This window comes from Rhinoraja longicauda, chromosome 21 (assembly GCF_053455715.1).
Source record: "Rhinoraja longicauda isolate Sanriku21f chromosome 21, sRhiLon1.1, whole genome shotgun sequence".
Classification (NCBI taxonomy): Eukaryota; Metazoa; Chordata; class Chondrichthyes; order Rajiformes; family Arhynchobatidae; genus Rhinoraja; species Rhinoraja longicauda.
The window spans coordinates 24,505,503-24,575,233 of record NC_135973.1 but is presented as its reverse complement, the minus strand read 5'-3'; the positions used below and the strand labels follow the sequence as shown (position 1 = coordinate 24,575,233).

Here is a 69,731-nt window from a genome sequence, read left to right as displayed (position 1 = left end):
TCTCTCTCTGTCCCTCCCCCACCCTAGTAATTGTACTAGTATCACTGTCCTCCTGGTGAGTTTGATTGTCTGTAACTCATTTTCACCTAGCCCACAACTAACAATGGCCTGTTTCCTTTAGCATTGTTACTTTTTTGCATATCTTTCTATATCACCAGCTATATCTCATTTCCCTTTTCCCTGACTCTATCTGAAGAAGGGTCTCGACCCGAAACGTCACCTATCATTATCTCCAGAGATGTCTGACCTGCTGAGTTACTCCAGCTTTTTGTGTCTATCTTTGGTTTTACACCAGCTTCTGCAGTTCCTTCCTATACATTTCCTCAATATTTACAGTTGGTGCTCAAATTGTTATTTACTTCCCTCATTTTGGGGACCAAATTCTTGATTTCCTCTAACCCCCCCCCCCCCCCAACTGAGGTGTGTGGGCCGAAAGGCCTGTTCTGTTCTATGTTGGTTCAATTGACAGCACTCTTGCCTGAATGAATGATTGAATGAATGAATGAATGAATGAGTGAAAGAATAATGCTTTAGTATTACATGTACCTAGCTAGGTTCACTGAAATTCTGTTTTGCATGCAATACACAAGTATGCAAAGAGTCGCTATGTGTAGGGCACCGACAAAGGTTCAAAAGTATTCATTATAGTTCCGATTGCCCCTCTTTGTTCTGAGCATCCCCCCACACTGGGTTCCTCTTTGTTCTCACTAATTCCCCCCCCCCCCCCCACACTGGGTCCCTCTTTGTTCTCACTAACCCCCCCCCCCCCCACACACACACACACTGGGTCCCTCTTTGTTCTCACTAATCTCCCCCCCCCCCACACTGGGTCCCTCTTTGTTCTCACTAATCCCCACCCCCCCCACACTAAATCCCCCTTTGTTCTCACTAACCCCCCCCCCCCCCCCCACACTGGGTCCCCCTTTGTTCTCACTAACCCCCCCCCCCCCTCCACACTGGGTCCCCCTTTGTTCTCACTAATCCCCCCCCCCCCCCCACTGGGTCCCTCTTTGTTCTCACTAATCCCCCCCCCCCACACTGGGTCCCTCTTTGTTCTCACTGATCCCCCCCCCCACACTGGGTCCCTCTTTGTTCTCACTAATCTCCCCCCCCCTCCCCCACACTGGGTCCCTCTTTGTTCTCACTAATCCCCACCCCCCCCCACACTAAATCCCCCTTTGTTCTCACTAACCCCCCCCCCCCCCCCACACTGGGTCCCCCTTTGTTCTCACTAACCCCCCCCCCTCCACACTGGGTCCCCCTTTGTTCTCACTAACCCCCCCCCTCCACACTGGGTCCCCTTTGTTCTCACTAACCCCCCCCCCCCCACTGGGTCCCTCTTTGTTCTCACTAATCCCCCCCCCCACACTGGGTCCCTCTTTGTTCTCACTAAACCCCCCCCCCACACTGGGTCCCTCTTTGTTCTCACTAACCCCCCCCCCCCCCCCCCACCCACACTGGGTCCCTCTTTGTTCTTGGCAGCCCCCCCCACACTTGGTTCCTTTTTGTTGTTGGCGGTCCCCATCTACGCCAGTCCCTCTTTGGTCTCTGCCTTTCGGCTTGAGGCTTCACCCCCTACTCCATGAACTAGGATAGCTACACAGATGAGATATTCTAGATGGGCTGGTAAAAGCCAAATCTCTTCCAGTCCAAAAGGATTCTGCTTTTTCAAGGAAGACCAGTGGAGTGCTCCCTGGTGACCTAAAATTGATCCCTCGCCGAAAATAACAGTGTGATCAACAGAGTAGATTCACGTTGCTTTTCATAAATTCATAAGACAAATGAGCAAAATTAGGCCATTCGGCTGATTGAGTCTACTCTGCCATTCAATCATGGCTGATCTGTCTTTCCCTCTCAACCCCATTCTCCCACCTCACCCCGTAAACTTTGACACCCTTACTAATCAAGAACCTGCCTGTGCACTTTTTAAAGACACCCAAAGACGGCCTCCACAGCCACCTGTTGCAATGAATTCTACAGATTCACCACCCTCTGGCTGAAGAACATAGACAGAGAACAGCACAGCACAGCACAGCACAGGAACGGGCCCTTCGGCCCATCAGGTTCAAAGGTTTCCTGTGGTAAATTTGACTCCTTGATTTCCCACATTACAACAGTAACTACACCTCAAAAGTATTTCACCGGCTGCAAAACGCATTGGGTCAGATCCTGAGATTGCAAAAAAAATTATTTCTAAGAAGCTTTGGCTTAATTTTGTCCATTAATCTAATTTTTAAATTATATAATAAGATTGGTGAATCTGCAGAATTCATTGCCGCAGACAGCTGATGGAGGCCAAATCTTTGGGTATTTTTATAGGGAAAATTGACAGGTTCTTGATGAGTAAGGGTTTCAAAGGTTACGGGAAGATGGCAGGAGAATGGTGTTGAGAGGGATAGATAGATCAGCCATGATTGAATGGTGAAGTCTTGATGGGTCGAATGGCTTAATTCTGCTCCTATGACTTATGAACTTGTTACAGTATCTGAAACTTAAAACTGGTTTCTAAGACCAGGGTGGGGCACATGTACATGTCCAAATGGCCCTCCCCACTTACTGTGAACTTCAATGAATCTCAGTCTTTAATTGTGGAGCAGAATTAATTTCTATCAAAGAACACTTCACAAAGCTCCAAGTTCTGAATTTTTGTACAAAAAAACCTTAGCCATTGAAATTACTTTCAAACAATTCAGACATTAGAGGAGTTTTGTGCCAAAGATACCAAATGGAAACATTTCAACAGAAAAAAATTATCCCACGTTTAAAGATCAGTCTTGCATTAATACTTTGTGCCTGAACAGAAAGAATTCAGAGGATTCCAATCTCTTATCACAAGCAGTCTTTTGGGCATATAATTCCAATGGCCTTCAAAACTAAACTGCAGCATGGTTAAATCTTTAGACATGCAGAAAGAAAATTGTTGTACATTTAAAAAAAAAATTATAAATCATACACTTGGTTGGTTTACTAAATGTCTCCTGACTCTGAGGGTTGTTCATGCACGTTACTTTTTGATAAGATGCTCATTCGATTTCTGGATGGTTAGGTTTTAACCAACTATGGAATAAATCTGAAATAACTCAGTTGAGTCCCCATTTGGTCAATAGGACAGCTCTTAAAGGACAGAATCAAACTGGAGAAATTAATAGGCAATTGCTAACAGACCCATAGTTAAAGTAACGCCAAGCACTTACCCACATGCCAACTAACACATTCAGGATGAAATAAGCCACAATGACTATAATATCGGAGATGCTGAAAGTCTGTGCAGAGATATAATAGCTACTAGTTTCATTCACGTCCATTGTTCCTCTCGAGTTTGAGTAGGATGAAGCAAACCAATACTGTACGAACTTTGATTGCCGATGGGGTAACTGATTAACATGGGAAACCGAACATTAATCAAGCGTTGCATCTCGGCCCAATGTACCAAATGGGAGCTGTTCGTGTGGTAATTGCTTGTTTGTCCCCAAATAAAAGGAGCAAAGCTCTTAATCACTTTGACAGGCATCCTAGTATACATACTGAGAAGTACAACACACCATAGCCATATGGTGTAAAGGTTTGTTTTCATTACTTTAATGCATCAGCTTTCACAGGGCCGGTATTAACTATTAACCAGACAAGACTTTCTAAATGTGTAGGAAAGAACTGCAGATGCTGGTTAAAATCGAAGATAGACACAAATGCTGGAGTAACTCAGCGGGTCAGGCAGCATCTCGGGAGAGAAGGAATGGGTGACGTTTCGGGTCGAGACCCTTCTTCAGATTCTCTAAATGTTTTGTTCTTATCCGTGGAACATTTTACAAACTTTTCTCAATTCGATGAAGACAATTGACAAGAAAAAAAGCAACATCTTTGCTGGTGTGGATGGATAGGTGATGTTTCAGGTCGAGACCCTTCTTCAGACCCTGAAGAAGGGTCTCAACCAGAAACATCATCTTTTGTTTAGTTTAGTTGAGATTAGTTTAGTTTAGTTTGTCACGTGTACCGAGGTACAGCTTTGTTGTGTGCTAACCAGTCAGCAGAAAGACTATACATGATTTCATCGAACCATCCATAATTTACAGATACATGATAATGGGAATAGCGTTTAGTGCAAGATAAAGTCCAGTAAATTCCGATTACAAATAGTCAAGGGTCTCCAGTGAGCTAGATAGTAGCTTAGGATTGCTCTCTAGTTGTTGATAGGATAGTTCAGTTGCCTGTTAACAGGTGGGAATAAACTGTGCCTGGATCTGGAGGTATGCACTTTCACTCTTCTGTACCTCATGCCTGATGGGAGAGGGAAGAGGGACTCGTCCTTGATTATTCTGGAGAACCCCTATCCATGCTTTCCACAGATGCTGCCTGTCCTGCTGAGTTACTTCAGCACTTTGTGTCCTTTTGTGTATTAACCAGCATCTGCAATTCCTTGTTTCTACATTTTTCTATCTTTCCCGGTGAAATCCATTTGCTGGTGAACCCATTAAGGACGTTCCATCCTTAGTTCAAATGTCCAGCAATTGCAATTTTCAATTCTTGCACATTAATTAGTACAATTATTACGATAGTGTTCAACAGAAACGTAACACAGAAAATAGGTACAGGAGTAGGCCATTCTGCCCTTCGAGCCAGCTCGGCCATTCAATGTGACCATGGCTGATCATCCACAATCAGTACCCTGTTCCTGCCTTCTCCCCATATCCCTTGATTCCGCTAACCCGAAGAGCTCTATCTAACTCTCCTTTGAACGCATCCAATGAATCGGCCTCCACTGCCTTCTGTGGCAAAGAATTCCACAAATTCACAACTCTGGGTGAAAAAGTGTTTCCTCATTTCAGCTCTAAATGGCCTACACCTTATTCTTAAATGGTGGCCCCTGGTTCTGGACTCTCCCAACATCGGGAACATGTTTCCTGCCTCCAGCTTGTCCAATCCCTTCATAATTTTATATGTTTCTATAAGATCCCCTCTCATCCTTCTAAATTCCAGTGAATACAAGCCTAGTCGTTCCATTCTTTCATCATATGACAGTCCCGTCATCCTGGAATTAACCTCATGAACCTACGCTGCACTCCCTTAATAGCAAGAATGTCCTTCCTCAAATTAAGAGACCAAAACTGCACACAATACTCCAGGTGTGGTCTCACCAGGGCCCTGTACAACTGCAGGACCTATTTGCTCCTATACTCAAATCCTCTCGTTATGAAGGATAACATGCCATTAGCTTTTCTCACTGCCTGCTGTACCTGCATGCTTACTTTCAGTGACTGATGTACAAGGACACCCAGGTCTCGTTGCACTTCCACTTTTCCTAATCTGACACCATTCAGATAATAATCTGCCTTCTTGCTCTTGCCACCAAAGTGGATAACCTCACATTTATCCACATTATACTGCATCTGCCCATTCACCCAACCTATCCAAGTCACCCTGCATCCTCATAGCATCCTCTTCACAGTTCACTGCCACCCAGCTTTGGGTCATCTGCAAATTTGCTGATGGTACTTTTAATTCCTTTATCTAAATCATTAATATTGTAAATAGCTGTGGTCCCAGCACCGAGCCTTGCGGCACCCCACTAGTCACTGCCTACCATTCTAAAAATGATCCTTTGTTTCCTATCTGCCAACCAATTTTCTATCCATGTCAATATCCTACCCCCAATACCATGTGCTCTAATTTTGCCCACTAATCTCATGTGTGGGACCTTAACAAAGCCTTTCTGAAAGTCCAGATACACCATATCCACTGGCTCTCCCTTATCCATTTTACTTGTTACATCCTCAAAAAATTCCAGAAGATTAGTCAAGCGTGATTTCCCCTTCATAAATCTCTGCTGACTTGGACCGATTCTGTTAGTTATCCAAATGCGCCACTATTACATCTTTAATAATTGACTCCAGCATCTTCCCCGCCAACGATGTCAGGCGAAATGGTCTATAATTACGCTTTCTCTCTCCCTCCTTTCTTAAAAAGTGGGATAACATTAGCTACCCTTCAATCCACTGGAACTGATCCAGAATCTATGGAACATTGGAAAATGATCACCAATGCACCCACGATTTCTAGACCCACCTCCTTGTGTACCCTGGGATGCAGACCATCAGGCCCTGGGGATTTACCAGCATTCAGTCCCATCAGTCTACCCAGCACCATTTCCTGACTAATATGGATTTCCTTCAGTTCTTCCGTCACCCCAGATCCTCTGTCCCCAGTACTTTGGGAGAATCACATCACATTATAATCTGCCAAGACAATCACAGAATCCCTCATAAGCATTCAGCAATCTGTCTTTATAAAAACATGGAAAATGGCAACAGATTTTTGTCTTCATTACCTGAGCTTCCAGTTTATGACTTTTCCATTAATAAGTTGTACAGACCAGGATTCAATATTTGGCATTTATTCTAGGTTGAGTTTGTGGTGTGGGCACATGGACTTCTTTAGCTCCAATATCTTGTGCTTGGGCGCAGGGTATAGTGTAGGGCCTCACTGCGTCAGAATCCCAGGTTCGATCCCGACCTCGGGTGCTGTCTGTGTGGAATTTGCACGTTCTCCCTGCAACAGCATGGGTTTCTTCTGGGTGCTCGTTTCCTTCCACACCCCAAAGCCGTGGAGGTTTGTAGGTTATTTTGGCTCTGTAAATTGCCCAGTGTGTAGAGTGTGTGCAAAAGTGGGATAACATAGAACTAATATGAATGGGTGATCAATGTTCAATGTCGGATTCAATGGGCCGAAGGGCCTGTTTCCATGCTGCATTTCTAACTGGAAAATGGCCATTTAAAGACTTGGGGTGGCGGTGGAGCTCTCTGGCTATGGGTTCATCCAAATCACTTAAAAGCCAATGAGGATTGAAAAAAAATCATATTGTAGATGCTGACTGTGGGGAGTTTGCACATTCTCTCTGCGATTGTTTGGGTTTCCTCCAGGTGCTCCAGTTTCCTCCCACATTCTTAAAAAGGCACAGTTTTGCAGGTTCATTGGCCTCTTTAAATTACTCCCTAGTGTGTGTAGGGAGTGGATGCAAAAGTGAGATAACATAGAACTGGAATGAGATTAAATCTGGAGGGGCAGGGAGGAGATAATCAGATTATGGAGAGTGAATAAAAAGAGATTAATGTTGGATAACAGGTGTTTGATTGTCAGCATGGACTCAATGGGCCAAGTGTCTGTGTCTATGATTCTATGTGAAATTCCAGGTGGAACTTAGAATAATACTTTTAAAATGGCACAATGGGCACGGTATTACAATGCAAATCAGGTAAACAATTGCAGCACAGTGGCACAGCTGGTAGAACCACTGCCTCACAGAAATAGAGACTCTGGTTTGATCCTGACCTCGGATGCTTTCTGTGTGGAGTTTGCACCTTCACCGTGATCACATGGATTACTTCCGTGTGCTCCAGTTTCTTCCCACATCCCAAAGACAAGCAGGTTTGTAGATTAATTGGCCTCTGTAATATTGCCCCTAGCGTATAGCGAGTGGATAAGAAAGTGGGATAATAGAACTAGTGTGAACGAGTGATCTATGATCGGCATGGACCAACCGGATGGGCCGAAGGGCCTGTTTCCATGTTGTATCTCTGAAGATATTGCTCTGTTTTAAGATGAAGAATCAGTTCACTGGAAATAATTTAATTTGCTCTCTTGGACTTTATTCCTCACAGCAGAGGAAGCCAAGGGGTGATCTAATAGGAGTGCATAAAATCATAAGGGGAATAGATAGGTGAATGCAGTCTTTTACCCAGGGAAGGGGAATCAAAAATAAGAGGACATTTGTTTAAGGCAAGAGGGGCAAGATTTAATAGGAACCTGAGGGGCAATGTTTTCACTCACAGTGTGGTTGGTATATGGAATGAACTGCCCGACAAGATAGTTGAGGCAGGTACAATAACATTTAAGGCAGTTGAGGCAGATACCATAACAGCATGAGACACAAAAAAACTGGAGTAATTCCGCGAGACAGGCAGCATCTCTGGAGAGAAGGATTGATTGGGTGACGTTTCGGGTCGAGACCCTTCTGATGGGTGACGAAACGTCACCCATTCTTCTCTCCAGAGATGCTGCCGGTCCCTCTCTCTGAGTTACTCCAGTTTTTTGTGTCTATCTTCAGTTTAAATCCACGTCTGCAGTTCCTTCTTGCACTATAACACCATTGACTGGTCAAAGTACTTTAAACATATGGACAGGTACATGGAGAGGGAAGGTTTAGAGGGTTATGGGACAAACACTGACAAATGGGACATCTTGGTCGGCATGGACGAGCTAGACCGAAGGGCCTGTTTCTGTGTTCTGTGACTCTGATATTTCTTGTTATCCAAGCACATATTTAGACTTAGAAATGACAATCCTACCGAAGGGACAAGAGTCTATTAAGCCTTTGAGTGGTCCAGGCTTGAATTTAGAGTAAATGGATTAATTAAGTGAATAGATCCATTTGCAAACAATCTGCCAGCTGCTCTCTTTGCAGCATCAGCCAAGATAATGGCATTCAAAATTTGAATTATGCTCAGCTAAGCTAAAAGACACTTTGTTATGTTACATTTATCTCTGCAAAACACTGTCCTAAAACACTCAAATGCCAGTGAAACATGACAAAATAAGTTTGACAAATGGGAAAGCAAGGACAGCATTTGGCCAAATGACATTAATTGTTAATACTAATGTTTCCTCACAATGTTTCTGTAGGTTACAATTTGATCTAAGATTGTTAGGACACATGAAGAACATAGAAAGGTACAGCCCAGGAACTGGCCCTTCAGCCCACAATTTTTATGCCAATCATAATGCCAAGATAAATTAATCTCATCTGCCTGCACATAATCCATATCCCTCCATTCCCTGCCTATCCATGTACCTACCTATAACACCACAGTCACATAGTATTGATGGAGTTTCATAGCAGATAACTTTTTATTTCCCCAAGTCTTCTTTGCACTTGGAAGATTTTGAGATTTACCTGAACATGTTTTGCATCATTGGAATGGAATATACTACTTAAAGATTATTTATTGAGCAGTTTAATGGCAGATTATTCATCCCTATATCTGTCATGGAAGATATAATATTCACTAAATAATAACAAAATATTTAAATGGGGTTTGAACAAAAAAGATAATTTGCTGGAGTAATTCAGCAGGTCTGGCAGCATCTATGGAGAGCATGGATAGGCAACATTTCAGGCAGAAGTCTTCTTGATTACAACCATGCTGTTTGAGTACAACCATCTCCCCATCTTCCTTTAAGAAACTCCTCAAAATCTACCTTTGAGCACACACTCTGTCATCTGCAGCTTTGAATTTCATACATTAAAGCTCTTTTTACAAGACACCATTTGAATTTAATTTAAGTTAATTTTCAATGTCTCTTCTGGCTCATTCGTGATAAGAAACCAGTTTCTGGAGGTGACTGACAAAATTATGGAATACAACCCCCTTCAAAGATAATCACAAATGCACAGAAGTCACACGTTCCCAAACAGAAAGGGCTTTGCATAAAAGAACTGGGTGCTTTCAACCCAAGTTAAGTTTGGACTCGGGAAAGAACTGTCAAGTTGACAATTAAAAGGCCATTAGCGATATCAAATTGTTGCTCGTGGTTTGCATTTGAGAACCATCTTTGTTGTAGATCAGATCGAGATATTCAAGCAACAAATTCAAAGAACAGTTCCAAACCTTTTAAAAAAAAGATCCGATCAGTTTACTCATAAGATGATCAGATGGGAACTTTAAGTCAATGCACTGCGAACTACAAAGTGCTGGAGTAATAACTCGGTGGATCAGGAGGACAAAGATATGAACAACATTTCAGGTCAGGACCCTTCTTCAGCGTCATCCATCCACATCTTCCACAGATGCTGCTTGATCAGCACATCATGATCTACGCACTATTCCAGCATTTGCAGCTCCTTGCATCCCCACTAACTACAACCAGATTGATAGAATTGGACATTTAAAACAGTCTAAAAAATGGATCTAAAGGTCTGTTACAGAATACCACAATTTTACAATTTGTCAAATCAAGGGGGCAACATGGATTATTAAAAAAAATAAATTAATGTAGCTGAAAATTCTCATTTAGCATAGGTTACATGACGACAATGTTTAAACAAACCCCTAACTTGCTATTTAGTTTGGTTTAGAGTAACAACATGGAAACAGGCCCTTCAGCCCAAATAGTCAACACTGACCATTTATCACCCGTTTTACACTAGTTTTATGTTATCCCCCTTTCTTATTTCCTCCCTATATACTCAGGTGAATTAACAGAGGCCAATTAACCTACAAGCCCATACGTCTTTTGGAAGTAGGAGGAAACGGAGCACACGGAGGAAACCCAAGGAGAACATGCTCCAGACAGCAACCGAGGTCGGGATCGAACCTGGGTCTCTGCCACTATGAGACGGCAGCCCAAAACCAGCTGCCCTACTGTGCTGCCCAATTTTCGCCATTGTGTGAAGGTTTCCAAAGAAACAATATGCAGTTCTAAAATAAACAGGAACACAGCAGACATAGCAGTTCAGTGATTTTCAACTTTTAATCAATTTTTAAACAATTCAGCTAAAATTCAAAAAGCAAAACAGTTATCAACATTCCATTAAAGCATGGCCCACTGGCTTTCGAAGCAACAATTAAAAAGTACACTAAACTTGATTTGCAACTTAAGTGCTTCTTCGTACACTGATAATGCAATTAATGTTAAGTATTTAAATTATAAATATGCAAACATTGTCCGTGGAACAGTTTAAAAAAAATAAATTACAGCATACATCTTTAGTTTTGGATTTTATCAAGAGTTTGGCGAGAGATCACTGTCCTTATACATCTGGAACTTGGCGATGATTTTGCACAAAGGCAAAATCTCTCTTCAGGCGGATTTTAGCAGTCCTAATAAAAAGAATATGAACAACCTCAATTTGTTTTTCAGCAGAGAGTCCCATTGCAAATTGTCAATGAAAATAAAACATTCAACAGTAATTTCTCCTCAAATGTTATGTCATGATTTTTTAACATTACGCAACAAATAGCAATCACATTGTTGAGATTGTGGTGTGTGCGCACAAAAATATTTCAGAGTACGTGCAGCTAAGATTCAAACCCCTTGAATTAACGACCTTCACCCTTGGTGCTAACTATAGAGCTCCTGCAATAATGGTTCAGCAAGTCCTTCAAACCTGCTGTCCTAACCAACACATCTAGAAACATTTAGACAGGTACATGGATAAGATAAGTTTAGACAGATATGGGCCAAACACAGGCAGGTGGAACTAATGTAGATGGGACATGCTGGTCAGTGTGGGCAAGTTGGGTCAAAGGGCCCGTTTCCACACTGTATGACACTATGACTATGACATCCAATTCAAACACAAAATGCAGTAGCATTAGGAGAAATTTGTATCTCCAAACTAAACACTATGCTGGAGTAACTCAGCAGATCAGTCGCCATCCCTGGAGAACATGAATAGGTGACGTTTCGGGTCGGGGCCCTTCTTCAGACTGACTTTTTTTTGGGGGGGGGGGGGGGGGAGAGAGAGAAAGAGGAAGAAAGCTGGAAGCGAGGAGAGGCAGGTCAACAGATGAGGAAGGTTTTTGACAGGCAGATTTGGGAACAAAAGCCAGAGATTAAAAAAAGCAAGAGGAAAAGTATGAGACAGATGGATTGTCAATTGAGGTGCCAGAAGAAGGAATGTGGGGAGGAGGGGGGAAAGGAGAGAAATAGGTGCACGTCTGTCTGGGGCATAGGGGAAGGGAGAAAGGAGGGGTTGGGGGAAACTACCTTTAGATTGACACATTTAGATCTAATCAAATAGTGTTGCACATTGAAAAAAGCCCCCCCTATGGCCTAGTACATTATCTTTGACAAATTTGAAAAAAAGATATCAAGAGGGGAGGTGACAGACATGTATGAGAGTAAATAAATTACAGGATGCAGGAAGGCGAGTGACCAGATCAACACAGGAACATCAGCCTACAATCTCCATGCTAGACACGATGCAAAGTTAAACTAATCTCCTTCGCTTGCATGTATATAACATAGAATCGTACAGCACAAGGAGGAATGGGACTGACTGGGATGCTTTAGACTTGAGATACGGAGTGGAAACAGGCCCTTCAGATCACCAGCAATCACCCTGTACACTAACACTATCCGACACATTAGGGACAATTTACAGGTCAATTAACTTACAAATCTGTACGTCTTTGAAGTATGGGATGACCACCCGGAGAAAACCCATACAGTCACAGGGAGAACGTACAAACTCCGCAAAGACAGCACATGTAGTCAGGATCGAACTGGGGTCTCTGGCGCTGTAAAGCACCAACTCCACCGCCGTGGCTGCCCGTGCTTCATTAGAGACTACCACAAACCTAATGTCCTTTATTTGTATCATAAGCATATGACAAAATAAGTCCTAGTGATTAACAGGTTATTCAAATACACTGGGTGCACAATTATAAAAATTATTCAGGCTTTACCATATAGCTTCAATATTCAATACGATGCTTTGTGATCATTTTTAAAGATCACAGCAATATAATGACTGGACAACTGTTGCAAGAAGAATGCTGGGTAAACATGATATACAACCAAGATTTTGTGTCTGACAAAGATGACGAAGCTTTGATTCAATTAAAAGTCCAAGGAAACATTCAGGTTTGGGATGCTCAAGGAGAGACAAGAGGCAACTTTAGCATAATCACTGGAGCCTGCTCTTCAGCACTCTCAACTCTCATGCACACAAAATGTATACCTGCCTAAATGGTCATTTGACCATAAATCTGAAAATCTTCAGGTTCGAAGACACTTCAAAAGACGGCAAATTCAATCTATACAGACTATAGTGACACTGCAATTGTTTAGTCTGTTACATGTTGTATTAACATAGAAAATGTTATCTTGTGCAGTAATTGCAACCTAATTTTTTGAAATATAAAGTTTCTTTCCAGAGTGGAAACAGGCCCTTCAGCCCACCAAGTCTGCGCCAATCAACCATCAGCTATACACCAGTTCTATGTTGTCCAAGTTTCGCACTCTGCACACTTGGACATTTTATAGAAGCCAATTAACCTACAAACCTGCACGTCTTTGGGATGTGGGAAGAAACCAGAGCGCCTGGAGAAAACCCATGTTGTCACAGGGAGAAAATACAAACTCTACAGACATCACCCGTAGTCAGGATCAAACCTGGGTCTCTGGCACTGTGAGGCAGCAACTCTACCGCTGCACCACTGTGCTGCCCTAAAGGAGTGCTATTTTCTATGCTTAATTCTATACTTAAAACTCAAATTCAGGTTGCATTCACAGAAATCATAAAGCATAAAATGTGGAAAGAAAAAAAATCTAATAAAATAGAGTAGCTACTCATGATACAATGTTTAAAACAGACCAAAATACTTCAAAATGAAGACAAAATAATATTGACAGTGACTAACAGATAATATTCAGTCAAACAAAGCAAAATATTTCTTCCAAATTTAAGTTAGAACACAAAGTATTGGATTTAACATTCTCTTGAATATTAATGGTGTTCATATGCACCTGCATGGCACTTAAGGGCCAGACACCTGTAAGTTTTGACCTTTACATGAAGTAATAGTTCGTGCACCGTTAAATTCCAGAATAAAATCAGAAATCGGGCAAGAGTCACCCCATATCCACAAGGATGCAAACCTGAGAACAAGTAATACAAATCCAAGTAACCTGAGAATTCAATTTCCAATTTTACAAGGCAGAGACTTAAGTTTCATCAGTGTTCATTTTGATACAAGACGATTTTTATTTACAGAATGAGGACATTTCAAATAACCTTTTAAAAGTACTAAATTTTATTCCTTGGCCTTCGATCCTGGCTTCGTCCAGGCTTCTGGATACTTGACCAGTGGGTTCACCACTCTTACTGTACCCGCATGGTACTGCTTGTTATGAGTGGAATAGCAGTAAAGAAAGCAGCACGTACATATTCTCATTCACTACCTGGAACTAGTTTCACTTGAAAAACAGACATTTTCATAGCTATGAACAGCTTGAGATCGATTCCGCCTGGGAATATCCTGGTTAATTGGAAGATGAAGGAGATTTCTTACTAATGAAGAAGGACACAAAATGTTGGAGCATCTCGGGTCAGGCAGCATCGTTGGAGAAAAGGAATAGGTGATGATTTGGGTCGGAATCCTTGTTCAGAGGTTTCGCCAGAGATGCTGCCTGTCCTGCTGAGTTACTCCAGCATTTTGTGTCTATCTTTGGTATAAACCAGCATCTGTAGTTCTTCCTAAGAATTTCTTACTAACGATGCAGTTGGTTAAAAATTCCCGTAGCCAGCAATTCCCATAAGATGCTGCCTTTTCTATCTGGTTAAATATATATTTTTTAAAAGGCGATTCTTCTTGGGTAGTCCCTCAGGATCAAGGATGACTTACCTCCACATCAATTCTGAGAAGTGGAAGATGCCCAAGTTATTTTTAATGTGGTGTTGACGCATCCCAACAGACACTCCATAGACTTGAAAGCGTGAGATCATGGTCCAGAGGCAAGGAGACAATTGAAAATCAGGCTCTATTGCATAGACTGTACCTCGGAACACGTGACAACAATGACAATAAATCCACCAGTAACCCAAATGTGCTCCAGCCTATTTTGTAAAAGTAACAACTGCTAATCCCAAATGTTCCATATGATGGTGCTGTTACCTCGTGAAGAATGGGATAAGAATTCCAAATAACCTTTCTTCCAGAAATATGCTGTAGCCTCTCAGCCTGTGACCACAAGAGATTAATAGAGATGTTACAGGTAACTATGCATCTATTCATTCAAGGTTTATGGCTGACTTCAAATTTCATATTCCATCGCAAAATTAACTTGAGAGTGACAAGTGAATAGATAAGGTAGATGTGCAGACTTTTGCCCAGAATGGGGGAAATCAAGAAACAGAGGACTTGGGTTTAAGGAGGGGAAAGATTTAACAGGAACCCAAGGGGCATTTTTTTCCCCATAGAGGGTGGTGGGTATATGGAACAAGCTGACAGGGAGGTAGGTATTCGAGGCTGGTAACTTAATAATACTTAAAATACATTTGGACAGATACATGGATAGGAAAGGTTTAGAGAGATATGGGCCTAACTCAGGCAGGTGGGATTAATACAGATGGGGCATCTTTGTCAGCATGGGCAAGTTGGGCCAAAGGCCCTGTATCCATGGTGTATGACTCTATTGCAGGGTAATCCAGGGTTTAAAGAGCCATTAGATGGGTATACCTGAAGTGAATCCTTATTTTCCTTTCGAGTACATCTATCGTTTTGAAGGAACACTAGTTTGATATTGGGACTGCAACATAGAGTTTTAATGCACAGCTATATGCACAAGTTGATTTCTGACAAATTTTCTTCATAATTGTAATCAAGCCAACCTTGCTATCTTTTCAACAGCAATGCCCATTTATTCTTTCCAAACTAAACAGTCAAATCCTAATAAATGGAAAAGTAAATAGTGGAAACTAGCGTTGCAGCCCCTGGAATTTAAATGATATAAAGTTTGATTAGATTGAATGTAATTAAGGTGCAGTAACAATACAGCCAAATTTCCATTAGTTGGAAAGTGTATCACTGGCAAGCATGCATGTAGTTTGCATGCAGAGTGTGGTTACAATTTGGAACTCACCTTGCAATTGATGCTGGGTCAATTATTAATTTCAGTCAAAGGGTATCGGCATTTTCCCGATATACCTTGATATCTGGAATTCCAGTCACAGATCAAATGGTGTTGAATAGTGGTGCAAACTCAAGGGGCAAAATGATAAATTCCTGCCCTTTTGACCCTTTTATAGAAGCATTATACAGGCCCTGGTAGCCTGGCACTTCCTCTAATCTTGACAAAATTACGAGAGCACCCTTGAAATCCCCCTGGCAGTTCACACCAAAATGTGGAGCTTAGGCCAGGTGAGGCTGTCGATCTTGACCTCATCAGGATATCCGCGCTGATTGGCGAGTCAAGTTTGCCCCATGGCCAGTGCTCTGGAACTCCAGCCCGGCGGGAGCCGGTAGATCTGTTCCCTTAGAAGACTACCGCGGCCGATCGGCGGGTTGAATTTGCCGCTTGTGGCCAAGGCTCTGGAATTCGAGCAGATCTGATCCCATAGCTGACTTCCATGGCCGGCTTTGCAGGCCAGTATCGCGGTCCCCTAAGGTCAGGTAATATAACAAGACTCTGGAATCAAGGATGTCAGAAAATTAGTGGGCTGTGTAAACATTGTTTATGGACCAATTTAAAAAAATATCCGGGTTAATTATGGAGACACAAGGAACTGCAGATGTTGGTTTACAAAAGGACAGTGCTGGAGTAAGTCTCCAGAGACGCTGCCTGACCCGCTGAGTTGCTCAAGAAGTGGGTCTTTCCAGGTTGGTTATACAAGGTAAATGACTGCATACAAAGATGTAACGAAGACCCTTACATGTGTGAATAAATGTTTTTGTGCTTTTGCACGTTAGTTAAAAATCAAATTGCTACTTGTTAATACATCAGTACTTGCACTCAAGTTTCATAAAAGTAATTTTTTGCAGTATCAGCATCTCCACGTCAGTAGGATGGTAGAGTCCAGTCGTTATTTAGCACCAAAGTGTTCCACGAGGCGCAAAAATAAAGGTTTATACTGTTACGTCTCAGCTCTCCATCAAGGAGAAGACAGACAGACGCATGGAGGCATCTCCACGAACAGAAAATAGAATTCTCCAGCACTGGAGTGCAAACTTGTCTTTGTTCAAACATTTACCATTCACATCCCGTTTTGTCTGATTTAGTCAATGAATGGTACCTACCCCAAGAGAACACACAAACATTGGCTCAGTATTGAACTACTCAGGATCCACAGCTGAGAGTACCAGGTCCTTTCTACACAAGGTCCAATTCAGTTTCCCACCAAGATCTAGGCCAAAGTTGTATAATGACCACAGACTCTCAACCGGCATAAACTATTCATCGCATTTGGGAACAGTTGGTGCCAGAAAGGTGAAGGAAGAAGAGAGAAACATTACCCCTCTGCAGTACTATTGCGCAGCCTTACAACTTTCAAGTAGGGCTTTAATTTTGGGTTCCAAGGTGGTTAACAAGAACAAGGTGTCATTAAGTAATCACATCATATTGTAGAGAAACCAAGATCCTTTTTTGTCACAGTTTCGTATTGTTCTATTGATGCGGAACGGCAATGTTCATATGAATTTTTAATTTACATTTTGTCCTACGGTTACAGGCTATATGTGAAGGCAACACCACACCCAGCTCCTCATGTTTATATTTGCATACAAGCGATTCCTCTCCAGACCACGGTCTTTCTGTACAACACAAGCATAGGATTTATAGGTTCAATCACAGCTCATTAACACATTGACTAGAAAGCCATTAATTGGTAATCAGTGGGCAAACAATATTAACCCCCTCTTTAAATGCTGACCATATATTCATATAATTAGCAATTCCTTCGCAATGGTTAATTGCACTGGGTAAATAATGGTCTTAACATGCAGGAGGATGAGGGGTGATCTGATAGAGGTGTTGAAAATCATGAGAGGAATAGATCGGGTAGATACACAGCGTCTCTTGCCCAGAGTAAAGGAATCAAGAATCAGAGGATGTAGGTTTAAGTTGAGGGGGGGGAAAAGATTTAATAGGAACCTGAGGGGCAACTTTTTGACACAAAGGGTGGTGGGTGTATGGAACGAGCTGACGGAGGAGGTAGTGGAGGCAGGCACTATCTAAACGTTCAAGAGGCATTTAGACAGGTACATGGATAGGACAGATTTAGAGGCATATATGCTATACGATTCTATGAAGATAACTGGTGCATGCCCAAAGCTATCCAGCTCAAATCACAACTGTGAAGAACCACTTTTGTTATTTTATCATCTTACTTGATCCCCGCAGGGAAAGATGCAACATGATCAACGAAGGTGTAAGTTACATTGCCAGCTCACATTGACAAGGTTATCCGATCTAAATTATCAACTAATGACACGAGGCAACATAACAAACAGTAACCCATTATCAAAAGTAAGCAAAGATATGCAAGACTGTGGTTCCCAAGTTAAGTACTCTGTTCCCAAGTTAAGATGTGAACTAGAATCTATTTTTATTTGAACAGACTACAGAAGGGCTCTTAAATCACAAATACAAGCTAAGTTTAAATTATTTTAAAATAGCTTACGGGCCTTGCAAATTGAAGAGCTTACTGCATGTCTCCTGTTTGAGCGAAGATAGATACAAAATGCTGGAGTAACTTAGCAGGACAGGCAGCATCTCTGGAGAAGGAATGGGTGACATTGCGGGTTGAAATCCTTCTTCAGTCAGACTACCTCTTTTCCTAGTTCCAATGAAAAGTCAAACTGAAACGCCTGATTCCCCACTCCTCAGATGCTGCCCGATCTCCTGATTATTACGTGTCTTTTCTTTCCTGCATATCCCCTCTTTCTACCCACCCCCCGAAAATTTACTTTTTTTTTGCTTTGTTTTTCAGTAACAAACCTCTGCTGCAATAAACATTTAAAAGCTTCAGAAACAACCAAGAGGGTAATGCCTCCACATGTTATGGATTTTGTGCAAAGCCAATCATTAAGCCTGTAGGTTCAGTAGTATTTTATTGTCACATGTACCGAGGTACAGTGAAATTCCTTTTCTGCATACATTGCAGCTGGGTCAAATCAGCAGATAATAACATTATAATTTTTCTTAGCGTCTTCATGTTCGCAATGATTGAAACTGCCAGCCAGTTCCCCAGTCACTACTATTCAATATATTATTTACATGATTCTTTGGTTATTGTCCATAGGATCTGGTTCTCATGTTCTACAAACCTAAGCAAATCATCTAACTTGAGGACAATTCTCCTTTCGAATAAAAACAAAATGGGAATTACAACCAAATCATCTTAGGGGATTGTTTTATTAAAATAGCTTTTAAATTAGATTTCAGAAATGGGCCAAATGCCACGTGGAACAATCCAATTTTATTCCTTATACAGAAAATAAATATCAAATAATTCAAACTACCCAACTAATTCACCAAACGCAACTTTGATACGTTGACTTTTAAAAATTTCAGTTCATAAACATTCGAAATAACTCATTCATATAGCATCTTTCAATGTCTTGGGATTTTCAAAAGCGCTTTAAAACTAAAAGTACTTTTTAAGTAGTCACTGGAGCAACAGTAGAAATTATTACAATCCAGATTGGCTATTTCAGATGGTTATGTTTCCTGTGCTGCCACGTCAGCTTGGAGCAGGTAATCTTCAAGAGCAATTTTAAGACTGTGATGGGTAAATCATAGCACAATACTCCTAAATACACAAGCAACTAAAACAATGAGGGAATTTAGTCTTACTTAGCTTTTACAAAATATTTCAGATTTCTTTGCTAAGCAGTTTCAGCATCGTTCAGCATCGTTTCCCAAAAATTCACTTTACAAATGTTGACCTCTTTTCGTAGAAAATTATGATTTTGTACCAGCGAATCACGATACCTTTCCAGCAAGTTAAGTAAAGGTAGACCTCGATGGCCCTTAGGGAACACCATTTCAATCATCCATACCAATATTTTGGAATAGATAAGACATTGATTCACCATTGTGGATTCTTCGAATAGCCTCAGACAAGATCATGCTGATGTCAACGGTCTTTATTTTATGGCATTGGAGCTTCTGTAACTCGTGTGGGATGGTGTTGGTTACTACCACCTGTGGATGAGAAATGTCCATGATTAACAGGAACCTGCAAGGGCCAGGTTTATGACAAGAATTTACGTGTGCACAACATCTGAAAAAAACAAATCAGTCACAGATGGGAATGGCTATTTTTAAACGCTTTTTAAAACATTCATAAATACCATGAGAAAAAAAATCAGTTACCTCATCAATTGATGATTCCTCTATTAATCTGGGCGCATCTGAAGACAAAAGACCATGGGTTGCCATAACGTAGATTTTGTAAGCGCCCCTCTCCTTCAATGTATCTGCAGCTGCTAAAAAGCTATCAACGTCGTCAATTATGTCATCCTGTCAAGTAAAAAACAACCAAAAGATCCCTCAGCAATAACAAATTTACAGAAATATCTTTTAACATTATGGGAATAAATCAGATTTATGGTGCAGAACAATGACTTCATTTAAAGTCCTACATGCGAGGGAGGAGCAATGGAACAAGATGTAACATGGTTTGCAATTTAATAGCCCTTGAAACTTGTACTCGCTGGAATTTGTACTCGGCTTGTACTCGCTGGAATTTAGAAGATTGAGGGGGGATCTTATAGAAACTTACAAAATTCTTAAGGGGTTGGACAGGGTAGATGCAGGAAGATTGTTCCCAATGTTGGGGAAGTCCAGAACAAGGGGTCACAGTTTAAGGATAAGGGGGAAGTCGTTTAGGACTGAGATGAGAATGTTTTTTTTCACATAGAGAGTGGTGAATCTGTGGAATTCTCTGCCACAGAGGGTAGTTGAGGCCAGTTCATTGGCTATATTTAAGAGGGAGTTAGATGTAGCCCTTGTGGCTAAAGGGATCAGGGGGTATGGAGAGAAGGCAGGTACGGGATACTGAGTTGGATGATCAGCCATGATCATATTGAATGGCGGTGCAGGCTCGAAGGGCCGAATGGCCTACTCCTGCACCTATTTTCTATGTTTCTATGAAACAATCCTACATAACTGCAAACCTAACACAGAGCCAGTTTAGTGTCCCTCCAGAGATAGACACAAAATGCTAGAGTAACACAGCGGGACAGGCAGCATCTCTGCATTCACCATTGTGGATTCTCTGGAGAGAAGGAATGGGTGACGTTTCGCCTCGATCTAAAACATCACCCATTCCTTCTCTCCAGGGATACTGCCTGTCACGCCGAGTTACTCTAGCATTTTGTGTTTTTCTTCAGTTTAAACCAGCATCTGCAGTTTCTTCCTACACATTAATGTCCCTCCAGCCATAGGAGCCACCAGATTCAAAGATCTAAAGTATGACAGTGAATAATGTCACCAAAACACAATCCAGTCAGAAACATTACAATATGCACACTCGTTCAACATTCTGATTTTCCAAGAACTGGTCTATTTTATTACCATGGCACAATAAACAAGAATTTCCCATCAATTTCAATGGCCTCCCAGTGTGACTAGCAGCCTGTGTTCTTATACACTGACAGTGGTGTCCAATTACTGTGGGCACGCTCCATCCACTATAACCAAAATCAGTTATAAAGAAGTCCATAATAACGAGGGTTTACTGTATGATATTGGATTGTGTTGCAAGGCAAATTAAAAGTAGGTCTGAGTATTAAGAGGGCTGGCACCAAAATCCCATGGTTGCCAGATTATCAGTTTTACTATCATACATTGAAATACGGGGTCTAAGCCAAAGTATGCTTTACTTCATGGCACTGGTTTTCAGATATTAGGATCGTGACAAATTATCACACAAAAGCAGCTGTTAAATGAAAGTTGTAACATTAACATTCTTTATGGCAGGCAAGAATCTAAGGAACCAAACTGTTCATCAATTGGTACCATTACAGAGTGCACAATGGTTACTTTTTAGATAGAAGACTATTTACAAACTAGACAATAGATTACGACTTAATAAGACCCGACTCACCAGTTTACTGGTTCAATGCAATTATGAGGTTTTTTTGTACCCATATCTCCAAAAGACATCACAGTTCAATAAAATGATCTATTCTTACACTCTTGTACTTGGGTATGATTGTGCTCATCTATAGGCAACAAACGAATATCACTGTACCAGTGGTATGAACATCGACTTCTCCAACTTTAGATAGTTCCTCTGTCCCTCTCTTCCCCTCCCCCTTCCCAGATCTCCCTCTATCTTCCTGTCTCCACCTATATCCTTCCTTTGTCCCGCCCCCCCTGACATCAGTCTGAAGCAGGATCTCGACCCGAAACGTCACCCATTCCTTCTCTCCTGAGATGCTGCCTGACCTGCTGAGTTACTCCAGCATTTTGTGAATTAATATGTTGAGTTACACTGCACTAATATTTTTTTAAATAACCTGCTTAAATATTCAAATTCTTTTCTTGGTCCACTTTGTACTTGTACTGTTTCAATTATACGTGTGTAATTTCCAAACTAAAATTCCCCACATTACACTAGATTTGTGTTACGCTTAATGTCAGGATAATGTTAAAACTGAAGTATCAAAGCGTGTACCAACTGCATAAAACATGTTTAACCTGCCATTAAATTGTTTGGAAATTCCAATGATTCAGCATTTGGCTCACCGAAGCCCCTGGATCCCACACTCCCTTTAAACTCGCCAGTGTCACTGGAAATTTAAAGTACTTTAAAGGCAAGTCTTTAGCAGGAACAGGCCAGCGGATGCTGGGTTATCTGCATTTTATTCTACAAAAGAGTGAATGATTGGACCATCTTGTATTTCCAAAAGCAAATCTCAAAAAGCAAACATTTTCCCATATGAATATTTCCCCACAATATGATAAATATGTGACACATAATTTTGAATAAACTTGAGATGTAGGAAACAACAACATACCACAATAATAGCTATCCTTCCTCCAACTTCTCCAACAACTGTGATTGGAGGTTTTTCCTTTGGAATTGCCACTAAAGGGAAAAAGTCAATGATTATATGTACTTCAGTATACAAGCTAGTTGCAAACATATGCAATCTATTCATACCAAAGAAACTCACTGCCGATTATTGGACATAGGGGAGTACATTTAGAATGAAATAATATTATAGATACGAAAACAATCAAGGCGACGTCAATGCCTTTAATTTGTTACATTCAATCAACTCCATTTTATAAATATATGACCTGATCACCTCATCTTACAAATCAGAACAATTTAGAAGATTATAAGGCTCTTATTTGGAACAATGTTTCATGAATATGGATTATTATTTACATTAAATAATGGGCCCAGCTTCTTAAGAGACACAAAATGCTGGAGTAACTCAGTGGGTCAAGCAGAATCTCGGGAGAACATAATTGCACTTACAAGAAAATAAAATCAAAGTTAATTATAACTAAAAATGTTTTAACATCTCTTGCTGGCCATGATCTGTCCTGCCTCCCCTCTTATCCAGCTTTCCTTCCTCCCTCCTCCTCCCCCACCCCCCCCCCCCCCTCCAGACTGAAGAAGGGCTCCAACCCAAAACATCACCTATCCATGTTTTCCAGAGATGCTGCCTGACCCAATGAGTTACCCCAGCATTTGCTGCTTTTCTTTGGTATAAACCAGCACTTGGTCCTTATTATTACATTACGATTAATATAGTTGCTGAATATGCCTCAACTCTGAGCATCCAGTTGAAGGACAGTGTAAACATACTAGGAAGTTCCAGACTGGGATGTATGGCTGCTGCATTTTTCACCGTGGGCGGTGAATGCCGACCATCTACCAAATCCGAATCTGCATCTTGCACTTCACCGTGAATCACTGCGATTCCTAGACGCAACCGCTCAGCAAAAGACTGCGCTCTGAAATAAAACAAATAACCTTCATGGAACAAAACCTCAACAGCAATGTTTTTTTTAAAAACATTACACCGCTGTGGGAGTGTGTCTGCTTTAAGCAGAATGTATCCAAGATCTAAAAGATAATCAAAGCACAGACCTTTTGGCAGATGCGGGTGACTTTGCAACTATCACTGCATTCCTGTAGTCAGGGATCTGTATCATAAAGAAGCACAGCGGAATCAGGTCATTATTCCTCAACAATTCGATGCATATTATCAACATTATTCCATACATTTTTTACCAAATTATATTACAATTTTAAAACCAGCAACTAGATTGAAGTTATGAATAACGTTGATGTTATTTCCTTGTAAGTGCAATTAACAAGAAATGAAACCAACATATCCATTAATGCCCAAAATAAGCATTAGTTCCTTGTACTTCTATTGCACTATGCAAATTTGAAAGCCAGCATTGTTGTTAAGCGATGCTAGAAATAAAGCTTTAGCGCTCAAATCATTGCTCAGCGTGAGGGATTTCAAAATTCACACTATAATCCAATAATGCTAATCTACATTTCATATTGAAAATAATCTCATAAACCATAACACTGAAAAACTATCTTTGCAGTTAAATCGCTTTCTCAGCAAGTTCCTCTCTCTCATTTCCATTTAGTCACAGATCCAATACTTTGAACAATCAGTGCTCAAAATAGACTAGCTGGGAATGTGCATACACACAGTACAACCCATCCCCAACTTTATTTTAACCTTGTGTTAATAAAACTCGTGCATCTTGGAAAATAGGCTTAAAGTTACAGCTGCCAAGCAATAAATTATACCAGCCAATGCTACAAAGTAAAACATTTAATAATTGAGTAATGCTGCTCTTTTTAGTTGTCAAACTACACTGAAATCCAACTTTTAAAGTAGCACCAATCCTAAATTAAACCACTGCCATCACACTGCTGTTATTTGATGCGGTACAAGTTAACTCTCAACGTCAAATAGCACGAGTGCCCATAAATCCGTACTAGTAAGCGGTGCCAAATAATGTATAAGGGTAAAACAAATTCAGAAGCCTCCATATTATTTCATGAATCAAAAATTGAGGCAAATAAAGGAAGTCCAGTAGTGATAGATTATAGATACTTTTGTAGACAGCTACCAATGGCTGCTTCTCGTCCCTGAAAACAGTGCATTATCAGTCAGTAACTCCATTAACCTCACCTCTTCCTGAATGTATTGTAACAGGAATGGGGACGCTCGTAGATTATCAACTGGAATATTGAAAAATCCCTGGATTTCTTTCTGATGCAAATCCATTGTAATCAGGTGAGTCAAGCCTGAGGAGAGTGTGGAAATGAATACAAATCTGCAACAGCAGCTTAAGTCTTTATGCACAGTGTCCTAGCAGCAGTAATCAAACCACACAAGGAAAAGAAAGATAGTAAACCAGGCCATTCACACATTTATTTTTTCCGTTTGCCTCTAAGATACAGCTTCCATTTTCTGAATGCATTTCATTCTTTAAGGTGAGATGACCTTCACCAAGAATAGAAAGTGCCTGGGCATTAGTGCACTCAGAACAAATGTAGAATATCAGGTTGATTAACAAGCTCAGTCCAAATGATTCAAAGATCAGTGGTAACACCAAATGGACTTAATTCAGCACAAGACAGATGTGGGGTATCCAAGCAATAGCTTTCAGAAAGTAATTGTATTCTCCCTGCGTGGTCAGGATTGCTTGTTCAATACCCCTAGTCCTTGCTCATCTATTGGTATTCCAGAAATTATGTTTTAAACCCCCTGGTATTCGGGAATATCACCACCATGACAGAAAAGCCTAACTCCGATTGAAAGTGATTAAGCTATCAGACTCAAAGTTTGCTTGGATAATATTCATAAAAATAGTCGGCAACTGCTTGCTCAGGATGCAGCCTGCACATCTTTATCGTATTATTTTGGAAAATATGGCATTGTGTTTCGTTACTGGATTGTATATTGCCAAGAGATCAGGAAATAAAAGCTCAACAATCCCAAAGCAGTTGAGGAACCTGCATTCAATTCACTATGATCTGAGATTTTAAAATGTTGTCGAAACTACCTGGGCCAAACTACCAAACTGTCTTAAAACCCATCTTTACTTTGATGTAGACACGAAAAGCTGGAATAACTCAGCGGGACAGGCAGCATCTCTGGAGAGGACTGGGTGACGTTTTGGGTCGAGATCCTTCTTCAGACCAGTTAGTTTAGAGAGACAACATGGAGAACAGGCCGCTTGACCAACCAAATTTGTGCCGACCAGCTGTACCCAACACACTAGGGACAATTTACAGAAGCCAATTAACCTACAAACCTGCACGTCTTTGGAATGTGGGAGGAAACCAGAGCAACCAGTGAAAACCCACATGGTCACAGGGAGAATGTACAAACTCTGTACAGACAGTACGTAGTCAAGATCGAACCCAGTCTCTAGGCTTTGAGGCAGCAACTCTACCACTGTATCACCCTGTCCTTTGGAGAGGAAATCTACCAAACTTACTGATTGACTCATTTGATATTTCAGTCTCACGGCTGTGTACTGATGTACACAGTGTACAGTGTAATGGCCCAGCAAACCATTCAACTTCAGTGCAATGAATTCCGGCCTTGCCAACCCTACCCACACGCAGTTAAAGTTATTTATCCCAACCGTTGAATTGTAACTGGACAAAGTTGTCAACTATGAAGAACGAAAATTGATTTGGAAAATAAATGTTTGGTTGGTGTTGTGAGGTGGCTTTGTTTCTACAAAGGTATCAGCCTTTCGCCAGTTTACAACATTCCAGAGCTAGTCCGAGATTCCCATGCAATGCAACCTTCCTCTGGTTCATTTCAGTTTGTAGATCTCTTAGACAGAGGTCAACTTAAAAATCATATCACCGGCCTTTCCTTCCTTTTTGTACTTTCCATAGCTCAAGGATTTAAACACATAATAAAATTGCATCTGTAAATTTTGTACATCAAGTATTTTACATTGATGTGTCTCCAGCATCTCCCACTCTCTGAAGTTCCAGCTCCCCAGCACCCAGACTAAAAGGGCTAGGAACATGGTGTGAAGAAACTCAATGCTGGAAGTGATTTTAGATTTCTTGCATCTGCAATAATTTGCTTACAGAACAAGGTTTAATAGGGTACACAGGAGGAAGTTGTCCTTAAGAAAAATCAAACATACATTTTTCACCACAAACTAAAAAGGTGTTTAAAGATCAAGGGTTTAAGGATTTAAGTTGTTCTCTACGCAACTTAGAGGTGAAGCAGCTCATATGAAATAAACTACAGTCATCTATTTGTTAACACCAGTTTTAAGACACACAGATACGTTATCAGTTGTGGTTAACTAATAAAGCCTTATGGCCCTATAAATAAAATTGTCCCAGAACAAATTCACCTAATCTTGGGACCTGTGATCACATGATCGGTCAGAAATATTAAATCAGTTGCAGGCAAAATTGAAAATACTCTTGTAACTTAGTATAAAATTTTAAGTTCTATCAATGACCAAGATGCAACCAACGGTGAATTGCTCAGTTGAGTTTATTTATAGTGATCTGATTGCTTAAAAATAACATGGACAACCCTTTTTAGTTTAGTTTAGAGAAACAGGCCCTTCTGCCCACTGAGTCCATGCCGACAAGCAATCACCCATACACTAGTTCTATTCTACACTGTAGGGACAATTTACAGAAGCCAATTAATCTACAAACCTGTCCAAATTGGGGATGTGGGAGGAAACCGGAGGACCCGGACAAGACCACAGTCAGGGAGAACGTACAAACTGTGTATAGACAACAACCGTAGTGAGAATCTAACTTGGGTCACTGGTGCTGCAAGGCAGCAATTGTACTGCTGTACCACCCCGTCCATTTGCAAACTGGGGAGAAAATACCAATCTACATTCAGATTTCCCAGGTATGTTCTATGCCTGGTACAGGAATAAGAACATCACAGAGTGAGCAGAGATTTTGAGGGAAGGATCCAAAAATTGAGACACATCAGTTGAAGCTCTACAGGCAGACTTCAGAAGCTGGAAATAAATTTTTAAAAGCAGCAAGAGGTAAATTGCAAGAAAAACTCATTTGGTCAGGCAGCATTTGTGGAAGCAAAGGAAGGGCCAATGATTCCGGTTGAGACCATGAATCAGGACAGAGTCTAAAGGAAACTTAGTCAGTATATGGAAGTGAGATGGAAGGGTGAGACGGAGGCTAGAAGGTGATTGGTGGAACCAAATTTTATTTCATGTGGAGGGACAGATGACAGGCAGATAGAGTCGTGTGAAAGAAGGGAAGGGGGAGTGTTGAGACTGAGGCCAGGTGGAATTAGGCAATAAATAATGGGCTGGTAGAACCATGTGGATGAAGAAAAAGGAAAGGTGGCCAAGGGAGAAGAAACACGGGTAGATATGTTATGTGGTTGATGGGAGGTGGGAGAAGGATGTTGGAAGCAGGTGGGGGAGGATGGTAGGTCTAGGCATCAAGGCAGAGGAAGATAAAGTGATGGCAACAAAGGGAAAGTCTCCAGATGGGATGGTAGTACTGGACCTCAATGGCAGTACCTTGATGGAGATGCATTTTTTTTCCATATCGCATCTCCATCCCCACTGCGGCCTAACATCATGGAGTTGGCGGTCTTTCCTGGAGACCGACCTGGCGCTCCAAGCTGCGGGACTTTAACATTGTGGAGCTTGCGATCCTTTTGTCGGGGATTGAAGCTCCAACTGCGGGGCCTGTGGACTTTAACATCGTGAAGCCCGCGGTCTCTGGTAAGAAGAGGCCGATTCGGGAGCTCTATGCTACAGAGAGAGTTTCAACCGCCCTGATGCGGGAGTTTCAATCACCCCGACAGGAGCCTCGACCTTCGGTTGCAGGGGCTTTGATCGCCCCGACTGCAGATGGTTCAACAGCCCCGACCGCGGGAGACAAAGAGGAAGTAGATTGAACTTTATTGCCTTCCACCACAGTGAGGAATGTGGAATCCATTGCGATGGATGTTTATGTTAACTTTTATGTGGTTGTGTCTTGTTGCTTTTCACTTAGTATGGCAACTCAAATTTCACTGTACCTTAATTGGTACACGTGACAATAACCTAACCTTGAAACGGGAAAGTGAATTGAAAGGACACGAGAGAATAATCTGAAGAGGTAGGGAGAAGCTAGAAAATGGGACTTGCAGCCTTCTCCTGCATCCATAAGATTCTACAAGTAAGGTTTAAAGCAAAATCAACATTTAACCCGTGCAAAATTAATTAACTATATTCTTGTCTACTGCAACCCAAATGCAGATTTCCACTACACTCAATACTTGTTCAGAAAAAGTCCAAATGTAAGTGAGGTTACCAATGGCAATTTTAGTGTTTTTGACTAAAAATATATTGCTGAAACTTGCCTTAAAATGTTCAGATCTTTTGTTTCAGATGCAAAGATAACTAAACCACTGCATAAATATTGAATAGCACCTCGACAAATTCAAATTCAAATTTACTTACCTTTAAAAAAAGTATTTCAGGGTATTCAGCATTTAGGATGGACAAGTAAAAAGGAAAAGAAGGTGAAGTAGCATCGGTAGTAAGGGAAGAGATGAGTACAGCGATGAAAGAAAATTCTTGGCTTAACATATGATGCAGAACTACAGTCAACTCTAGCTAAGAAACAGCGCCAAGCAGAAAATGTTGGTAGGTTGTGGCACCACCTGGGGATCAAGCCACTTACTGATTGAACCTTTGTCACCAGAACTGGACCGATCACATGTCAGGGAGATGACAGTTGAAGATGGCAGTTGGCGTTGACAGTTGGTGATGAGAAGCTCAGCTCGAGCCCACGAGTGGACAGACGTGTGGTGCTCCTCCCAACAGCAACAAGCACCTAACTGTTCTCTAACTAAGCGCGCGTGTTCAACCACTGTTTCGTTAATAAAACCCATTTGATTCACAACGCTTGGTTTGCGACATTGGTGATCCTCGCCCATCCAAAACGGCCTCTTTTGGATTTCGACAATGGAAGCAGATGACAACCCGGCCCAGCAGAACGCAGTCGCTCTCAAACTGCCCATTTTCTGGACTGCACAGCCACACGATTGGTTCCAACAGACCGGGGCCCAGTTCAATATTCGGCGCATTACCGCCAATGCGACCAAATATTTCCACGTGGTCAACTCTAGACACTGGACCAAGACGCTGCCGGGCGCCCCATACATTAGCTTCGTCAACCGCCCGATGACGGCAAGTACGAGGGTCTCAAACCACTCCTGTTGCGCACTTTTGGGCTCAACCGTCCCGCCCGGCTCCTTCACATGGATAGGCGGGCCGATCGCAAGCCGTCAGTGCTGATGAGCGAGATGCTCTCCCTGATGGACGGACATCAGCCTTGCCTCCTATTCGAGCAAGCGTTTCTGGAGCAGATGCCTGATGACATCCGCCGGTTCCTCGCCAGTAGCGATTTGGCCGACCCCCAGCAGCTGGTTGAACGAGCGAATGAGCTGTGGCTGGCCAAACAGCAGAATGGTGTTTCCATCAGTCGGGTGTCGGCAGCTCCGCGGCGGTCCCAGTGGCCATTTCCAGCCCCCGCTGCCAGCACAGCGCCGAAGCCGGTCTCTGGCGACGATGGCAAAGGTACATGGTGCTACTACCACCAACCCTGGGGTTCCGAGGCCCGTCAACGCCGTTCTCCCTGCCCGCATCCGGGATAAAGCTGCGGCCGGCCGCTAGTAGTGGCTGTCGCGGTCAGCCAGAAACATCGCCTATGGGCATCGATTCCTCATCGACACGGGAGTGGAGGTCAGCATATTGCCCCCATTGGGAGTTGACACCCATTCCGGTAGACGAGGGCATCCCCTGACTGCAGTCAACGACAGCCCCATCCGGACGTACGGTGTCTGCACGGTTCCCCTTATTTTCGTCTCCTGCCACTTCACTTGGCCTTTCATTGTCGCGGACACCCTCCAACCGTTGCTGGGCGCCGATTTCCTCCGGGCACATTCTCTGCTGGTCGATATGAAGGGACAACGCCTCGTCCACTCTGCAACTTTCCAACCCATCTCTTTGCGCCCCGTTCCCGCTGCCCCACACCTCGACTCGGAATCTTCTGCGAAGAACGTGTATGCTCAGATACTAGCAGATTTCCCCGACATCCTGACTCCTCTGTTCCAATCCCACCCTAACCACGGCATACTGCACTATATCCCCACCACCAGACCGCCGCTCCACGCACGGGCATGCAGGCTTCCCTCCGATAAACTGCAGCTTGCCAAGTATGAGTTCCAACAAATGGACGACATGGGCATTGTGCGTTGGTCCGACAGTACGTGAGCTTCTCCCCTTCACAAGGTCCCTAAAGCGTCTGGGGGCTGGAGGCCTTCTGGGGACTATCGCCATCATAATAACACTACGATGGCCGATCGGTATCCTGTTCCCCACATTCAAGAATTCGAGCCCCATCTGGAAGGTACAAAATTATTTTCAAAAATTGACCTGGTCCACAGTTACCATCATATTCCAATGCACTCGGACAACGTGTCCAAGACCGCAAATATCACACCTTTTGGCCTGTTTCTCAGGATGCGTTTCGGCCTTAAGAACGCCACTCAGGCTTTCCAACGCCTTATGGACATGGTAGGCCTTGGGTTGGACTTTCTGTTCATTTACCTAGATGACATTCTCGTCGCCTGTTGCTCTCGTCAAGAACACTGCGCGCACCTCCGGCTCCTTTTCTAGAGGCTCAGCGAACATGGCCTGGCCATTAATCTGGCTAAGTGCCAGTTTGACCTTAATTCAATTAATTTCCTTGGCCATCACGTCACCCAACATGGTGCAGTCCTGCCCCCGGCCATTGGGAAGTTTCCTCGGCCTTCCACAGTGAAAGGTCTTCAGGAGTTTGTTGGCATGGTAAACTTTACCATCGGATCGTGCCAGCGGCTGCCAGGATTATGTGGCCGTTGTTCAAGTTACTGGCCAGCAAGCAGTGGGACCTCGAGTGGGATGCTGAGACCACGGCCACCTTCAACGGCGCAAAGGAGGCGCTAGCATAGGCAACGATGCTGGTCCATCCGCGGGCTGAGGCTCCGACCGCCCTGACTGTGGACGCATCTGACACTGCTGTAGGCGGAGTACTCGAACAGCTGATCGATGGCTGCTAGCAACCACTCGCTTTTTTCAGCCGTCACCTAAGCCCTCCGGAACAGAAATACAGCGCTATCCACCGTGAGCTCCTGGCGCACTACCTGGCCGCCCGCCACTTCTGTTATTTCCTTGAGGGCAGACCTTTCACGGCCTTTACCAACCAAAAGCCCCTCACATTTGCTTTCGCGATGGTCTCCGATCCCTGGTCCGCACAGCAGCAGCGTCATTTGGCTTACATCTCCGAGTACACGACCTGTGTCCAGCACATTGCGGGTAAAAGCAACCAGGTCACGGATGCGTTGTCCCGCACTACCATCAATGCCGTCCTCACTTTAGCCCAGGGCATCGACTATTCCGCCCTAGCAGCTGCGCAGCAGGACGATGAGGAGATGCATGCCTACCGGGGCCTACCGCTCTGCCATGGCCCAGCTGCTGGGCGCGCAGCTGCTGGGCGCGCAGCTGCACCACACCACAGCTTACCATCCACAATCCAAATGGCTGGGGGAACTTTTCCATCGGCACCTGAAGTCCTCCCTGAAGGCGCGACTCACAGGCCCGGACTGGTTAGATGAGTTGCCTTGGGTTTTGTTGGGGATCCGTACCGCCCCGAAAGAGGATTTGGCTCCTTCATCCGCTGAGTTGGTGCACGGCGCCCCGCTTACGGTCCCAGGGGACTTCCTCCCAGCAGCACGTGGGTAGCAAGAGCCCCCTTCAGCTGTGCTGGTGCGTCTCCGCGAGCAGATGGGCCAGCTGGCCCCTGTACCGACGTCTCATCATGGACTTACTACTTCACACGTCCCACCTTCCCTCAAGGACTGTCGGTACGTTTTCCTTCACAGGGACTCCCATCGGACCCCGCTGCAACGGCCTTACGAAGGTCCTTTCCGGGTGCTGCTGCATGTTACGGCAACTTTTGCGCAGGACATCGGGGGCAGACGGGCGATTGTTTCGGTGTCCCACCTTAAGCCTGCTCATGTCAACATTGATCAGTCGTGGATAGCACAGCCCCGTTATGGGGGTCGGCCGCTTGGCCACCCGCACCCACCCTCACCTCTGTTGGTGGTGCCTCCGAGCATGGACCATGTGTACATGCGGCCGCCTTACTCGTGCCCCTGCTTGTTTTCATTCCTCCGGTTTTGGGGCAGGTCATGTGGCGCCACCTGGGGGGGTCAAGCCACTTACTGATCGAACCCTCATCACCAAAACTGGAACGATCACAAGACAGGGAGATGACAGTTGGAGATGACAGTTGAGTTGGTGATGAGCTCAGCTCGAGCCCACGAATGTACAGACGTGTGGTGCTCCTCTCAACAGCAACAAGCACCTAACTGTTCTCCTAACCACTGTTTCGTTAATAGAACCCATTTGATTCATAATGCTTGGTTTACTACAAGGTGTTATTTGTAAAGCTACCAAATATTATTGGGTGTGGAAGAATCAAGAAATTAGAGGTGTAATGGGTTAATACTGTAATCATAACCATCATATTGACTGGAGAAATCAAATTTGCTTTAATAAGGTTGATGATAAATTTATCGAAGATGCTTTTCTATGTTAAAATATACTAGGGAAAAGAAATAGAACTGCAGATGCTGGAATCAGAAAGAAATGCTGCACGAGCTTAGTCAGTCAAGCTGTAACTGTTGGATAAGAAAATAACTGCAGATGCTGGTACAAATCGATTTATTCACAAAATGCTGGAGTAACTCAGCAGGTCAGGCAGCATCTCGGGAGAGAAGGAATGGGTGACGTTTCGGGTCGAGACCCTTCTTCAGACTGATGTCGGGGGTGGGACAAAGGAAGGATATAGGTGGAGACAGGAAGATAGAGGGAGATCTGGGAAGGAGGAGGGGAAGGGAGGGACAGAGGAACTATCTGAAGTTGGAGAAGTCAACGTTCATACCACCGGGCCGCAAACTGCCCAGGCGAAATATGAGGTGCTGCTCCTCCAATTTCCGGCGGGCCTCACTATGGCACTGGAGGAGGCCCATGACAGAGAGGTCAGACTGGGAATGGGAGGGGGAGTTGAAGTGCTGGGCCACCGGGAGATCAGTGGCGTTAATGCGGACCGAGCGCAGGTGTTCAGCGAAGCGATCGCCGAGCCTGCGCTTGGTTTCGCCGATATAGATGAGTTGACATCTAGAGCAGCGGATGCAATAGATGAGGTTGGAGGAGGTGCAGGTGAACCTCTGTCTCACCTGGAAAGAATGTTTGGGTCCTTTGATGGAGTTGAGGGGGGAGGTAAAGGGACAGGTGTTGCATCTCGTGCGGTTGCAAGGGAAAGTGCCCGGGGTTAGGGTGGTTTGGGTAGGAAGGGACGAGTGGACCAGGGAGTTGCGGAGGGAACGGTCTCTGCGGAATGCAGAGAGGGGAGGGGATGGGAAGATATGGCCAGTGGTGGGGTCCTGTTGTAGGTGACGGAAATGTTGGTGGATGATATGTTGGATCCGCTGGCTGGTGGGGTGGAAGGTGAGAACGAGGGGGATCCTGTCCTTGTTGCGAGTGGGGGGATGGGGAGCAAGAGCGGAGCTGCGGGATGTAGAAGAGACTCTAGTGAGAGCCTCATCTATAATGGAGGAGGGGAAGCCCCGTTTTCTGAAAAACGAGGACATCTCGGAAGCCCTAGTCTGAAACACCTCATCCCGGGCACAGATGCGGCGTAGACGGAGGAAATGTTTCAAGTCTATAACCCTCTCTAGGTTAGGACAGAGTGCAGAATTTCCAAAACAGGGATGAGGAGTGAGATTTAAGACATTAGCCTCTGAGATAGGTTAAGGCAGATCATGATACAACCTGGGGGAAAACATTTTGGACCTGGTTATTGACAATCTTGTAACTAAAGAATCTTGAGGAATAGTGACAATCAATAGAATTTGACTGAACTATACAACTTTCAAACCCAATGCTAAAACAGGGTCTTAAATGTAAGAGTTGATTTGGAAACATTTTGAAAGGGTGCATCAGTAGACAGGCAAGGGATAATACAAAAGTTGCAAAAATACTTAAATGACACAAAACCCAAAACATGATTCATCTATGGATGACTGAAGAAATTAAAGATATTTAAAAAACCAAATGAGAGGGTTATAAAGCTACTAGAAGCCGAAGGATTTGGGGACATTTTAGAAGTCAGGAACCAAGGACCAAGAATTTGGTAACGGTTGCACAACATGTAGACTAGTAAGAAATTAATTGGAAGCGTTCTTATGGATAAAAAGAAAACTGTTGAAGTGAGGGCTTCTTACCAGTTTATAATGTAATATTGGAATAATGAAACAGCAGAATAATTAAATAATTGACAAAAACTGAAAGACCTCAGTATTAATCAAAAATATAGCACTGGAGAAATTAGCAAGCATGAAAACTGGAAAATCCCAAGGACCTGATTATCTCCATTCCAGAATTTTGAGAGATAGCTTTTAGATATTGCTTATTATCTTTCATAGTTCTGATTCTGGAATAGCTCTGTGGATTATGACCCCATGATTTAAGACAGGAGAGGAAAAAAATCCCAGAAAACTACCAACCTGTTAGCTTAATGCCTGTGTTAAGACAAAAGCTGAAATCTACAAAATATAACAATACCTTGAAAAGAATGTCAGAGATAGCATTGGATTTATGAAAGGAAAATCATGTTTGACTAATCTATAGTTTTTTGAGAATAAGGCTAGTAAAATAGATAATAAATAGGACCTTGATGAGACTATACCGAGAGTCGGGTGTTTTGGTCTCCTCATCTAAAACATCCACTTGCAATAGAGGAAAATGTGCTTGCCTTAGAGGAAGAGTAAGAAAGAATCACTAGACTGGTACCACAGACTTGCCAGAGATACGTTTTGCAAAATGTTTACTAGACTTTAGAAAAATGAGAAGAGATCCTGTCAAAATGTATAACATTGTTTGAGAACTTGACAGGCTGGATGCAGTTCGGATTATTCCCCGCAGCTAGGATCAAAACAAGGATTATTCAAAAAGGAGTCAAATAGATTTCAGGATATCAAGAAAAAAAATCAAGGATTTAGGGAACATTGCCAGAGAAAAAGTTTGAGGTCAATATCTTTATGAATGGCTGAACATGCTCAAAAGGGCAACTGATCAACTCTTGTTCCTTTTCTGGTGTTCATATGTTCAAAATAAGAATTGCAGATTAAAGTGATATAACTCATCCTGTCTGCCCACTGATTCTCAACACTGGTTGCCTCCACTGGTCACGCAGTTTAGTTACACATACTTGGTTGCTTTTCATAGCTGTTAATAATCCATTGAAGCAGAAGTTTAAGAATTCTCATAGACTGTTACATAAACTCAGGATTAAAAAAAATATATAAATTAGAGCAAGATTTCCAAACAATCTCTGTTTAAAAAAAAACTAAACAGAAATCTTTAATATGTTAGGAAAAGGCAATAACGATTTGCAACTCCTGTTCCTCCCCAGGCACAACTCTTCTAATTAGGTGGGCCTCCCTAAGTAGAAAGTTACATATTTGATCAATATCTTCTGAGACGCTTGGGATATTGGCTGTTATGGGAAGGATAGAATCCATTAAAGAAAAGGTGTAGAAAGGAACTGCAGATGCTGGTATATACCAAAGAAAGGCACATAGTACTGGAATAACTCAGCAGGTCAGGCAGCATCTCTGGAGAAAATTCTGGTCAGGACCCTTCTTCAAACGGTCCCCACCCGAAACGTCACCCATCCTTTTTCTCCCGAGTTGCGGCCTGACCCATAGTTACTCCAGCACTGTGTGTTTATCAAATAAAAAACAGCAAGAACGTTTATAGGAAAAAAAAACATTGATTAAAGGTTGGAACAAAAACGATATCAATGTTGATGTTCTTCAAAGTACATCTGACATCAGCCACATTAGGTCAGTGGCAGCTCACTCCAATCAGAAATGTGGGGAGTCATGCACCATTCTATGATGTGAACATAATCTAGTCTTGCACTTTGCCAAGTACCAAGGGAACATGGCCTTGTCAGAGGTGCCATTGCCCAGATCTGCATTCAAATAGTCCACAGACATCAATTGAGAGAAGAGCCCCTAGGGCATTTGAACAAGGAAATTCATCTGGTATTCTGATACCTGGTCATCTCTTAATCACTACCACAGATTGACCTAACAGTCACTATACTACAGATGCAACTGGTGGGCTATTAAATTAGTTTGGGAAAACACAAGGACAAGATAAGTGCTGGTTTATCCAAATTAAAGATGCCAAATCTCTTTTTCAGGTCTGACAAGTTACAGAATGAATGGTCCAAACACAACTCACCAGCTTTACACATCATTGATGCCAGAAGTTTGGACACAATCGAACCTCGTTTCCTCATCTTGCATTGCTTGCTGTATGGAAAGTAAGGGATTACACCAATGATGTTCTTGGCACATGAGGTCTTAGAGGCATAGATCATAATAAGGAGTTCCATAATGGTGGTGTTGACATCCCTGTTGTACAATAAAAGATGTACTTAAACATCAGGATAAACAGATCAAGCAAAGGTTTTTATTCAACTCCCCTCACCATTCACTCTCATTTAAAAAAAGCCAAACTCAAGAATTAAAGTGACTACCCACCAATTAACGACTTTGATAAACTAGGAAATACAAGGGCCTGTTCTAGCAATATACAAATAACTTTTATATACAGACTTTTTCCTAGTTTTATTCTAAATTTGGTATTCAGAAGCTGCTTAGAAGTGTTCTAACTTTTAAATGCAAATGTGGTACCCACAAAAGAAATTAAAGTTACCTTTCTGGCCTGTAATCAAACAGGAACAACTTTCCTCCTTCCTTCAGTTATACAATCCATGCAAAAAAACTTTATCATGAAATCAAGATGTGCTCATGTTCCCCATAAAATTATTTTATTATAACAATTAAAATGTAAGTACATATTATAAAGATTTTTCATTTGCCACTTACTTTGAAACAGTCTGAATAATAAACACATCTTTTCCCCTGACAGATTCTTGAATCTGTACTCTTGTTTCTATTGAAAACAAGAAAAAAAGAATCACCACAAAGTTCAAACTACATTTTCTTAGAACTCAAACAACTAATGCTACACACAAAACAAAAAGGCAACCACTGATGCACAACAAGTTATCTTGAAAAGATTTTCCACACAACTAGTAAACAAAGATTTTTATTCTAATGAGAGGATTTCCATTAGGACTAGAGTTAAGCACACAACTTTGAGGATGCTCCTCAAAATGCAGAGCATCGTGGACAATACAGCTCACCCCCTCAATGCCACACTGGTCATCCTGAGGAGTACCTTCAGCAACAGACTGGTTTCACCAAGATGCAGGACAGAACACCACAGGAGATCCTTCGTCCCTGTGGCTATCAAACTGTAGAACTCCACCCCCTTCTGTCATGGAGTAGACCGACTCTCTTCCCCCGCCCCACCCCCTAGGCAATACCAATCCTTACACATCCCCAATCCTTCCCACATCACTTTAATTTCATATTTCATGTATTTTGTGTTGGCAGATCAATTTCCCTCCGAGGATAAATAAAGCTCTATCAATATCATATCGTACAATTAACAAGGATTAATGAGTCCATGGCCAGCTTTATCAATGAGCATATTGCAAGGAAACAACAGCTAGTTGAAAGTTGTAAAGAAACTAGTCTGACACTAATGTTTCCCTTCCTCGCTTGTAGAATAATGCTCCGTCCTTCATTATAGCCCAAGAAACCTATGACTTCTGATCAATCTAATTCCCCAGTTATTCCAGTGATGCTGATACATTGCAGGTATTGTTACAACACTGACATTTACACTGCCTTCCTGGTCTTGGCATTGGCTACAGACATTCAATGATACGTTATTGTCACGTGTACTTGGGTACAGTGAAATTCTGTGGTTTTGCATATAATACACAAGGTATGCAAAGACTTGCCACGATTCTGGCCCGTCACAAAAGGAGGGGTAGGTAGGAGTGGATATGCAGAAATTTCCAAAGCACAGACCACAAATGATGTGCAAAAACCCAAAACCTTAGGCTGGAGGGAAGAGAAGCAAGTGGAAAAGACAGGCAAGAGACATACACAAGGGAATGGAAAGATGTAACAATACTGATTTGACGCCTGGATTTTTGATTGAAAGGTCAGAAAAGTGTGGAGGAAATAGGAGCTTTGATTTGTTGCCCTCTTTCCAATCCTTGCAAGGGCAGAACTGGGCTAGGAACATTTCCCCAGCCCCAGAAAAGATGCATTTTCATTTTATATGCATAGACCTGCATCCAATGTAGTGCAGACTTGCATAACCTGATAGCGTTGGGCCACTTTAGTAGAGCTCAATGATTCAACAAGATGCAGTGCAAGGAGATGGCAAGAAATGGTTGAACTCCATGAGTTGGAGGAACAGTGCAGAAACATATGCAGAAAATCAGGTTCCAGAAACAGGGAAGCCAAAGCCCATAGAGAGCCATGAACATAAAACATTAGATTTGCGTTTAAATAACACGCAGTCGGTATTGGACTAGTCAGATTTTTAAAACATTGGATTATTCAACAACATAGTACTCTGGATCTTTGTATAGTGCAATAATAAAATGCCAACTGGCAAAAAGTATAGAAGGTAGAAAAATGCTCCTGGATCTGTGGTGCTTAGAACTGGCGATTGGGTGAGCTTAATGCCTTTTGTGCACTTATTAAAAGGGAGAACAATGGCATACTTACACAAGCCGCTGAAGACCCTGTAATCGTAGTCTCCGAGGCCAACATTAGAGCATCCTTCAAGAGGGTGAATCTACACAAAGCGTCTGATGCATACCTGGCCAAGTGCTAAAGATCTGTGCAGACCAACGGGAATATTCAAGACAATCTTCAACCTCTCTCTCTGTGGTTGAGAAAGATCAATTATTGCACCGTTGCACAAGAGCCCTGTGCCCAGCTTCTGACTACAGTCCGGTAGCACTTATGCCCACTTTAATGAAATGAATGAGATGCCATCTCACTGGCTCTTCACTCAGCCCTGAACCCTCTGTATAATAGGAACAATACATCAGGCTGCTGTTCACTGACAACTGCCCCGCATTCAACACAATTACCCAGTTCACTTACCAGGTCCATGACCTGAGCCTCCATACCACCTCATGAAAATAGATTCTTGACCTCATCAATGAAAGACCTCATCAATGAAAGACCTCAATGCCGATCAATAACATTTCCTCCTCACTGATCAACACACAGATGCACTTCAAGGCTGCGTACCAAACCCCTGGTCTGCTCTCTTTACACCCATGACCGTGCAGCTCAGCGCAGCTCCAATGCCATCAATAGGTTCGCTGAAGACCATTAATGCTGGCCAAATCCTAGATGGTGATGAGTCAGTGTACAGGGATGAAAGAGATGAAACATCGGATCAACTTCAGAAAAGTGAAATAGAAAGACCATGTGTCAATTTTTATTTATGGGTGGGTAAAGGAGAGTCAGCAACTTCAAATTCCTGGCCTTTAGTAACTCAAAGGACTTCTCCTGACCACAGCAAATAGGTGTAATCATAAAAAGTCCACCAGGATCTCTACATTGCTTGATGTTTACAGAGATTTAGCACATCACCAAATACACGAACTCACTTCAACAGATGCACTGTAGATCGCATCCTGACTGGTTGCATCAAAGCCTGGTACAACAATTCTAATGAACAAGTAGGTCAGAGGCTGCAGAGAGGGGTGGACTCAGCCCAGGCTATTAAGGGCACAACCATTCCCACTATTGAAAGCATCTACTCAAGGTGGGGTATCTGTCGTTAAGGATCCCCGCCACCCAGCCCATGCCCTTTACTCACTGCTACCATCAGTCAGGAGGTACAGAAGCTTGAAGTCACACACCACCAGGTTGGGGAACACACCTTATGACAACCATCAGGTTCTTGAGCCAACCTGCACAACCCTAATATTTACCATGGCAGTGGAAGACTGCACATCACTTCTTGCACTACCGCAGACTTGTTTTCTAATTGTGTTTTGCACTAGCATCTTGTTTTTTGCACTCTTGTACTGCCTTACAGAACGTGCAATTTGAATATTAAGTACAATTAATATCTACCTATTGCCTGAGCCGATGCCTGTGATGCTGCTGCAAGCAGGATTTTCATTATACCTGCAACTCACCATACATGCACATATAATAATAAACTAGAATCGACTTGAATATTCCATGGCTACATTCAAAATGGCAGAGTACCGATAGACACAAAATGCTGGAGTAATTCAGCCGGTCAGACAGCATTGCTGGAGAAAAAGGTGACGTTTTGGGTCGGGACCCTTCTTCAGGACATGGACTATAACCAGCTCCAATGTATGAATAAATTACTACTTCACCAAATAGGATGACAAGCATTTACTTGTGTAATTAAAAAACAATAAAGCAGAGATCTGTTTCCGCAGTATGAAATGTCCAAACGTTTCTCTTGAATGCACAAAGATTTATAACCCTCACGTCAATCCATAATGACCTACTCGCTCCGAGTCTTCACCCATAAATTCTAGACCCTCCAATCAGGGAGAATGGTATTAGACATACAAAATACCTCGTCTTGAGGAATTTTGCCTTGTTCACCCACTACATACTGCAGTGAACCTTCCAGTGTAGGTTTTACAGCAATCTTCACTCAACCAGTGCTCATTGGCGCAATGCATTCACGCTGTCATAGCTGGTTAGAGTGAATGTCCTAAACTGCTCTTTCAGTATTCACTGCACATTCCAAATCAGAGCAGAACAGGTCAAATAGAAACAAGTTAAACATTTTCCCCAGTAAAGTACACTGGAGCAGAAATAAGTGATCTTGGGTGGCAATTTCACAACAATGGCATCTCAGAGAAACATTCACTTTGAAAATGTTTAAAAGCAGTAGCACTGATTAACATAAACAGGAAGATAAAGAGATGACTGGTTCAGTTTTTATAATAAACTACAGCTATGCCATTGTTCACAGATAATAGAGCAATTCATCCAATCGTGACGAGAAACGGACATTTTAGTAGTTTAATTATTTTGTACTTGAAAAGAATGCTCACTTGGAAGTTCTTCTAAGCTTAAAATTTGCCGTACAAACCCTTGCAATAAATTACAACACTTTCTTTGAAGACATACACACAAAATACTGGAGTAACTCAACGGGTCAAGCAACATCTCTGGAGAACATGGATAGGTGACGTTTTGTGTCGGGATATGAAAAAGGGTCCTGTCACAAAATGTCACCAATCAATAGTTTCCAGGGATGTTGCCTGACCTGCTGAGTTACTACAATATTTTGTGTCTTTCTTAGGTAAGCCAGCATGTGCAGTGCCTTGTTTTTATATTAATTTTCTTGATGCATTACCTGGAAATTCAACTCAAATAGACTGAAACAGACTTAAATTCTCAGCTTCAGTGCTCAGAAGTACAAATCATTGAATCACTGAGCTTGATGGTGCACTCCTGCTTGCACATCAAGATCACCATCCTTAGTAGCCTTGGAGTCACATAATTCCCAATACACCATCATTGCCATAGTCATCCTTAAAGATACAACAAGCCATCCTTGCTTGTGATTTGTACTATCACTTCACCACTTCCAAATGTGTATGCTCAAAGACAAGTGGAAACAGATGAATTTAAAATTACTAAAACAATTTGGTAGCAGGATAGTGCTAGTGTAGACAATAGACAATAGGTGCAGGAGGAGGCCATTCACCCCTTCGAGCCAGCACCGCCATTCAATGTGATCATGGCTGATCATTCTCAATCAGTACCCCGTTCCTGCCTTCTCCCCATACCCCCTAACTCCGCTATCCTTAAGAGCTCTATCCAGCTCTCTCTTGAATGCATTCAGAGAATTGGCCTCCACTGCCTTCTGAGGCAGAGAATTCCACAGATTCACAACTCTGACTGAAAAAGTTTTTCCTCTTCTCAGTTCTAAATGGCCTACCCCTTATTCTTAAACTGTGGCCCCTTGTTCTGGACTCCCCCAACATTGGGAACATGTTTCCTGCCTCTAACGTGTCCAACCCCTTAATAATCTTATACGTTTCGATAAGATCTCCTCTCATCCTTCTAACAGGTATCCTACAGGTATCGCTGGTCGGCCCGGACTCAGTGGGCCAAAGGGTCTGTTTCCACACTGTATCTTTAAACTAAACATAAATGACACTTAAAATGGCAGATTTATAAGTGACACTTCAAATAGTGAAAAAATTGAGCTTTACATTTAAAAAAGAGTTCAACAATGATTATGTTTATATCGCCAAGAAAAATGAATGAGATTTACAATTTTATTAACGGAGGCCTGCAAACCTGCTCAAACGAATGTGACCATTCTACATACAACTGGATGGATTCTATTTTCAGTATCCATTAGGTTAGTGATTATACACAACTAGCTCTGGAGCCCTAGTAAATAGTTGAAGTGGGGAAGAAAGGAGGTGGGAGAATAACAACGGTAAAACCACGAGAAAGCAATGTAATACGTGCACACGCAATGGATGCAGAAAGTGCTGATTATGGCTCTGTAACCTTCATCTTGAACTTGGCACCAAGAGGCGGCAGAGGTGGAGTTGCTGCCTTACAGCGCCAGAGACCTGCCCTGCCTACAGGCACTGTCTGTATGGAGTTTGTACGTTCTCTCCGTGACCTGCATGGATTTTCTCCAGGTGCTCCGGTTTCCTCCACAATCTAAAGACGTACAGGTTTGTAGACAAATTGGCTTGTAAATTGTCCCAAATCATTAATTGTTGGCAATTCTGCTTACTCCAAATCATAGGATGCCATGTCAAATGCATTAAACCTTGGACTCCCACATGATGCAAAGCTTGAAAGCACACACCACCAGACTCTGGAACAGCTTCTTCCCCTCTATTATCAGGCTTCTGAATGGTCCTTCCATAAGCTGGGGTACTGTTCCGATTCACCTCTACCCCATTGCAGACACTGGACTCCATCTATGGAACTGATGCGCTACAATACAGAGGTATATTCTGCACTCGAGGGATACAGAATATCTTCTCCTTTGCTCTCCCTATTGAACTTGAGTATGACTTGATTGTATTTATGTATATCATCAATCTGTTTGGATAGCATGCAATACAAAGCTTTGTACTGTAGCTCAGTACATGTCGCAATAATAAACCTAAACTCCCAATGTAGGCGATGTTCTTAGCCTCCATATCCTCAGGCAAATCAAGAGGAAGTTCGGCAGTTTCAAAGGAGAGAGGAGGGAAATCAAAGTCTAGCAGTCAAAGTTCATCCAAGTTGACGATATATTTTAGAACTGGTACAAACATAGGAAGAGAAGTAGCAAGCTTTGAAATTTGCTTAGTGGTTTCTCCTCTATCTTGATATGCAGACAAAGATGCATTATGCATGAATAGCTTTTACAATTCAATTTTATAGCACAATAAATTCAGTTTAATAGGCTGACTGGAAAACTCCGTATCAACACATTTCTTGATGTGAATAAATAATTAAAATAAATCATAACCTCTTTTAAGTACTAATGGATTTGTGGAATGATCACAAATGGCATGACACTGTTCATTGGAATTGCAATAAAATTAGAGATTGGTTATTTCAAGTTAGTCCAAATGGATCATGTAACTAATAATTAAAACTCATTATCAGCACAGGCTTTGTTAAAACAAACTATTCAAAAGGATTTTCAAAAACCCTTCAATTATCTTGGCTAGTTGTCAATATTCCATAAATGAAACTAATCCTGTACTGCTTTCACCAAATTCAAAGGCACCATATTAAAACAACACTTATTGCAGTGAGTGGCAGCCAACATTTGCCTAATTACATGTGACATTCACAACATAATCAATGCTAAATTTAGAGATTCACTGACATACTTATTTGACATCTGTGCCCAATAGCAGGGGAAGGAGCTTTCACCAGGAGCAGTTGTTCAGAGTACATTTCTTGACCCATATTCAAGTCATCTTGAATACAGTCAAACATTTATTCTTAATTGTGAGCGCTGTTTCTCCTGGGTACAGTGGCCTCAATCCTGGCCACAAAAATCCAAAGATTCGAGCAATAAATCATTCATTTTCATTTCTGAAGGGGCAATTTCAGTCAACAGGGTGGAAACTATTACAGCGTGGAAACAGGCCCCTCGGCCCAACTTGCCCACACCGACCAAAATGCCCCGTTTACACTAGTCCCACCTGCCTGCATATCCCTCTTAAACCTATCCTATCCATGCACCTTTCTAATTGTTTCTTAAATGTTAAAAAATTGGTCATTTCCAAATTTAGGTTATCTCATATTTTGCCTCATCCTTATTCTTGAAACTCTAGCTAGGACAATGATGTAAAACAACATAGAAGGTTATAAAAATCTTTAGTCTTAGTCAAACAATCATGCACAAGATTGCAAATAGTTTAGCCACGATATTCCTATGGTGGGCAAATTACATCGCACCATGTGGCATTGGGAGTGCTGGTGCAAGATTCCCAAAAAGTTAATCTGCAAGTCGAATCGGTAGTAAGGAAAGCAAACGCAATGCTAGCATTTATTTCAAGAGGGCTAGAATACAAAAACAGGGATGTAATGCTGAGGCTCTATAAAGTGCTGGCCAGGCCGCACTTGGAGTATTGTGAGCAATTGGAGGCACCATATCTGAGGAAGGATGTACTGGCTCTGGAGAGGGTCCACAGGAAGTTTACAAAAATGATCTCAGGAATGAGTGGGTTAACATATGATGTACTTTTGATACCACTGGTCCTATGCACGCTGGAGTTTAATAGAATGATGGTGCTGGCTCGAAGGGCCGAACGGCCTACTCCTGCACCTATTGTCTATTGTCTAATGAGGGGGGGACCTCATTGAAACATACAGAATAGTGAAAGGCTTGGATAGAGTGGATGTTTCCACAAGTGGAAGAGTCTAGAACTAGAGGTCATAGCCTCAGAATTAAAGGACATTCCTTTGGGAAGGAGATGAGGAGGCATATCTTTAGTCAGAGGGTGGTGAATCTGTGGAATACTTTGCCACAGAGGGCTGTGGAGGCTGTCAATTGATATTTTTACGGTAGAGATAGGTAGATTCTTGATTAGTACGGGTGTCCGGGGTTATGGAGAAAAGGCAGGAGAATGGGGTTAGGAGGGAGAGAGATCAGCAATGATTGAATGGCGGAGTAGACTTGATGGGCTGAATGGCTGAATGGCTTAATTCTGCCCCTGAACATGACCTTATTGTTGCATGTAAAAATGCACAATCACAAAATAGCTCAAAAAGCTCCCATCAAAACCAGAGTAAAACTAAAATCATTTAACTTTTCATGAGGAAAGACACCGTGACTCATCCACAAATATCCCAACGACACGATTTGATTCCATTAGGCAATGGCCTCAGTATGTCTAAGCACAATAAAATTAATAACCCAACCTCGCAAAGTTTAATTCAGAATGGCTGTACTCTTCCACACATCCACATATTCAGTTGGTGTGAAATCACATGAATCTGTAACAAATTGGATTGGCACGTTGTAGTTTTATTTCATCCCAAATTAATTCCTGTCCCAGTTGACGGGATGAAGCCCTTTTTATCCTTGAAAACCACAAGTTAAATTAGTTCCAGAAAACCTCAACCCACAGGTCTTGACCAAAAGTGTCACACCACACACATTAGCAGAAAACAGCAATCTGATATTTTGAGGGTTTAGTGAAAGAACTCTTGGGCTTTACTTAAAGCAAATTATTGTGCTTAACAGGTAGAACTGGCATAATAAATAGTCAAATGGTCTAAAAGCGCTATTAGCAAAATTAAGTATGTTTCAGTCCCTCTGAACATGCAGGCTTTACTGGTAAATACATGTTCACATTAAGTAATCTCCGGAGGTGGTTTAAGAGAATAATCCCAGGGATGAGTAGGTTAACATATGAGGAGCGTTTGATGGCTCTGGGACTGTTCTCACTGGAGCTAGGAAGGGTGGGGAAGGGCGAGGGGGGAAATCTCATTAAAACCTACTGAATAATGAAAGACCAGGAAAGAGTGGACATGGAGAGGATGTTTCCACTTGTGGGAGAGTCTACGACCAGAGGGCACAGCCTCAGAAAAAAAGAACATACCTTTAGAATGGAGATGAGAAGGAATTTCTTTAGCCAGAGAGATGCGACACTGTGGAATTCATTGCCACAGGCGGCAGTGGAGACCAAATCATTGAGCATTTGTAAAGCGGAACTTAATAGGTGCTTGATTAGTAAGGGCATCAAAGGTTACAGGGAGTGTAAGAAAATAACTGCAGATGCTGGTACAAATCAAAAGTATTTATTTCACAAAATGCTGGAGTAACTCAGCAGGTCAGGCAGCATCTCAAGAGAGAAGGAATGGGTGACGTTTCGGGTCGAGACCCTTCTTCAGACTGAAGAAGGGTCTCGACCCGAAACATCACCCATTCCTTCTCTCCTGAGATGCTGCCTGACCTGCTGCGTTACTCCAGCATTTTGTGAAATAAAAAAAGGTTACAGGGAGATGACAGGAAAGAGAGGTTCGGGGGGGGGGGGGGGGGGGGGGGGGGGAATCCAGCACCCACGAATGATTGGTGGAGCAGACTCGACGGGCCAAATGGCATAGTTCTGCTCCTATGTCTTATGACGGTAGCGCAGCGGTAGAGTTGCTGCTTAACAGCGAATGCAGCGCCGGAGACTCAGGTTCGATCCTGACTACGGGTGCTGCACTGTAAGGAGTTTGTACGTTCTCCCCGTGACCTGCGTGGGTTTTCTCCGAGATCTTCGGTTTCCTCCCACACTCCAAAGGTTTGTAGGTTAATTGGCTGGGTAAATGTAAAAAAAAATAAAAAAATTGTCCCTAGTGGGTGTAGGATAGTGTTAATGTACGGGGATCGCTGGGCGGTGCGGACTTGGTGGGCCGAAAAGGCCTGTTTCCGCGCTGTATATATATGATATGATATGATGATATGAATTTACAGAGAACAATTATGTGCCTTTTATGCTGATATTAGCTTGGTTCTGCAGACTGTTGTCTATTGGAATAATAATCAAGCCCAAATACTTCCGCATGAATCTGCAGTCAGACAGATCAGGCAAATAATACATTTCCTGCTTAAAGGTTGGCAGAATATTCAGTGGAAACAAAGAAACTCTCTGCAGGGTATATAGAACATCAAGCAGAAATAACCTATTTGGAAAAGAGAACAATGAAAATCTCGGATAATCCAAAAAAATAACACAAATATTTTCTTTTACAGATAAATACAGCACAAACGAATTTCTAGAGTAAAATATGCTGAAGGCAAAAACCTTTGATGTCTAGTTTATTGTGCAAAATAAGTCTAAGGTTCAGCTGAGAAATTTTAGATACATCGCGGAAACAGGCCTTTTGGCCCACCAGTCATCACCCCATACACTAGCACTACTCTACACACTAGGAACAATTTTGCAAGTTTACCGAAGCCAATTAACCTATAAACCTGTACGTCTTTGGAGGAAACCAGAGCACCCAGAGAAAACCCACCCACAAGGAGAACGTACAATGCCATACCACAGCACTGGCTAGAAGTTCAGTAAAAGCCAGTCTGAAGAAGGGTCTCGACCCGAAACGTCACCTGTTCCTTCTCTCCTGAGATGCTGCCTGACCTGCTGAGTTACTCCAGCACTTTGTGAATAAATACCTTCGATTTGTACCAGCATCTGCAGTTATTTTCTTACATTACTCTGCACTAGAGGATCAGCTCCATTTCTACCAAACGAGTAAACAAAATAAAATAGCTGCAATGAGAGATATTTTATTCTAACTAATTTTGACTGTTCTCTTCCTTTAAAGACTTCCCTTCCTGAATGAAATTCCTTCATATCAGATTAGACCTCAATCGGAATTGACTGAAATTGATCGAAACTGATGAGTCAATCTCAAGACCCTTCATTTTAGCACTTCTACAAAATTATTACAGGCTCACATACGCATGGGTTTACCTATTTTGCTATGTGTTTACCCCTTTCAGTCATGAGAATGGAATGGCAGAGATGAAGTAAAGTGCATAAACAAAAATCAAAAATAAATACACCAGTTATCTACATAACTGCTAAACAAAAATACTGTGCATGGAAAAAAAAATCAAGGATCAGAGACATTAAAAGCTTTGAATTGTAATGGTTTAAGTCTTGTAAGTTGCTATTCAAATTTATCCAGTACACGCAGAAGAATTTTGGCTTTCCTTTTACATATTCCCACAGTGGAACAGGTACATCGATGGATCTGGAAATCGGCATGAAGTTACTGCATTTTCTTTACAGACAATTATAACTAATTGCCAGGTCAACTATATTTGCAGTGAGTACCGAAGTCGTAATATGAGCAAATTATCAAATTATCAAGCAGGCAAACCTATTTTAACCTAAATTATCAACCAGTACACTACCAAAAATACAAAATGTTAAAGAAACTCAGCAGATCACGCAACATCTGTGGAGTGAATCAGCAGATGATGTTTCACCCTTCTTCAGACTGATGGAATAGGGGAGAGAAAGATTGAGGGAGGTGGGGTGGGGCAAAGCCTGGTAGGTGATAGGTGGATCAAGTAGGCAAACTTTGAAGATCCATTTTACTGCTCAACAGTGAAATTTCCTTCAAAACATGCCTACTCTGAAGCTCTCCTTTACCCACAGGCTTTACCCTACCCCACCTCTTTCCCAGATTTCTCCTCCCCTACTCGCGATTAAATATGCAGGTGCTGCCGAGTTCTTCGAACGCTAGGGGTCTTTTTTAGCTCAGGATTCCGGCATCTGCAGTCTCTTGTCTCTAAAGTATATATTACTAAATTCAGAGCTGCACCTTTCCCCCAAAAGCGCAAGAATTGTAATGGTTTGAGTCTTGTAAGTTGGGTCACTAATTGCACTAATGAGATCCAAGCACATCCGTGCTAATGTGGATAAAGAGATGGACGAGAAAATCGAAACATTTGTATCATAGGTCTTATTTGTTAGTCTGAAGCAGAATCACCACAGTGCTTAGCATTTAATGGAAAATTGCATCATTTAAAAAAAAAAAGATTAAATTCACAAGAACGCCCGTCACCCCACCATGACAATAATTTTAATGTAGACAAACTAAAGGTGTACCTTTCCACGCAACTGAAGCTTCATCCAGCTTTTTGGATAGATCTTGCTTATCACTGCACATTCTGCATCAGCTCAGTAACTGTTGCCACGGCAACGGACCATTTTTTAATGGTGACATCTCAATTTTCCTCTTTTATTCATTACAAAAGCACCTGTATTTATAGCTTCACAGGTAAAAGGAACCTATTTCTCGACCCCCACCCCTCCCCCCAACCAAGGTGGCCTAAATGGGTGTGCTCCTTGACCGCCCTTTGTACGGTCCCGCAAGCACCAAGTAATGTTTATTTTAAAAAATATTTCACTATTAGAATTCAGTATATCCACAAAAGATTGTATCCCTGGTTCCTCCAAAGATTATATCTCTGCTATAACCAGATTTATTTACCCTTCCTCCTGAGGAACAACATATACAAGGGCTATTCCACGTAAAGCTCAACCTACACAAATCTTGAGGCATTTTACAGCTGGAATATTTTACATGACACACTTACCTCTGTTAGCTTCCTGGTAAACTTGAACTTTACCCGGTTCTACGCCAAGCCATCTAAAATTGAAGATGAGGAATAGGCTTAAAAAAAATCATTCCTCACACCCAGAATTGCTGACTTTTATAAAAATTAGAACATAAAGAAACATCGAGCATCGAATCATTGAAGACACAAGGTAATTAAAAAGACTTTATGGTGGAAATACTGTAAATTTTAAAAATATCTGCATCTAGATGTTCCATTGGGAAAAATAGTTAGCTTGGACATAATTAAATCAGCACTAATAGGCAATTAAATGCACTTCCAAAGGCCAAAAAATGATTAGTGACTGAATGGATAAGTGGCACCGCATGTTGATCAGCTGACCCAAGGATGACTGGTTGTCTAATAGATTGCTCAGTTTTAGTAGAGGCTATATGGTATTCCAAGATTTTGAAGCAGTGGGGGAAGAGAATGGAAAATTAATTGCCTCTCCTAACCTCTTGTCATCCATTTCCTTAATGTAAGTCAAAAGTGAGGAAAGGGCATGGCCGGCTTAGTTATACAAGAACATGGAAATTAAAACTTAATTTAAAAGAGTAAACTGAGGGAATGGGGAGATTCATGGAAACCTTGCAAAATCACATCATGCTGAGTCAGACCATGTTCGAAATGGAAAAGAAGCAAGGAGGAAGTGGGTAGACAGAACATCCCTATAATCCTTCCCACACAAAGCTACAGAAATATAAAAAGCACCACGATAAAAGTCTTAAGGTGCAGAAAACAATCTCAGCGAATTTACCCAGAATTTTGACAAATTGAATTAAATTGATTTAAAGACAACATGGAAACAGGCCCTTCAGTCCACCGACTATTGATCACCCATTCAGACTAGTTTTAAGTTATCCAAATTTCTCATCGACTCCCTTTAGGGTCAATTTACAGAGGCCAATTAACCTACAAACTTGCATGTCTTTGGGATGTGGGAGGAAACTGGAGAACCCTGACGAATCCCACATGTTCACAGGTGGGAGGACGTGCAAACCACAGACAGCATCCAAGGTCCAGGATTTCTGGCACCATGAAGCAGTAGCTTGACCAATCGTGCCATCCCTAAATCTCTATAGAAAATTAGTAAGTGAAGTTCCGATTTCAGCAGGCTTATTAGCTGCATGTTGGTCCGCAGAGGGTTTTAAGATTCCTTTTTTAAGCAGGAGCGACAACTTTCAACAAACATGGACTTCAGAGAAACATATTGGTCAACACCACCACATTCTACCCAAAAGGACAAAATCGGAACAATACGACTACCCAGAATTTAAAGAAAACCAGATTTTTGAAGCATGCTAAACAATCCCAAGCTGCTGAGTATTTGCATCAGGTACTTTGCTACTGAGAGGATGTTCCCCAGATGTTATTTCATTTAATTTTAGAGAGATACTAGACCAAGTGGATCCGTTGGGCCCAAACCTCCTGCATTGGTGCAGCACCCTCTCCTCCCACTTCCATCCATTCCCTCTCCCCCCCCCCCCCCCCACTCCATCCCCCTCAACCCACCCCCCTCTCCCTAGGAGATAGATTTAAACTTTAAAATGTGAATAACTTTTAAAATATAACACTGATTTCAATGAAACCTTCCATTAGTACCAAAGGGATGACAGTGAGTAAGGTGGGCCTAAAATTGGCACACTATCATGCACCATTTTGGCTGTAGTTCAAGAACAAACAAACAAGTTGTTTGAAGAAGGGTCTCGACCCGAAACGTCACCCATTCCTTCTCTCCCGAGATGCTGCCTGACCTGCTGAGTTACTCCAGCATTTTGTGAATAAAACAAGTTTTAGTATATAGATGGGCCAAACGCAGGCAGGTGGGACTAGTGTAGAAGGGACATATTGGTTGGTGTGGGCTGAAGGGTCTGTTTCCATGCTAGATGACCCCTAGCTATGACAGAAGATGGATCAAAATCTTTAAAATTCAAAACTTGGAAATGTCTGAAAATCAAATAACATTTTATTTGTTCTAAACATAAGGATTAAGAGGAAATAAACCACCATAAAAGTTTCCCAACATTTATTTCATATAACAATACTATGTTCAAATTTGACAATTCATTAACATCAAAATGCTTTTAACTAGCTTAGTTCAGTGATATAGCATGGAAACAGGACCTTCAGCCTAAAGTCCACACTGACCATCAACCTGTTCAAACCAGTTCTATGTTATCCCTCTTTCTCATCCACTCCCTACACACTAGAGGTGATGTACAGTGACCAATTAACCTACAAAACAGCACATCTTTGGGATGCAGGAGGAAACCAGTCGGTGGTCAGTGCATCTGGAGGAATCCCAGACGGTCACACAGAGAACATGCAAACTCCAGACAGACAGCACCCGAGGTTATGATCAAACCCGGATCTCTGGCACTGTGTCAGCAGCTCTACCAGCTGAACCACCTAATCTCAACACAGGTAAACAAACTGAAAATTCCTTCCTTCAAAACCCACTTAAGGTCAAACCTTTAAGGCCAACTACAGGGACCTTCCCTGTCTTTGTTCCAAGGACATTTTACCCTACTTTCCCCAAAACATTGTCTCATCCAAGCTACAAGCCCCAATCACTAGTTTATATAATCCGAAAAGGAAATTTAACCAACCATCAATCCATGTTAAAGAGCAGGTTGCAAAAAAAACATGGAACACAGTATAAAAACAGCTTCATGTTGTTAATAGTCACATTTGTAACCTTCACTGGATGATCAACAAGGCTAGAAACTCTACCCACTTTATTAACTGCCTAAACCAAGGGAAAGACAGCCATTTATGGCATGCTTGCTGTTGGTTAACAAAATATAACTGAAACCCGATCTTTATGATCTACAGGGTGGAAGATTTATTTACTGAGTCACAAGGGCAAAAGCACCTGCAAAGTACTCTGAAACTGAATCCCACAAAAAGATAGTATTACACACTAAGTAACAGGGTGGCATTGAAAGATTGCATCTCCCCTGAAAATTGAACAAAAAGCCAAATAGAACTGTTATATCTAACTGCACAGATTAGATTTTAAATGCATCTACAAGTAAACAGTTGAACGCCACCTTAAGGCACAATATGCAGATATTATACATGATTATTTTAACAATACTAGAAAATATTGGCCCTTCAATCTTGCTGTTGCAAAGACTAGTGACAAGATGCAACTAATTTCACGTGGCTTTTAAAAAAGTGCACAAAAACAAAATCTTAATAATTTATGTTAAATAGATATCATCGCTGGATAAATGACAGAGGGAATCTATTGCACAACATTTAAATTTAAATAATTCCCATTTCAATGGAATTTTCCTGCAACGCACAAAACAAAAATCGCAAATGGATAATTTGAACAAGAACGGAACTTCTCGTTGCAAGTGACCGAGTCTATTTTGACAACAAGATGTTGCAATAGTTTAAAAATATCTCCCATGCACGCACTTGACTTACTCTGAAATCTTCGTGGCCAGTTCTGCGTAGGCTGTATTTGAGTTGGCACTAAACAGCATCAGGCCGCCTTTCGTTACATTCATGGCTGAAGCAAGGGGCGTGAAACCTTGCAGACCCCAACAAGAGTCGAACCCCTGCAATAAACCCGCAGGGAAGGAGGGAGGGAGGTTAATAAGACTCCACCGGGTTTAAATCCGATTAATTAAAATGCAGTAACAAGGAATTGCAGGTCTATACCAAATATATTTGTTTTAAAATGTACATGCAATGCATTTTATTGCACATGCAATCCATGTAAGATTTTAATGCAGAGCCTCATTCAGTGTTGCAGCTCGCAGTTTTGCTCAGCTGGTGCAAGGCAGGAGCCGGTGCACGGGGTAGGATCAGCGGCGAGGCCTGGAGGCCGGCGGCCGCCCGCAGGCACTCGGACCCCGGGCCGGGGCGCTCGGCACCGGAGTTCGGCCCCTCTCTCCCGCCGCTTCTATCCCCCCTCTCCCTCTCCCCTTCTCCTTCTCTCTCTCTCTCTCTCTGGGTCACAGGCTCCTTCAGCCTCCACCGGCTCCCCGCAGCCGGAGCCTCACCTCACTTCACCCTCTCACCCTCCGCTGCCGCTGCTGTCTCCCCGCTAACCACCACCGCGCCTGCGCACTGATGCGCTCGCAACGGCGTAAGCGCATCTCACCCGCCCTTTACCTCAGGTCAGCATCGGCGTAACTCACCCGCCCTTTACCTCAGGTCAGCATCGGCGTAACTCACCCGCCCTTTACCTCAGGCCAGCATCGGCATAACTCCCCCTTTACCTCAGCGCAGCACCATCGGCGTAACTCACTCCCCCTTTACCTCAGGTCACCATCGGCGTAACTCACCCGCCCTTTACCTCAGCTCAGCATCGGCGTAACTCCTTTACCTCAGCTCAGCATAACTCACTCCCTTTACCTCAGCTCAGGTCAACATCGGCGTAACTCACTCCCCGCTCTTTACCTCAGCGCGGCATCGGCGTAACTTACTCACCCACCCCCCCCCCTTTCCTCAGCTCAGCATCGGCGTCAGTGTAGCCCGTTTACCACAGCGCGGGGCATCGGCGTCAGTGTAACCCGCTATCCACTTGCATCCGCGTCAATAATACCCCGCCTTCTCACTTTACTACCGCGCGGCATCGGCGTAACTCCCGCCTTACCTCAGCATCGGCGTAACTCACTCCCCCTCCCCCTTTACCTCAGGTCAGCATCGGCGTAACTCACTCCCCCTCCCCCTTTACCTCAGGTCAGCATCGGCGTAACTCACTCCCCCTCCCTCAGTATCGGCGTAACTCTCCCTCCCCCTTTACCTCAGGTCAGCATCAGCGTAACTTTCCCTCCCCCTTTACCTCAGGTCAGCATCAGCGTAACTTTCCCTCCCCCTTTACCTCAGGTCAGCATCGGCGTAACTCACTCCCCCTCTCCCTTTACCTCAGCGCAGGCATCGGCGTAACTCACTCCCCCTCCTCCTTTACCTCAGGTCAGCATCGTGGTCAGTGTAACCCGCCTTCCCACTTTACTACAGCTTGGCATCGGGGCGAAACCCCCACCTTACCTCAGCATCAGCGTAACACCCGCCCCTCTCTCTCAGGTCAGCATCGGCATAAGTGTAACCCGCTCTCCCCTTTATCTCAGTATGGGATTGGTGTAACTCACCTGCTTTCCCCTTTACCTCAGCGTGACATCGGCGTAACTTACCCGCTCTCTCCCTTTGCCTCAACATCGGTGTAAGTGTAACCCACTCTCCCCCTTTAAAAAACAGCATGGGGTCTCCACTCAGGATCGGCGTAAATGTGTAGGAAGGAACTGCAGATGCTGGTTTACGCCGAAGATAGACACAAAATATTGGAGTGACTCAACTGGCCAGACAGCATCTCTAGAGAAAAGGAATAGGCGATGTTTCGGGTCGAGAAACGTTACCTATTCCTTCTCTCCAGAGATGATGCCTGCATTTCGTGTCTATCTTCCGTGTAAGTGTAACCCCCCCTTTAACTACAGCGTGGGATCGGCGTAAGCATATCATTTTTTCCCATTAAAACCAACACAGGGAATCCACTTAGGATCAGTATAAGTATAACGTGCTCTTCCCTGTTTTCCAAAAGCATGCATCACATAAATGTAATTTCAATCATTTCTTTGTTATCACGTGTACCAAGGGTTAGTGAAAAAAAATTTTTGCATACTGATCAGAAGATTATTGCCATTCATTAGTACAATCATACATAGAAACTGTCTGTAGATCAGTCACTGAATTCAGTCAGTCCATGTCAGGGCGGGAGTCATCTTGTTTGCAGCTGTGGCTTGGACTGTAATCTTGCATCCTGGTGCTCATTAAACTTAGCGTGAAGTTAATAACGTCATTCTTGCAACCGTACATGGTGTCAGAAGTTTTATTCTGGACCTTTCACGAACTGTGTTTTTCTTCGACCGGGATTTGTTTTTTCAAGCGAGGACAATTAACTAAGCCTGCTAGACGGTGCAGCCAGCAGCTTTTCATTTAACATGGTGGATGCATCCCGGAGGCCGGACCCACTTGTCTTCAGCGGCAACATCGGCGAAAAATGGCGAGTTTTCGAACAGGAGTACGACATTTTCATAGCGGCGGCACACTCTTGACAAGCCGGATCACACAAAAGCATACATTCTCATCAATCTGGCGGGACCAGAGGCCATTGAACGTGAGCGGTCTTTTGTGTATGCGGGGGAGGTGAGAGACCATGCAGACGGAGGAAACATCCTCACTCCAGCGGAATCCAAAGAGGATCCTGTATGCCTCAAGAGGAAATATCGGGAGTCATTCAGTCCTCAGACCAATGTTACCATGGAGAGGCCCAAGTTCAACACACGGAATCAAAAAGCTGATGAGACAACTGAATCATATATCAGTGATTTAATGATCAATGCAAAAAGCTGCAACTTCGGAGATCTCTCTGATGAGCTTATTAGAGACAGGCTAGTCTGTGGTATCTATAACGACGATTTGAGAAATGTGCTACTGCGTGATAGTAATTTGACACTAATTAAGGCGGACTCCATCAGTCAAATTCATGAAATTAATGAAGTGCACAACAAAACGTTGGCTTCTCCACAGCATTCTGTCACAAATGTTGACGCAGTTCGGGCTGAGTTCATGAAAAAGCAACAGCCTGAGATAAGAGTGAAAAACCATTCAAAACAAGCTGGTACTTGGCGTATTGCCAACTGCAACAATTGTGGAGGTAGTTATGCAGCTGTGAGAAACAAATGTCCAGCTTTTGGTCAACAGTGCCATGCCTGTAAAAAATTGAATCATTTTAAAAGATGCTGCAAGTCGACACAACAAACCTACAACAGGCAGAGGCCTAGGAGGACCTTTCACCAGATGGAATCTGGCCAAGCTGACAGCAGTGCTGATGAAACAGTCTGCGTCAACGGAATAACACTGCAAATGCCTGCTCATTCCATTGAGACACAGATGGAAAAGAATGATGAAGCCTTGGTCACTGCGAGTTAATGGCATTCCAGTTGAAATAAAAGTAGACATAGGTGCCAAGTGTAATGTGTTGTCGAAAAATACATTTGAACAGCTACGGGATAATGAACAAATAAAGCATGCACTAAAGCCACAAACCTTGTTGTATATGGGGGCAGTAAAATCAAACCTGTTGGTGTAGTCAAGTTGCAGTGCCTCCTGGAGGGACAGCCGTGCACATTGCCATTCTACGTTGTCCAGGAGGATGCTCTGCCACTGCTAGGGCTACGTGCATGCAGGCAGATGGGGCTGAAGATGATAAGATGTCACGTCGAATTCAAACGGAGTACAGCGATCTTTTCACCGATGAGCTTGGGAAGCTGCCTGTAACCTATTCTATGACACTCGACCTGGATGTGAGGCCCGTTGTTTGCCCTGCACATCGCATTCCTGTGGCTATGAAGGACAGAGTCAAAGCGAAACTAGACGGAATGTAGGAGTTCGGTGTCATCAGTCTGAGCCAACTGATTGGATGTCATCCATGGTTGTCACCAACAAGAAGAACAAACAGGAGATCAGAATATGCATCAATCCAAGAGACCTGAATACTGCTTTGAAAAGGCCACATCACCCTATGCGCTATGGTGGAAGAAGTGGCTGCACACATGTCAAATGCGACGGTGTTTTCTGTCTTGGATGCCAAGAACTCCTTTTGGCAGCTTCCACTTGACCACGCGTCTTCGATGCTAATCACTTTTAGCACTTCTTTTAGTCGCTACAGGTTTTTGAGGATGCCATTCGGGCTCACCTCTGCCAGTGAGGTGTTCCAGCGCTCCATGGAGCAGATTTTCGCTGGATATCCCTGTGCGATCATTGTCGATGACATACTCATTGGAGGCAAGAGCGTAGAAGAACACGACGCTAATTTGAGAAAAGTGCTCAACCGTGCCAGAGAGGTGAACTTGAGGCTCAATCCTCTCAAACGCAATTTCCGGCTGAACCAGGTCAGCTGTGGCGGACACGTTTTCACAAGTGAAGGCCTCAAAGCGGATTCTTACAAAATGACAGCAATCGGTGAAATGCCGGTGCCAACAGATGTTCCTGCTCTGCAAAGGTTTTTGGGGATGGCTAATTACCTTGGGAAATTCATTCTGAACTATAGTCAGCTGACGGCTCCACTGCGACAACTCACACACAATGCCACTGCTTGGACTTGGCATGAGCAGCAGCAAAATGCTTTTGAGGCACTAATGCGGCATATATCTTGCCCACCTGTTCTGTCATACTAAGACATTAGCAAGTTGGTGACACTCACCTGTGATGCTTCTCAGTAAGGACTCGCTGCGGCATGTTTGCAGGAAGGAAAGCCCTTAGCATATGTCTCACAGACGCCAACTGACACCGAAACCAGATATGCTCAAATTGAAAAAGAGCTGTTGGCAGTGGTTTTTGCATGTTCCAAATTCAACGATTACATCTACGGCAAGCCAGTGATCATAGAAACGGGCCACCAGCCCCTGGTCACCATACTAAAAACGCCCATACATGCGGCACCATTCAAAGGATGTTGTTAAGACTTGAAAAGTACACCCTCATTTACAAATGTGGAAAGCAGATGCACCTGGCGGACACTCTGTCACGAGCTCCCAGGAGTTCCACGGTTCAGCATACCGATGAGGAAGACAGCTTTGATGTCATGACAGTCAGCTACATATCCTCTTCTCGCCTTGAGGAGATAAAGAGACACACGGCAGATGACACGGCCCTGCAGACACTCAGCACTATCGTCGACCCTGGATGGCCCTGCAAACGACGCATGCTGTCACATGCTGTTCGCCCTTATTTTCCTTTCCGAGATGAGCTAACTATTGACGACGGGGTCATCATGAAGGGTCACAAAGCTGTCATTCCTTCCTCACTGCGCAAGGAGTATATCAGCATTATGCACAGGGGGCATCCTGGTGCAGAAGCCACTTTAAGGAGAGCGAGAACCATAGTTTTCTGGCCTACAATGGCAGATGACATCAACAATGAAGTACAGTCATGCTCTGTGTAACAGCACAAGGTCACACCAGCAGAAAGAACCACTCCCACTGCATCCAGCTCCAGACCTGCCGTGGTTGACGGTAGCACCAGACATTTGCGAATGGCACGGCCAGCAGACATTTGCGAATGGATCGACGAAGCAGGTCGATCACAAACCAGCCGGCATATGAGTCCACTAACACTTGGTGCTAGTGGACTCATATTCCGGCTGGTTTGTGATCGACCTGCTTCGTGATGCTACTTCAGCAGCCATCATTTTAAAACTCAAGAGATACTTCTCGGTTCACGGAGCACCACACACCCTTATATCAGACAATGGCAAACAATTCACAAGCCAATGCTTTAAAGACTTTGCTACACAGTGGGACTTTACTCATGTTACCTGCAGCGCAGAGTATCCTCAATTTAATGGGTTAGCTGAAAGAACTGTCCGCAGCGCTAAACTACTCATGGAGAAGTCTTACAGAGACAGAGCTGATATTTTTCTAAACCTCCTCAATCTCAGAAACGTGTCACGTGACACAACGCTTGGATCTCCAGCGCAAAGACTAATGTCAAGGCAGACACGTACTACTCTCCCAGTCTCAAGGAAGCTGCTTGAATCACATATGTGCAAGACTCGGGAGGTACAAGTCAAGCTTCTAAATAAAAGGCTGTTACAGAAAAGGTGCTATGACCAGTCAAGCTGGCCATGTCAGCCTTTGATGGAAGGACAGGTTGTCAGGCTACAGACCCCACAAGGTTACAACCGGATGGGCATGGTAAAGGAAGTATGCCAGGAGCCCAGGTCTTACCTTAGCCACTCGGAAGGAAAGTTGTATAGGAGGAATCACAGACACATTTTGCCTGTAAGTGAGCCGGCGGGCTCCAGCACAGCCAGATCAACCAGCACTGCTAGATGCGTGTGACACCAATACGGATCACCAGGGTACTGGACGTGGGTCAAGCGACGATAACACTCTCACAAGAGACAGACAAGCAATAATTGACACTGAGCAGTGTCAGGTTCAGGTGCCTGTGGCTGTGCCTGTGGCTATGCTGCCTTTGAACACCACCGAGGGTTTGTACCGAACACGCTCAGGTCGTGTCAGCAAGCCAAATCCCAAACACCAAGATTGAATTCACTTCTTTATTATGCTGTGACTTTAAGTTTGTGTCTTACAGTGTGTAGATTTGTTTGACTATAGTGTTCAGTATTTAGTATGTAGAACCTCCTACCTTGCATACCTATTTTAGCAGTAACTGCATTTTGTATACGGCTTGATGTATTTACAGAACCACTTCGCATGATATTTAGTTTGATAGGGAACATGAGCTAAGGGGATGTGGATCAGTCACTTAATTCACAGTTAGTCCATGTCAGGTTTTAGCAAATGCCGTTCCTGCAAGAAGTTACCTTGCACATGCGTGGTATCCACGGGAATCATCTTGTTCGCGAACTGCGGCTTGGACTGTAACTTTGCATCCTGGTGCTCATTAAACTTAGTTTGAAGTTAATAACTTGTTGGTATTCTTGCAACTTCTTACACTGTCCACTGAGTCTATATGCAATAGTTGCCAGGTTTGTCACAATTTCACAGTCCCAACTGCAGCTGTCCATAAAGGCCCGTTGCCGATACCGCCTCCGACTGGTCGCCCCGCGAACCATTGTCCCTTTCCTTGCTGGGCCAGTGGGGGCGCCTCCCTCAGCCGACCTTGAACGCACGGAATATATAAGTATGAGAAAATAACTGCAGATGCTGGTACAAATCGAAGTTATTTATTCACAAAATGCTGGAGTAACTCAGCAGGCCAGGCAGCATCTCAGGAGAGAGGGAATGGGCGACGTTTCGGGTCGAGACCCTTCTTCAGACTGATGTCAGGGGGGGCAGGATAAAGGAAGGATATAGGTGGAGTCAGGAAGATATAGGGAGATCTGGGAAGGGGGAGGGGAAGAGAGGGACTGAGGAACTATCTAAAGTTGGAGAAGTCAATGTTCATACCGCTGGGCTGCAAGCTGCCCAGGCGAAATATGAGGTGCTGTTCCTCCAATTTCCGGTGGGCCTCACTATGGCACTGGAGGAGGCCCATGACAGAAAGGTCAGACTGGGAATGGGATGGGGAGTTGAAGTGCTCGGCCACCGGGAGATCAGATTGGCCAACGCGGACCGAGCGCAGGTGTTGAGCGAAGCGATCGGCGAGCCTGCGTTTGGTCTCGCCGATGTAAATAAGCTGACATCTGGAGCAGCGGATGCAATAGATGAGGTTGGAGGAGGTGCAGGTGAACCTCTGTCTCACCTGGAAAGACTGTTTGGGTCCTTGGATGGAGTTGAGGGGGGAGGTAAAGGGACAGGTGTTGCATCTCGTGCGGTTGCAACACACGGAAGGTCAGACCACCCTCCCCCCCCCCCCCCCCCCCCCCGGTCCTTCTTACTGGCCATTTGTCCAGCATCCACTCCACCTCTCAGTGTCCCAGTCACCCATTCCTTATATCCAGAGATGCTGCCTGTCCCGCTGAATTACTCCAGCATTTGTGTCTATATTCAGTGTAAAACAGCATCTGCAGTTCCTTCCTACACATTTAGACCCTTCAGTCTGAAGAAGGGTCTGGTCCCGAAACGTCACCTATCCATGTGCTCCAGAGATGCTGCTTGACTCCCTGAGTTACCCCAGCACACTATGTCCTTTTGGACACAATAAAACAATGCTGAGGATCTAGAAATAGGGAATTGTCTCAAAATAAGCAGGCCATTTAGGGTTGAAACAAGGAGAAATTTCAATCAGGATGTGAAAGATAAAATATTTAATTCACTACAAAATCAGGTTCAATAAGTAAAGTGAAGGAAGGAAAGATGAGGAGAGCTACAAAAGAGTGCTAACATAAAGTTATATTTTGTTAAAAAGAACCCTCCATCCATAATTAAAATTTGAAGAAATTAGTTCCCACATTTGCAGAATTTTAATTTTCAGTGTCAGATAAATAATTTGGCAGTAATTACATATCCAGTCAAGTGAATTATAAGTGTTATAAATATTAAATCTTTTTGTTGTGTTTACTGAATATTTATAGCATAGTTACCATGATTTCCACTGTATTTGAATGCTGAGGGCTACAGCGAGATTTTGATACATTGCACCACTTGAAATAGGCTTGGATGGGAACTACCTGATTTCCATGATTTGCTGCCTGTACATGTTCCCTGAAAGTCGCTGTCAGTTTTTTTTCTTAGTGAATGAAAGAACACTCACTAAGAAACACTTCATCAGCTTTATTTGCCTGGAGTGGTGGAGGCAGATTAAATTGTTGGTTATAATATGGAGCTGGACAAGTACCCGAGTTGAAGGAATTTGCAGGGCAGGAGGGAGAAATCTTGCACCTGTATGGAGCCAGTGTGAAATGAACAGGCCGAATGGCCTTCCTCTGTGTTGCAACTATTCCACAGTTCTATGATCCTACCCAAATTTTGACTGATGAATTATAAGCAATGCCGAGCTTTAACTCTCAACTATTCTGTCTAGAAATTTAGGCAGCACAGTGGTGCAGCAATAGAGTTGCTGCCTTACAGCACCAGAGACCAGGATATGATCCTGACTACGTGTGCTGTCTGTACGGAACTTGTATGTTCTCCCTGTGACTGCGTGGATTTTCTCCGGATGCTGCGATTTCCTCCCACATTACAAAGATGTGCAGGTTTGTAGGTTAATTGGCCTCTGTAAATTATCCCTAGTGTGTACATAGAACCAGTATGTGCAAGTAATCGTTGGTCGGCATGGACTCAGTGGGCAGGAGGATGAGGGATGACCTCATGGAGATGTATAAGATCATGAGGGGAATAGATAGGGTAGATTCACATTCTTTTAAACAGAGTAGGGCAATTGGTCTAGGGTAAGGCAGGGGGAAGATTTAATAGGAATCTGAGGGGCAACTTTACAGAGGGGGTGGTGGGTTTCTGGAACGAGCTGCCAGAGAGAGAGGTTGAGCCAGGTACAGTACTTTAACAACATTTATTAGACATTTGGACAGGTACATGGATGGGAAAGGTTTAGAGGGAAGTAGGCCATATAGGGGCAGGTGGGACTAGAGTAGATGAGGCATCTTGGTCGGCATGTGCAAGTTGGGCCGATGGGCCTGTTTCCATGCTGTGTGAATATGACTCTAAATCCACTTTCAGCATCCTACCGTGAATGAAGGGCTTTCCAACACTACCAATTTGGAGGTTTTAAACCGTCGAGGTAGCACAGCTGGTGGAGTCGCTGCCTCACAGCACCAGAGACCCGAGTTCATTCCTGACCACGGGTACTGTCTGTGTGGAGTTTAGATATTCTCTCTGTGACTGCTTGGGTTTCCTCCGGGTGCTCCGGTTTCCTCCCATGTCCCAAAGACATGCAGGTTTGTAGGTTAATTGGCCTCTGTCAATTTTCCCCAAAATGTAGGGAGCGGATGAGAAAGTGGGATAACATAGAATTGGTGTGAACGGGTAATCATTGATCGTTTGAGATGATGGGCTGAATGGCCTGTTTCCATGCTGCATCTCCAAACTAAACCAAACTGGCTGTTTAAACCTCTCTGGATATAAGTTCTAGTTGAAATAGTAGAACTAGTTGAACAGGTGATCGATGGTCAGCATGGACTCAGTAAGCTGAACGACCTGTTTCCATGCTGTACCTGTGTCTCTGGAACTGAGATAGTAGCCCCATCAGCTGTGTCACTTGACAGCCTAAAAAGTTTGTAAAGAATCAGCGAAAGTTGTTTGCTTTTCTTCCCTATTTTTCGTCAAACATCGACCAGAATGACTGTATGAAGGCATTAGTACAGTCTGTTCCATCTTTGTTATTACGACATGCTTTGAAACCTTTATTTATGTAAAATCATCGGTCTTGTTTCATTAGAAATGCACTATGATAAGCTGCTGGATTCTTTCACTCATTCTAATGTAACGCTGCAATTGATTTCTGGGGCACTTAGTGATGAAGCTTTCAAGGCAGTGTAGGGCTCCAATAATCAATGAAAATTTAGCCAGCTGAAAGATCAGACCTGAAGAACTGCGCGCCATAATCATATTGAATGGTGTGGTAGGCTTGAAGGGGACCAGTGGCCCACTCCTGCTATTATTGTCTTGCTTTCATGAATCTCCCAACTCAATATCCACTTTCATCCCAATGAAGTGATCAACGTTGGCGTAGACTTGGTGAGTCGAAGGGCTTGTTTCTAAGACTAAGACATAAGTACTGTCAAAGTATGGCGAGTCCGAAACTTGCTAGTTGTAGACGAAGTTTATTGCAGCCGCAATACACGAATACAGAATCAAAACAACAAGTTACAGGACAACCAATATAAACTTACTGTCTTCCTTGAAGACTTCGCCGAACTGGCTAAAACGGGCGCCAAACGCGCACCTGACATCGCTGGCCAATCAGCGATGTCGTTTGCTGGACCAATCCTCATGGTCGCGTTCCCACGTGACCTCGCTGGCCAATCCGAGGGTTCGACGACCTGGACCATTCTCTATGGTCGCTACAAAAGCATAGTTGCAATAGGAAATGCTGCAGCAAATGAGCACAAAGCAAGATCCCACATAACAATGCACAGATCAGTAGCTCATGCCCATGCCCATGCCCATGCCCATGCCCATGCCCATGCCCAGCAGTTCAGAATGCCACAGGAGATCCTTTTTCCTTGTGGCTGTCGAACTGTACAATTCCTCCCCCTTCTGTTGTGATGTAGACTGACTGATGTCTCCCCCCCCCCCCCCCCCCCCCCCCCAGTCTTGACATATCCCCAATCCTTTTCCACTCGTCACTTTAATTTCATGTATCTTGTGTTTTATGACTGTTGGCAGATCAATTTCCCTCCTGTGATAAATAATGTTTTATCGTATCGTATCATATATTTATGAGTAACTAGTCTTTGGTCGGGTTCTGACGACCCGACGAGTCTTCGGCCGCAGCACCTCAGTTGCAGTCATGGGAAAAGCAGAGGGGGAGTGCGGCCATGCTTTTCGGGGGTCCCACACTCCCTTTAAACTCACCGCTGTGTGCTTACGGGCACTGGATTAATAGTGATATGACCCATAATTATCTGCTGGCCTGCAACTCGTGGTTTAGATGGCTGTATAAAGACTGTCAAATTCTTAGGTAATTTGCTTTGGACAATCTGCTATCATGTCATTTATATTATTTATTAAAATGGCAGAGAGAACTCAGAGGTCAGGCAGCATAATTGAAACATAAGAACAAAGGAAAATAGTTGTAGCAGTAGGCCACTCGGCCCCTCAAGCCTATCCCGCCAGGCAACATGATGACGGCTGATCCATGCTGTCCTCAACTCCTCTACTGCGCAAATTCAGACAGATGTCGATTAAATGATCTTACAAAAACCTACCTACTTCTTCTTTAAATACTTTCAACGATAAGTAATAAATAAATATTCTGTTTTTATTTCAGATTTCCAACATCTGCACTTATTTTCTTTGCTTTTTAATAAGCAATTTATTACGCTTTAATTACCAGCATAATTTTGCATCATTACAAAAGAAAATTATCTCAGTTACAAATTAGCAGCATAATTAAAGTGTCTAAATGCAAGGAAGGCTGTGCATAAATATTTGTACAATTACTTATCATCCAAACCGATTCCCGTATGCCTATTTTGATCTGAAGATCTCACCAGAAACAATAAAAATATCAGTTTGCAACATAAAAGGTCACTGAAACTGTGCTTGTCAAAGCTGACGGCAATACAAGGCATCCTGTCAGCATGTCAAGGTGTTACTGTTCTGAAATGTTTTCTGTGCATATTATTGGGGAAAAATAAGATTTGGTGCTTTTGTTTCAGAATTGAGCCACTTTGTGGTTTGATATGGAAGAGAATGCTGAGTAAAACTCCAATAATCTGCTTTCCAATCGTTTAGAAATCCCTATTGTTCTGCATCTGGCTCACTGGATTCCTGTGATTCATTTAAACCCTACAGAGACTGCTCACACACTCCGTTTAAAATTATTGGAGCTGTTTCCTGCACTCCCTTTAAACTCTTTAGAGACAGAAAGCACAGACAGCAAAGGGCGACACGGTGGTGCAGCGGTAAAGCGTCTGCCTCACAGCACCAGAGCTCCGGGTTCGATCCTGACAACAGGTGCCGACTGATCAGAGTTTGTACGTTCTTTCTGTGACCGCGTGGGTTTTCTCTGGGTGCTCTGGTTCCCTCACTCCAAAGGCGTACAGGATTGTCAGATAATTTGCTTCGGTAAAAGAAATTGTAAATTGTCCCAAATGTGTCGGATAGTGCTATTGTATCGGGTTATCGCTGGTCAGCATGGACTTGGTAGGCCGAAGGGCCTGTTTCCGCACTGCACCTCTAAAGTCTAAAGCGCAGGAATGGTCCCTTCAGCCACATTGTCTGTGCGAAATATAATACCAACACAAACTAATCTCAGAGTCTGAAGAAAGGTCTCGACCCAAAACGTCACCCATTCCTTCTCTCCAGAGATGCTGCCTGTCCCGCTGAGTTACTCCAGCTTTTTATGTCTATCTTCGGTTTAAACCACCATCTGCAGTTCCTTACACAAACTAATCTCATGTGCCTGCACGTGATCCATTCTCTTTAAAACACTGGGTTCGCTGGAAAATGTATTGTACTAGTACAAAGGATATAATAAAAGTGACTTAGAACACGATAACCTCAAATTGGAGAGTGCCGGATTATTAGAGATTTATTGAAGTAGTCTTCAAACAGCCAGCTCATGACCCAGTTAGGAAGCAGACATTGCTGGAACTAGCACCAGGGAATGAGATGGACTGGGTATCAGTTGGTAAAGATATTGGCTCAATGGTTCAATGCTTCTTTATTATCACATGTACATGAACTTGTATATGTAAATATGGAACAGTGAGAATTCCCGCAACCATTTTCCCTTTATACACCTTGCAGATTTTCTTACCTACATTTTGAAGACGCTTTTAAACTACTATCAATTTGTACAATAATTTTCCAATTAATTAGTGGGGGAAACAATGTAGTCCAAGATTACAAGTTTTCTCTTTCTGGTTGTTCTAATTTGCACATCTGATTTTAGTCAATGGTTTTTTTATTCTTTATTTGCATGCATTTCAAATAAATTCTTTATTTGCATGCATTTCAGTTTAATCTTACTGTACATAAACACAATCATAGCTTTGAGGCCCCAACCTTTGGGCAGGACTGCAGCCTGACAAGCAAGTAGATACAATTAACACTTTCAAAAAATATTTGGACTAATAAGAATGGGAAAGGTCCAGAGGGCTATAGGTCAAATACAGGCAAATGGGTCTAGGCCGTTATGCCAACCTAGGTGGCTAAAGGTGGACCAAATGCCCTCTTTCCAGTTTGTTCTCTGTGGAGTATTGGCACCTGAGGAGGCGTGATAGATGCAAATACAATTAAGAGGCATTGAAGGGGTAGACCGAACCTTTATTCCACCAGTGGAAATGCCAATGACCGAGGGCATGGCTTTAAGGTAAGGGGCAAAATTTAAAAGAAATGTGCAGGACCAGTTTTTTTTAAACTGTCTGGCATTGGTGGCATATATGGTGGCATTTAAAAAGGCTTTTAGTTTGGCACATGGATATGCAGGGAATGGAGGCGTATGGATTATGTACCACCACCATTGCCACCACCGCGCCCACCATCACCACCACTGTCATTTCCACCATCACCACCACCATCTCCACCACCACCACCATCACTACCACTATCATCTCCACCGCCAACACCACCAATGACTCCACCGAGCCCCGCCTCTCCACCAGCCATCAACTCACCTGGATTTCAGGTCCAGTTCCTGTTTGAGAGTCTGAAGAAGGGTCTGGACCCAAGACATCACCTATCCATGATCTCCAGAGATGCTGCCTGACCTGCTGAGTTATTCCAGCACTTTGGGTCCTTTTGTGTATTAACCAGCAACCGTAGCTGTTTGTTTCTACTATTTTACAATGATAATCCCTTCCTCGGTAATAGCAGACAATCAGCAACAATGGACATCGCGACCCCCCTCCATAGTTGTAACGAGGTTTACAGTAGTATAACTTGGCATTATATTCAACAGGGGCATTGCGATCTGAAGGGCCAGTTCCATTGTTCAATGTTCCATGCTGCATGACTAATGGCGGCAAAGTAATTTTAAAACCTTACCTTCCTAGATTCTTCAAATATCTACATTGCAAGTTCTCTAGTTGGTGCTAAAATCAAAGCAATTGGGTATTGCTTATGTTGACCATATTTTGACAAATCCTGTGCTTTTGAAGGGTATATGGAAAAGGTTTAGAGGGAGATGGACAATAGCTGGGCAGGTGGGACTAGCGTAGATGGGGCATCTTGTGCAGCATGGGCAAAATGGGCCGAAGGGTCTGTTTCCATACTGTGATTTACCACTGGCATTAACAAAATATGTGTTCACTTAAGGGCAGTATGATTATTAAAGGCTTCCTCAGTTCCCACTTACAAAAGTTGTGTCTTTTTCCTGTAATAACAAGGAACTGCAGATGGAAGTTTATACCAAAGAAAGACACAAAATGGTGGAGTAACTCAGCGGGTTAGCCAGTATCTCTGGAGAACATGGATAGGTGAAGTTACAGGTCAGAATTAAGTCTGACCAGTCTGAAGAAATCTGAAAAAGAACCAGCCTGAGGAAGGATTCTCACCCACCATGATTCCAGAGATGCTGCCTGACCCACTGAGTTACTCCAGCACTATGTGCCTTTCGTAATGTCTTTTGCCTCTTGTATGCATTGGTTTCCAGCAAATTTACCATCTCGTTCATCACCTAAATGTTGGATCTTTCTAAATCAATCACAATCACAATAAAACTTTATTAGCCAAGTATGTTTTGCAACATACGAGGAACTTCATTTGCCACACAGTCATAACAATAAAAAGCAACAGGACACACAAAATTCATTTTAACATGAACATCCACCACAGTGACTCCTCCACATTCCTCACTGTGATAGAAGGTGGAAAAAAAGTTCAATCTCTCCCTTCTTTGTCCTCCAGCGGTCGGGGGCTCTAACCTTCCGTTGACGGGATGATCTTGACTCCCGTAGCCGGCGGCGAGCCTTCCACGTCGGGGCGATCAAGCTCCTGCATCGGGGGGGGGGGGGATCTCAGCTCCCCCGCGCCGGCGATCTACCCCGGGTCGGGACCAGTCGAACCTCGTGCAGATTTTGGAGCTCCCGACCGGTCTCAACCCGAGACTGCGAGCTTCTGATGTTAAAGTCCGCAGGCTGCTTTGGAGCGTCGATCCCAGGCAAGGGATTGCAGGCTCAGATGATAAGTCCACGCCCCCGCAGGGACTCAAGGTCAGTCCCAGGCAAGACCTCCAGCTCCGTGATATTAGGCCGCAGAGCGACCAGACATACGATCCGGAAAACAATCGCATCTCCGACAAGGTAAGAAAAAAAGTTTCCCCCGACCCCCTCTCCCACCCCCCACATAAAACAAACCAGAGAACATTTACACAAACTTTTAAAACTTATCAAAAATAACAAAAAGAGTTTGAAAAGGACAGACAGACTGTAGTCGAGGCAGCCATCATGCGGCGCCATGACATGCCACAATGGGAAATATCTC

General features: G+C 43.2%; 1 protein-coding gene across 7 annotated transcripts; it reads right to left on the bottom strand.

Moving 5' to 3' along the window:
• Positions 1-10,551: 10,551 nt before the first annotated feature.
• Positions 10,552-54,746, bottom strand: prpsap2 (phosphoribosyl pyrophosphate synthetase-associated protein 2). 7 transcript variants are annotated; one of them, XM_078418137.1, is made up of 12 exons: positions 53,872-54,088; positions 53,635-53,768; positions 50,176-50,228; positions 37,533-37,599; positions 36,883-37,055; positions 24,684-24,799; positions 23,612-23,667; positions 23,327-23,475; positions 22,524-22,594; positions 19,873-20,019; positions 19,590-19,701; positions 10,552-10,871 (listed from the first exon to the last, which is right to left on the bottom strand). In XM_078418137.1, exons 1-12 carry the CDS (start codon positions 53,926-53,928, stop codon positions 10,852-10,854), a joined length of 1,155 nt encoding a protein of 384 aa, XP_078274263.1. In that variant the 5' UTR covers positions 53,929-54,088; the 3' UTR covers positions 10,552-10,851. The 7 variants fall into 7 exon arrangements, with proteins under 7 accessions (XP_078274263.1, XP_078274264.1, XP_078274266.1 ...); XM_078418138.1 differs by lacking the exons at positions 10,552-10,871; positions 53,872-54,088 and adding an exon at positions 54,699-54,746 and having other exon boundaries at positions 11,507-19,701; XM_078418140.1 differs by lacking the exons at positions 10,552-10,871; positions 53,872-54,088 and adding an exon at positions 54,501-54,582 and having other exon boundaries at positions 11,507-19,701.
• Between the last annotated feature and the right edge of the window lie 14,985 nt (positions 54,747-69,731).

Bases quoted from the DNA above. Each gene is read 5' to 3' on its own strand.
- prpsap2 (XM_078418136.1), bottom strand. From the start codon at position 53,928: ATGGATTGCATGTGCAATAAAATGCATTGCATGTACATTTTAAAACAA. The intron at 20,020-22,523 runs GTATGTTGTTGT...TTTACTTGACAG, and splicing joins GAAGGATAGCTATTATTGTG to GATGACATAATTGACGACGT. The intron at 19,702-19,872 runs GTAACTGATTTT...TCTCATCCACAG, and splicing joins AGGAATCATCAATTGATGAG to GTGGTAGTAACCAACACCAT.